The sequence below is a fragment of the Fundulus heteroclitus genome, chromosome 13, assembly GCF_011125445.2.
Source record: "Fundulus heteroclitus isolate FHET01 chromosome 13, MU-UCD_Fhet_4.1, whole genome shotgun sequence".
Taxonomy (NCBI): Eukaryota; Metazoa; Chordata; class Actinopteri; order Cyprinodontiformes; family Fundulidae; genus Fundulus; species Fundulus heteroclitus.
The window spans coordinates 21,030,806-21,089,672 of NC_046373.1; the positions used below are offsets into that span (position 1 = coordinate 21,030,806).

General features: G+C 39.1%; 4 protein-coding genes and 2 non-coding genes across 7 annotated transcripts; 5 read left to right on the forward strand and 1 right to left on the reverse strand.

The window, feature by feature from the left end:
- Window positions 1–547: 547 nt before the first annotated feature.
- cratb (carnitine O-acetyltransferase b) lies at window positions 548–22,499 on the forward strand. The gene is made up of 15 exons (XM_012870423.3): window positions 548–976; window positions 5,830–6,054; window positions 7,353–7,471; window positions 7,877–7,930; window positions 10,801–10,966; window positions 12,462–12,636; window positions 14,076–14,166; window positions 14,418–14,505; window positions 14,599–14,699; window positions 16,730–16,849; window positions 17,906–18,028; window positions 18,895–19,030; window positions 19,111–19,173; window positions 19,276–19,413; window positions 21,118–22,499. Exons 1-15 carry the CDS (start codon window positions 926–928, stop codon window positions 21,319–21,321), a joined length of 1,854 nt encoding a protein of 617 aa, XP_012725877.2. The 5' UTR covers window positions 548–925; the 3' UTR covers window positions 21,322–22,499.
- Window positions 22,500–24,223: 1,724 nt separating this feature from the next.
- On the forward strand, window positions 24,224–33,864 carry ppt2b (palmitoyl-protein thioesterase 2b). The gene is made up of 8 exons (XM_012870424.3): window positions 24,224–24,913; window positions 26,185–26,338; window positions 27,464–27,559; window positions 27,648–27,755; window positions 27,881–27,964; window positions 29,979–30,063; window positions 30,312–30,366; window positions 32,378–33,864. The coding sequence occupies exons 1-8, from the start codon at window positions 24,734–24,736 to the stop codon at window positions 32,519–32,521; spliced, it is 906 nt and encodes a 301-aa protein (XP_012725878.2). The 5' UTR covers window positions 24,224–24,733; the 3' UTR covers window positions 32,522–33,864.
- Window positions 33,865–38,332: 4,468 nt separating this feature from the next.
- rps5 (ribosomal protein S5) lies at window positions 38,333–42,715 on the forward strand. Its single transcript, XM_012870421.3, has 6 exons — window positions 38,333–38,461; window positions 39,588–39,691; window positions 39,936–40,145; window positions 41,986–42,114; window positions 42,398–42,496; window positions 42,602–42,715. Coding segments are annotated over exons 1-6 (612 nt in total). The 5' UTR covers window positions 38,333–38,460; the 3' UTR covers window positions 42,671–42,715.
- Window positions 39,733–39,866, forward strand: LOC118565564. Its single transcript, XR_004932451.1, has one exon. It is a non-coding gene; the product is annotated as a small nucleolar RNA SNORA3/SNORA45 family (small nucleolar RNA).
- LOC118565563 lies at window positions 42,185–42,315 on the forward strand. Its single transcript, XR_004932450.1, has one exon. It is a non-coding gene; the product is annotated as a small nucleolar RNA SNORA3/SNORA45 family (small nucleolar RNA).
- Window positions 42,716–43,375: 660 nt separating the features above from the next.
- ddah2 (dimethylarginine dimethylaminohydrolase 2) lies at window positions 43,376–53,488 on the reverse strand. Of its 2 annotated transcripts, none has more exons than XM_021320417.2 (6): window positions 53,346–53,488; window positions 52,220–52,684; window positions 49,886–50,074; window positions 46,581–46,700; window positions 46,137–46,280; window positions 43,376–43,972 (listed from the first exon to the last, which is right to left on the reverse strand). In XM_021320417.2, the coding sequence occupies exons 2-6, from the start codon at window positions 52,517–52,519 to the stop codon at window positions 43,853–43,855; spliced, it is 873 nt and encodes a 290-aa protein (XP_021176092.2). In that variant the 5' UTR covers window positions 52,520–52,684; window positions 53,346–53,488; the 3' UTR covers window positions 43,376–43,852. The 2 variants fall into 2 exon arrangements, with proteins under 2 accessions (XP_021176092.2, XP_012725873.2); XM_012870419.3 differs by having other exon boundaries at window positions 52,220–52,541; window positions 53,346–53,486.
- Between the last annotated feature and the right edge of the window lie 5,379 nt (window positions 53,489–58,867).

The following is a 58,867-nucleotide window of genomic DNA, read 5'->3' on the forward strand; positions in this document are numbered from 1 at the left end:
TCATTAAATGTAGAAATCATCAATTAAAATGTGAAACTAATGATCAAATATTATATCATAATCTGAAGCCCATTAAAGTCTATAGGCGAGATTGATTGAGATTAATGCTATTTTGTCCCCAAAGGGAAATTTGCATTCCAACATTTGCAAAAAATATACAGTACAGTGTAGGTTAATTTTTTTAAGGAAACAATGGTAGATTTGTAGTTCCAATACGTTTCCAGACATTGTTATTGACGTCTGCTGAGGGAGTTAACAAATCATGTGCGAGAGGTTGGTTGACAAACCATAGTGAAGGTGGAAATTATGTCATGACTAGACCCAAGGAAATATAAAATGACAGAAGAAAAGTTTAAATAACTACAATTTTATCTAAATGATCACATACATACATATTTATCTCACAAAAGATAGTAAGATGCCTTTGTTTCGGGTCCACCACCTGCTGTTTACTGCTTAAAGTCGGGGGCGTAACAGCGGCACCCTCTGTCCAGACACGGTACTGCACCCTGAGTTCGCGGGTCTGTCACGTAGCTGTTTACGGAAACCTTTTTACGTCAGCACGTGTGCGGCAGTAGCGGCGGCAGGCTGCAAGCAGTAGTCATCTTCGGGCGTCTGTCCAGTACGTGAGGATCTGCATGCTCGCTGCGTGCAGGAACAACCACCGGAGCGAGGAGGAGGAGGTGCGGGGGTACGCGTTGTTTTCCGCCCCGAAAAGACACCGTCTCCCGGAGAGCTGAGCGTCGAGCGATGAGGGCGGCCGTGTGGCTCCATGGCGGAGAAGTAGGAGGAGGTCAGGGTTTCATTTTGGAGATCTGACGCTGCGCGGTCTGAGCTATAAACGTCTCGCGGACATAAAGGAGAAGGTGCCCCTTTTTGTGCCCACGCACGCTCCACAGAAGTGGGGTGCTGACCCAAAGGAAGTATGATTTTCAAGAACATTTACCCGAGAACTTGCAGAGCGTGGCTGTCTCTGGTAAGCCTTTTGTTTGGTCGACTTGTTTTCACGCTTTTTTTTTTTTTTTCTTTTTTGGTTGCTGACTGTTAGCAGAGTCATTCTTTAACACAGCATACAACGTGACATCATGAGACTCACACAGGTTGTGGCTTTCGTGGTGGACCCCCTTTGTTTGAAGGACACACCCTTTATTGAACAAGAGTGTCTTAAATTAGACAGGTCACGTGATCAGACACACAATAATCCAATAATCCAATAATGATAAAAACAACAACAAATGAGAGCATAAAAACATTCATGTCAACACCCCCACTTGCTCACATTTGGGTAACTTTCTTTGACTCTTAATATTTCTACCAAAATACATTCATGTTACACCAAACATAAATATTTCATACTTCCTCAACTTAATCTTTGTTGCTGGTTTAGTTAGTACATCTGCAATCATTTCATTAGTTGGACAGTACTCTAGAATGACTTTTCCTTCATTTACAACTGATCTGACAAAATGATATTTAATATCAATATGTTTACATCTTTGTCTATACACAGGATTTTTGGCTAAGGATATGGTACCCTGATTATCCTCATAAATCTTAGCTAAATAATCCTTACCGTCCATGTTGAACAACAGTTGTTTCAAGTATAAGCATTCCTGTACAGTAACAGCTAATGCCATGTACTCTGCTTCACATGTAGATAGAGATACTGTAGGCTGTCTTTTGGTCTTCCACGAGACCAACGGACCATCTCTGTTTAGACTCATACAGTAACCTGTTGTACTTCTTCGATCTGTTACATCGCCTGCCCAATCGGCATCACTGTATGCATATATAAGGTTATCACAGGCACCTTTTCTAAAACATAGTACTTTATCTTGTGTGCCTCTTAGATACCTAAAAACATGCTTTACAGTTTTCCACTGTTCTGTGGTTGGGTTTGCAAAGTACTGTGACAGCTTGCTTACAACATAGCTTAAATCTGGTCTTGTACATGTTGACAAATAGATTAAGCTTCCTACTGCCTCCCTGTATTTTCTGACATCATTCATTACTTCAGCATTATCAGCATAGTTAAGTTTCTGCTCACAAGGGGTAATTCGTGGCTTACAGTTCAGCATGTCAAACTTTTCCAATATTTTCTTCACATATTTTGACTGTGACATTTTAATACTTTCAGCATCTCTTTCAAAGTCAATGCCAAGAAAATGTGTCAAATTCCCTAAGTCCTTCATCCTAAATTTGGAATCAAGTTTTTCTTTTATATCTCTAAGGATATTCATATCACTGGCAGCAATAATCAAATCATCGACCCATATAATGATAAATACAGTTTCATTATCAGTAATCATTGTGTAAACACAATGATCAGCAGGGTTTTGAACAAACTTGATTTCACATAAATAGTCATGCAACATTCTGTTCCAGTTCCTGCCTGACTGTTTAAGTCCATAAAGAGATTTTTGCAGTTTATACACCAGTCTCTTATTTTCTTGAGATTCCTTCTTATAGCCCTCTGGTTGTTCAATATAAAGTTCACATTCAATTGGGGCATGTAAATATGCTGTCTTTACATCCATCTGGTGAACAAACATGTTCTCCTGTGCCACCTTTTGCATCAACACTCTGATGCTTGTCATGCTAGCAGTTGGTGAAAAGGTTTCATCATAGTTCATACCTTTCTTTTGACTGAATCCTCTAGCAACATATCTAGCCTTATATCTGTCTGAACCATCACTATTCTTTTTGATTGCATATACCCATTTACCACCCACTACAGTTTTACCCTCAGGTAAATTGGTCAGGGTAAAAGTAACATTGTCCTTTAATGATTTCATTTCCTCATCCATTGCCGTAACCCATTCTTTTGCATTTACAGATGTTACAGCTTCCTTATAGGTTTGAGGTACTCCACTTATCATTCTGTAACAATAATCAATGTTAGCTATCTGTTCTTCATCATCAATGCCACATACATAGTCATCTAAATAACCTGGTTTCTTTCTTTCTCTGACAGGGTATCGCCCCTCAGGTTGTTCATGTCTTGTTGTGTCACTGGTACTCCCCATTGGTTCTTCCTCTGTGCTCATTTTATGGTCAGAAACGTTTTCTGGATCAGCCTTTGAAGTTTTGGTTGCTCTGGAATTAATTCTAATCAAATCATCATCATCCAAAGTTACATCCTTCTCTTTTTTCTCTCTGGATACAAAATCCACAAGCCTATGTTTCTGGATTTTCCTGCTGTTTGGATAGTACACCATATAGGCTGGACTATTCTTGTCATATCCTATAAAAATGCCTTTTTCACACCTTGAATCCAGCTTCCCTTTCTCTTGTTTGTAAGTGTAACAAACACATCCAAACTTGTGCATCCTAGAAATGTTAGGCTGTCTGCCTGTCAACATGAAATAAGGTGTTTGGTTTGTGCGATTATTAAAACATCTATTTCGCACTACAGCAGCTGTCTGAACTGCATACGGCCATAACATTTTTGGTATCTCACCATCAATTAACATACATCTAGCCATGTCAAACAAAGTTCTCCAATTTCGTTCTGCCGTGCCATTTTGATGTGGAGAATATGGTGCAGAGGTCTCATGTCTGATACCGTTTCTGCTCAGTAATGCCTGATACTCTTTTCCTGTGAATTCTGTACCATTGTCTGACCTCATACATTTTATCTTCCCATATGGAGCCATGTCAGCAATAAACTTTTCAGTAGCTTGTACTGTGTCACTCTTGTTTTTTAAAAAGTATACAAAGACTGCACTGGAATAATCATCTGAGAAGGATAATGCATATCTGTGACCATCTTTGGACATTGGATCTATAGGTCCTGCTAAATCTGTGTGGACCATTGCTAGCGGTTCTTTAGCTCTTGCATCTGGCTCCCTGTTCCTAGTTTGAACAAATTTTCCTTTTGTGCAAACTTCACAATATGGCTTCGGTTCACCTTTCCCTTTAATTTCCATGCCTTGAACAACATTTTCTAGCTTCAGTACGTCTCTGAAATTGCAATGTCCAAGAATCTCATGCCAACTTTGTAAGTCATAACATTTTTTACACTGATCACCACATTCATTGTCCATGGTCTGTAAGTAATACAATTTGTTACATACGTGAATGGGGATCTTGGTATTGCCTCTGAGAAGAACGTTCTTTCCTTCTTTGAAGATCACCGTTGCTCCGCTGGATGTTGCAGCTTTCACTGAGAAGATGTCTTGCGGATATGAAGGGATGTATAATGCGTTCCTCAGCACTGTTTTAAGACGTCGACCTCTACTGTCGATCAAACACACTTCCGCGTCTCCTCGTTGCTTAGCAACCCCAAGACACCTTGATCCATCTGCTAATTCCATGCAGTGCGTCTCGGCCTGGAAACTCCCATCAAGCTTCCGAAACTTCCCGATGTCGGTGATTATGTGCGATGTCGCACCAGCGTCCACCATCAGACCTGTCCTGTTGATGTCGTCCACTCGCGTGTCAGCGTCGCTCACCCGGAAAGCAAACTCTTTGTCGCCGCCCGTCTCTTCGGCTACTTTCCGTGCGTTGTCTCGTTGTTTTCTCCGTCTGCAGGTTGCGTTGCTGTGACTGTTATTCTTACAGTAACTGCACCATTGCTTTCGCTGGCAGGTTCTGCTTATGTGGCCTTTACTCCCACATTTAAAACACACAATGTCACAACTTCCTGCTCCAGGATCATTTGCACCTCTTGGTGCGCATTTCGTGCCAAAATGTGCCTTAGCTTTCATCACATTGTCCTCAGATACTGTGGCACGCATATTTTCAATGTCTTCAAAACTTCTGAGTTTTGTCTTAAACTCTGCAAAAGTCAAGTTCTCACCATCTTCGCTTTGAGTGATATAAATAGCAAATGGCTTAAATGTACCTGGAAGTCCTTTCAAGACCATGGCGATCAGAAGTCCATCGCTCAGCTCCTCACCTGCACTCCTTAACGCGGTGATTGCGGTCTCAGCTCTGATGATGAACTCCGTCACTGTCTCGCAGGATGATTTCTGCAATGAAGTCAGCTCGGTATACAGGTTAATCACTCTGGGCTTTCCTTTTCCGGCGTAATGTGCCCGCAAGATTCTAAGCGCTGCACGTCCGTCATCTGCTGCATCATGCATGACGAGTGATAGACTTTTGTCATCCAAAAACTGAATGAGCTCTGCATACGCCTCAGCGTTTTTCTCTTCATCGTCCTCATCGGGGGTGGGTTCCTTCAAAATTGTCTCTTTCAGCCCTTGCAATCGAAGATGTCCTAAAAACTTTATCTCCCATAGTTCGTAATTTTTCTCGTCTCCATCAAAGAGAAGCCTTGACCAGCGGCTGTGCGGCAAGTCTTTTTCTCTTCTGTTCATTTTCCTTGTTTACTTACACAGCGGGTGTTCACTGTCTGTCGGGACATTTACCCGTTTCTTCATTGATCCTGGGCCCATAACCTGTTAGCAGAGTCATTCTTTAACACAGCATACAACGTGACATCATGAGACTCACACAGGTTGTGGCTTTCGTGGTGGACCCCCTTTGTTTGAAGGACACACCCTTTATTGAACAAGAGTGTCTTAAATTAGACAGGTCACGTGATCAGACACACAATAATCCAATAATCCAATAATGATAAAAACAACAACAAATGAGAGCATAAAAACATTCATGTCAACAGTGTAGCCTCAGTGACAAACGGGCACGCGGTGCATATTTCTAGAAGCGACACAGTTGTTGACAGAAGAAGAAGAAGTAACCGATCCTGCGCCTACTATAATGTTTTCTGCCGCGACCCTCACCGCGGACGCGCCTCGTCTGTGGAAGTCAAATCAGGCGCACAGTAAACAAACACGCTTCCCGTCTCTCTCTCTCTTTCTGTAGGTTTCCCCGAGGCAGGAGCCGTGTTTCTACTCCACCGTGCCCCCCCAGCCGGTGCCCCCCCTGGCCCAGACCCTGCAGGGCTATCTGAGGGCCCTGGAGCCCCTGCTGCCCCCGGAGGAGCTCAACCACACCCGCAGGATGGTGCAGGAGTTCGGGAGGCCCGGAGGGCTGGGACCGCAGCTGCAGGAGGGGCTGGAGAGGAGAGCCAGGCACACCAAGAACTGGGTGTGTGTGTGTGAAAGAGACACATGTTGAAGCTGGATATGGGTGGATGCATGAAAAGATAGGGTCCAAACTGCCTGGGAAGCGTAAAACGCGTCTTTTAAGTTGTTTAAACGAGTTAGGGAGACAGAAACCAGCTAAACTAAAGCTGCAATAACTGAAAAGTTATCACAATAAAAAAATAAAAAAAAGGGTAAATGCATTCATCTGGGGATAGTTATGGACCAGCGTATCTGACATATAACATTTTGGAAATATCTCCTAGAATCTATATTGTAAATTATGTGTGATTTTAATCCCCGGTATTACCTTAAGACATTTTTTTTAAAAGACACGGCTTGTCCATTGTTGGCCAATTCAAGCTCGGGTCGTTTATAAAATAAGTGCGAAACGTGTCTCTAATTAAGCTCACATTTGCTTTTCTCTACAGTTGTCACACAGATTTTTGGGTCAGCGCCAAGTAAGGAAATGCAATTTAAGTAGGAAATAAAAATGACAAATATTAATCACTCAAATGATATAAAATCTAATAACACGCATCCTTAATCAAGAAAGGAAATTAAGAATCATTGTAAGCATTAAGTGTTTATATAAATTGTTTACTTACATTTATTTTGTACTTTTTTTTAACTATGAAACAAGAAAAAAATGATCAAAATGTAGGATCATGACCAAGTGGACAGATGGATATTAAAATTAGTAAATAAATATAACTGATTTTATATATATATATATATATATATATATATATATATATATATATATATATATATATATATATATATATATATATATATATATATATATATATATATACAATTATAATTATAATTATTTAGAATGTGGGAGGAAGCCGGAGTAACCGGAGAGAACCCATGCATGCACAGGGAGAACATCATTTATTTATTTATTTTGTTTAAAATTGTTGTTTATATGTAAATAGCTAAATTTATGTCATGATTGTGCTGCATGAAATTGTAGATTTATTATATCAGTGCTTTCTGGGTAATATATTTTTTTCATCTAGCAAATTCTTAAGCAAAACTAATATAAAGGTCACTGCACATAAGTTATTTTAGGTTGGAAAAGTAACATTTTAAATCAAATAAATACCAAACTAAAAAAGAAAAACATGATTCTTGTATATATTTATCTTTTTTTCCCCCTGAATTGGCACTTATTAAAACAAAGGTGAACCTACAGGACTAATGAGACATGCCTGTAGATACTATGTAAGACAGCATTTCTCCTCTGATCCCTGGCTTTGACCGTGACCTCTGACCTCTGCGTCGTCCTTTCAGATCACAGACTGGTGGGTGCAGTGGGCGTACCTGGAGAGCCGGCAGCCTCTGGCGGTGCACTCCAACCCAGCCATCTCTCTGCCCCGCAGGGACTATAACGACTGGAGGAGCCAGCTGCTGTGAGTTATGGTGCTGAGCAAAGGGTCATGGCAGCTTGGGTGCTGTTTGACGCATAATCACCAGTTACAAACATGTCTGAAAAGGTTGTTTACGTGTGGCGTGAAGACTTCCTTATCTGTGTAGAACTGAGCAGTGATAGTTGACCCACTTCTGTTTTCTTCTGGCGAGGGGGCAGATAATAGAGGCGTCACTTATCGGGAGGGGATGCGTTCTGACTGATAAGTCCAAGATGAGACGAACGTGGACATAATAAAGAATACTGAAAAGAGAATTCATCTCTAAACCATCTATTTAGCTCAGAGAGTCCTTTTATTTTTACATACTGTGTGTTCTCAGCGATACAGTTGTGTATTAGAAGCTCTAAATATTGACAGGGTGGTAAAAACATGTTTGTTTCTTCACAGGTTTGCATCCAAATTGATAGCAGCTGTTCTGGACTTCAGAGCCAAAATGCAAAAGTGAGTTTTTTTTATTTTTTTTATTTTCTAATAACTCTTTAGGAACACTGCCCTACTCACAACACTTGTAATATGACACGATACACGTAAACAAACGGAGGGAAAGTCACTCCCCTTCATCTGTTCACGTGCTGTAGGTATGATTTTTGCTCTCTTGGTGCCGCTTGTCTTATGTTTCGGCCAGCTGGCGTCGCCGTGTGTTTGGCCGCCGTAGGAAGTTAATCTGTGGCTAAATTTACTTGAACCGACTGTAAGAGTATCTGCAGCTCAGTGCAGGGACCTGATGTACCCCCTGGGCTGCACAGCGGGGCAGTTGGAAGTATTGTTGCCTTGCAGCAAGAAGGTCCTAGGTTCAAAATCTCGGCCTGGGGTCTTTCTGCGTGGAGTTTGCATGTTCTCCCTGTGCATGCATGGGTTCTCTCCGGGTACTCCAGCTTCCTCCCACATTCAAAAACATGACTGCTGGTTTAATTGCCCTTAGGTATGAGTGTGTTTGTGCATGGTTGGTTGTTCTGTCTGTCTCTATGCTGCCCTGTAACTTTGTAAACTATGAGCCAAAGGTGATTTTAATCAAGAGTTCTGCTATTGTTATTATTATTAGTTATTTGAAAGCATCGGATTTGTCCTGTTTTGCAAGAAAAGGTCAGTCTTCTGTATAACATAAAATACTTTTAACGTTTTACTGTAAGGATTAGAACAGCTGTAAGTTGTACCAGAAACCGCTTCTTAGACAACCTGCGAAAACTGTCATATTTAGGTGATTAGTTTGTCTGCTTGTCCAACATAGGCAGAGAAATTCCTCAAAAATGCAGTTTGTCTGGGTTCAGACTGAGTTGTGTTGGACAAGCTTAGCAACTTGAAAACACAGTTTTAGCAACTTGACACAGCTGGTGAATTATTCTTTTTTTTAGTCCTGAAAATGGATTAATGTTTTCGTGCCTTAGCAGGTTTTTCTGGCAGAGTCCACCAGCTTGTTATTGAAAATTCTTCCACTGTTAAATAACTAATAATATCTTGATTTGTAAGAAAAACAAGCCCAGAGCGTTATAGATCCTCCATTATAGTTAAAAGTTGGCATCAGGTTTTCCATATATGCGTCCTCTGTTTCACAGGAGACCCCCCTGGAGTGTTTTATTTCTGAAAAGCTCCTTCTTCCTCTCCTCTGACAAAACTGCACAGCTCAAGTTAAGGTTTAGTAAACTCCACATGTTGGATGTTTGTGGTGGTAGAACAGAGAAGCCCTTTTCTGGCTTCAGTCAGTTAGCATGTAGGTAGTATCGAATAGTTGGTATACAGATTTGCTGACCACAAATGTCATTCTTTCATTCATACTGCAGTTCTTTTGCTGAGCTTTGGAGACCCCCCCCAACCCCCCCCCCCCCCCCCCCCACACACACACACACACACACACATAATCCTTATGTGCATAGTAGCAAGTTAAAATGGTTATCATCCAGCCTCCCAGCCAGTGGCAAAAAGAAATGTGCCTCTGTTTCATATCATATTTAACCCAGTGGAAACCAGGAAGTCAAAAATGACTAATTAATAGTTGTTTGTCATTCTGAGTCACTTAAAAAATCAAAATATAGGTTAAAATGCATTATATAGTAATAGTGAAGGGTTCTAATAAATGTGGAACCTTGTTTTTTTGTTTTTTTGTGAAAGTCTTAAGTTTCATAATGTGAATATTAAGCCTTAGAATCATAATTCTCTCACATTTTTCATACTGGGTCCTAAATGGCATTTAGTTTGTCATACATTTTTAGGTTAATTATTGCAATGCTTTGTCTTTTGACTTTTTAGTTTGTTTATTTATTTTTCTTAGAAGTACATTGACTGTCATTATCTCCATGTGTTGTTCTTGCTAAGGTTAAATTTACCTTGCTTAAATAACAAAAAAAAAAAAGCTTTTCGATAGTTTAGTTAATGAAGCAGACCTATTTGCGTTATTTTACATACCCTGGAAAAGGAGTGGCGGTCTTTGTAGCTGAAAAGCTAATTTGCCAAACTGAGTCCAGTTTGCCTGATTTGACCAAATGATAATATTTTTTTATCATAAGAAATGCACAATATAAACTAGGGTTGCACAAAATCAGGACAACATTGAAATAGCATACTGTTGCTGAAAATTGGAACAAAGATATTGATGACGATTAACCTACATTTTCCTGATGCTTTTTGTAACTTCAGTTTTTTATTTATCACAATGTTCTTACCCATCTTTATGAGCTTCAGCGTGTAAGCCACTAAAATATACAGTGGACATTTAGGGCAATGAAAGTCCATCTAACAGGTGGGATATATTATCAGCACGCAGAATTAGCATGTATGTAGTGTGAATTATAATATACTATGAAACATTGTATGCTCACTGTTAATTGCTGCAGCAATATTGCAAATATTGATATTGTAACAACAATTCCAATTTAACATATTCTACAGCACTAATTTGGTAAAAAAATAGTGGGCCCAATATTCATCCCTGCAGGACGCCTTTGCCAAGCTTTTAAAGAGAAACTGAAACAGGAAGGAATAATATAACAATTTAAACCTACATGATGTTTCACATTTAGGGTCTGCATTTTATTCTCTGTTATCACATTGATGTATAAAAGTTACAATATGGCTGCTGCTATTTTGGTTGGCCTTTACATGCCGGGGATTGACGGTCTGAGTCTTAGCCAGTCTGGCATTGGTTAAGTGAAATCTACAACATTTTTATTGAGATAGATGGAGGATAAATCTCCAAAGAAGCACAGTAGGTTGTTACACGTTGTTCTTTCTCCCAGAGTGTTTTTTTTTTTTCTCAATGAAGCCTTTAGCAAAACAATGGAAACTATAACAGGTGCTTGTGCTCCCCTTTCTCTCAGTGGGCAGCTGCCAGTCGAGTACATGCGAGGGAAGCCTCTGTGTATGGAGCTATACCCGCTCCTCTTCTCCTCCTGCAGGATTCCCGGACCAAAACACGACTATGTCGCTCACTGCGGCAACTCCAGGCGCTCACCAACACACATCACAGTGGTCAGGAACTACCAGGTGGGAGGTGTCTCTATCTTTAACTCGGCATCAATTTTCAACCATAACACTGAGGTCATGCTTTGCTTTTATTGCTGCTTCTTTGGTTTCTTAATACCTCACTTCTGAAAAGGAGGTGTTGGTGTTTTTTGGCAGAAATGTGTGTTGTGGTTTTAAGCAGATAAATGAAAAGGAACAATTCTGATGACCCAAAGATCCTTGACCCAGAGAGGAAGGAATGTGGTACTTCCGTTTCAGGAGTTCAAATGTCTCACCACCAGTTTAACGACCTCTGTGACTACAGAGGGTTTATGTACTAAAGACACTGTGGGATGCTTTTGATGTTTAAAATAAGACTAGGTCAGGTTGAAGTCCCAAAATCTAATGTTAAATGTTGTTATCCAGAATGTGCAGAGATGTGTGTCCAGCCAGAACATGTATTCCTTTGGCTGGCCTTTGCACAGACTGCTTTACTGTGCAATACATTTCTGCCAGTCTGGCTTTAGTTGAATTAAATCTGTCAAACCCACCACAAATGTCAGAAGTTTGAGGCAACTTTTGGATGTAATTGCCTCATAAATATTAGTTCCAGTCAAAAGTATCTTTCTACTAATTATCAGCATGAATTTCATGTTAATTTGGGACTGGTAGTGATTTTATTTGAACCATGATGTTTCCAAAAAAAATCCAACTGATTTTCAAAAACAAGAATGTGGAGCATAAAATTAAATGTATTGTGGATTTTTGGTACAGTTTCAGCTTTTAAGCATGTCTTAAAATTTTTGAATGGGATTACGGTCAGCGCTTTTCCTGAAGTCTAGTGTCAGCCTGCTTTTTCTGTTGCAGAACCAGTTCCGATGTGTTTGGGATCATTGTAATTGTTCAACTCACATTTTTTTGTCCAAGGTTCAACAATTGGATCCAAACTGTCACCCTGGGGTGGAATTAAATTAAATTAAATTAGTTATGCTGTTTGGGAACATTTTAGGAACCATCAAGGCTCAAGTCTTTAAAAGCGTAGAACAGTGAGCCAACTGTAATGCATGGTGCTAGCAGCAGCAGTCTGTGGGACCTTATCTCTGACAGTGTTGTTGTTGCATTCTACAAGATGGCTAAAATTAATAAGGGACAGGAATTACTCAAAATTCTTCCACTTCAGCTCAAAACAACCCAAAATGGTTGAAACTTAGACCTACCTGGGTGTTTCAACCGGACAATAGTCTGGAACACCTATTTCTGCCCCAAAGAAGAATCAAGATTAATAGCAGCAAGAAGTCTGTGGATAGGGTACAACTTGATATGTCACATTTACCCAAATAAAGTGGTGAGGTGTATAGATATTTATAGCCTGTATGAAGAATTTCCGCCATGTGTTAATGAGGGCTGGTCCACATTGAATTCAAATAACTGGCGTTATATGTTGTGTAATCACTCCAACTCACTAAATTAATAATTGGCTCTGATTGGAATTAAATCCTCTTATCTTCTCCTGTCACTATTCATCTCCTGCTCCTAGTTCTTCCAGCTGGAGGTTTACAACAGCGACGGCTCACGGATGACTGAAAGTCAGATTCACAGTCAGCTGCACAGAATCAGGTCTCAGTCCTGGAAGACCGACAAGGAGCCTATGGGCATCCTGACTAGCGAGCACCGCCACACGTGGGGGGAGGCGTACAACCGTCTGCTGAGAGGTTTGGCCGTATATAATCTCTTGCACTTTTGTCAAATAGTTGGTAAATAGTTCTCAATCAATTGTTTGCCGTTATTTGCAAGAGGTAATCAAGGCTTTGCTTATAAAGGTAGAACACAGTAGATGAGTCAAAATAGACCAAAATGAACAATTCTGAAATTAGCATCTTTTTTGCATCCTTTGATTTTGCAAATTAAGGGATATTTGAATACTTTTAACAAAGCTGGATTTCTTTTGTTTAGCTCTAACTAAAACATTTTTGTAAAGTTTGGTGGGTCAAACATTGACTAGATTTCTCTTCACCTATTGCAATTCTTTAAAATAGTTTAAACGAAACAACACTTTCTGTTCATTTGGTATGAACCATACCTATGAAGGTGTTTAACTTTTAACTTTAAACCTTATTTTACTTTTTCTTTACTTTTGTATCATTTATTTTTCCTATTTACCTTTAGAACTTCTTCATTAAGCTTAAACCCAGTAAAATACTTGCTAATTTAGTGAAAAATTCTTGTGCGTCTTCATGCTAACATGAAGGCTAACATTAGGAAGCTAAGGCTAACATTAGGAAGCTAAGGCTATTTTTAGCTGTTGCACTAGTTTCCAGGGGATTCCTTTTTGAATGTCAAGAGTTCTTGGTTTCCTGAGAAGCATACACTTTCAAACTGTGTACAGAGGTAACACTCTTTAACCTGAAAGTGCTTTCTTTTTATGCTAAATAAGCTAGCTAGAGAACCCACGCATGCACAGGGAGAATGCAAACTCCATGCGGAACTAATTTATCTCTATATTATTGTTGATTTATTTAAGACATGCGAATTGGACAAATATCCTACTTTAAATGTATAGACTTATTGATCATCTAGTCTGAAATCTTTATTTATTTGCATGCAATGATTATTATTGCCATGGTTGAGATTAAGGTTAGTATGCTAATATTAGTCCCTACAGCTAATTATTGGGATTTTTCAGACTCATTATAAAATGTCAAAGTATAATTATTCCATTTGTGAACTTTTAGGGGAGCTGAGTAACAAGTGAACACCTAAAGCACAGTTTTGCCTCTGTGGATGTGAGTTTATCTTCGTAGTGGGTGAAGTTTAACAACAGGGCCGCTAATTTTTAATTATGAAGTAGCTTCCAATCACTTCCTCTTCGAATTGAAAGAGATTTTATATTCTAGGTTAAAACACAAACTTCTGAGCTATGTAAACCTTTAAACTATGGCAGCTAAACAATATATTTTTTTTATCTACAGCTTATTCTCATTGAGGGTACTGCTTTTAAATGTTGTAACTAGTTATACCCTAATACAATTATTTTTATGCATTTTAGACATGCATTTAGAATAAAAGTAAAAGATGTAAATCTTTTTTTCATTTTGACTTGAATCTTTCTTAAAAAAAGTTCTCTTCTCTTTTTTTGTTATTATTTTTTTAGACAAACTCAACCAAGAGTCGGTGCGGATGATAGAGACGGGACTTTTCTCCCTGTGCTTGGATTCTCCTGTCATGAGGATATCTGATGAGAAGTATGTGCACAAACACACATTCTCGGGTGTTTCTGTGTTTGCTGAATCTGTTGCGTAATCCTCTCTCTGCAGATATGATTGTGTCGTGTGTTGACGTTTGCTTCAGTGAGCAATTGTCTTTTCCTGTATTTGAACTGAAACTACAGATTGTGAAACGCTGACGTTGCAGCGTCACATATCTTGAAGAATCATGTTAAGAACTTGTTTGTCAATTTGTTTTGTCTTATGTTTTTCATGGTTTTATCCTGCAGGTACGCCAGCCGTAAAGCGGCTCAGATTCTGCATGGAGGCGGAACGTACTCCAACAGCGGGAACCGTTGGTTTGACAAAACACTGCAGGTGGGTGTGATCACATACAACATGACGACTTTGGATATGCTAAATGAGCGTGGGCAGTAGGCTGACTCTGACCCGTTGTTTTTTTTTTAACAGTTTGTGGTAGGCGAGGACGGCTCATGGGGCCTCCTGTACGAACAGGCCACAGCCGAGGGCCCGCCCATAACAAACCTGCTGCACCATATACTGGAGTACTGGTGAGATTAAACTGTCAACATTAACTGTCAGCATTCTTAAGAAGCACTTTTAGCTTTTTTTTCCCCTAATATGGACGAAATATTTAAAATGCTTCCGAAAAGTAGTGTGAAACTCAAGCCCTTGTGGACCGCTGTCCTGAAACTTTTAGATGTGTCCCTTACCCTACGCATCTGAATCAAAAGGCTAAACTACCTCACTAGCCTGCAGTCAAGCTTTGCAGAGTTTTGCCAATGAGCTCATATTGAAGTCAGGTGTGTTGAAGCAGAGACTCGGCTAAAAGTCCCAAGACCACTGCTTTAGAGCCTCCAATGAAACCTTTTGAGGTTTTAGTCAACATTTCCCAGGCTGACTTTGGCATAGTTTTGCTGGGTCGCCCCCTTCTGGAAAGATTAGCAACTCTGTTACCTGTTTTCAATGTGTGAATAATCCTTATGATTATAAAATGATTTGAAATTGACCCTTTAATTAAATTCTATTTTATGTATATAGCACCAATACACAACACATGTCATCTCAAGGCACTTTACAAAGTCATATTCAATTAAATCATACAGATTGGTCAAAACGTTTCCTCTATAAGGAAAGCCAGCAGATTGCATCAAGTCTTGACAAGCAGCATTCACTCCTCCTGAAAGAGTGTAGAGCCACAATGGACAGCCGTCTGCATTGTCCATGAATTTGCAGCAATCCCTCATACTGAGCAAGCATGACGCGACAGTCGAGAGGAAAACTCCCCTTTTAACGGGAGGGAAAACCTCCAGCAGAACCAGGCTCAGTGTGAACGGTCATCTGCCTCGACCGACTGGGGCACATGCTTGTGCGTCCAATTCCACACAATTGGACGCGCAAATTGGGATGTATGAAGGTAATGCATGTGGTAACCAAACTATACATGGTTTCATACATCTGAATTTTTTGTGCACCGCTAGTTTTGGGATTTCTCTCTACTGCCAACCTTTAGCATCTGTACACTCTTTTGTACACAATATCTTAATGTCTTGATAATGTTAGTATTGAAAGATGGTGTACTTTTTACCATGAGTGCAAAATAGATAACGGACGCCGTCTGAAACACAGGACGTGTTTAAACCACTGTAGGCTTTTCCTGGAAGTTTGTATCTCTGTCACACCACATTGATCCGTCTCATAGGATGTTTAAAGAAGAGACTCTGGGATGTTTGTTCTAAGTGCTAGTAGTTTCAGTTTGGAAATCAATGCTAATAAGCAAACACAGAGCCAGATAAACAAGATCCTTCAGCCCCAGATCTGAGTGCAGATCCACAGCTATGATCTGGAGTAAACCGTTTTAATCAGGAATGAATGTTAATGTTTTTCTGTAGACATTTACCGCTGATTATTGTGGTGATTCCTGTTGTTTTCTTAACTGGACCCCCTCCTAAAAACCTTCTAAGAACCAATGTGTTTCCTATTGGTTTGATTCATGGATGTTTTGAAGCAGCTCTGCAGAAATGTTTCAAGTTTAAAATCCTTGCATTCTTTAACACTGAGCTGAAATGCAGCCTCACTGGTCATTTTCTCTTTGTTCCCTGTATTTGCTTTAAAATCCTTTTTGTTTATTTTGGAAAACTATGAAATTTACTTTGGATAAGTCATCAATCTGTATATCCATCCAATTAGTTCTCTCTATATTAATCTATCCATACGTCTGTCTGTTCATCCATTCATCTCTCCAGCTTTGATTCATCAGTTCTTTCTTTCTTACTTCTCTTTCAAAGCACTGGTGGCTCTGGAGAGTTTAGCATCTGATTGGCAGATTGAGTAGGAACCCTGTAAATTGGTTGTCTGAACTATTAAGCATATTTATTTTGCAGCATAGGGTAGATTAGATCACATAAACATTTTATAGTCTGTAGTGGGAGCTAAAGCTGCAACCTGATGTCCACACGCTTATACAGGTTTAGCGTTGTTTACTCCCAGTGAATAAATCAGATGGCTGTGATTAACATTAGAAGATAAAATGTTTTTGTTTTTTCTCTGCTCATGGATATTTTTGTGTTCTTGTTCTTAGTGAGAAACCCGACCCGAAGAGAGCTCCGCTCGTTCCTCTCCCGATGCCCAAGAAGCTCTATTTCCACATAGACCGAGACATCAAGAGGGACATAGAGCAGGCCAAGCAGAACTTGGACATGTGAGCTTTCCGTCAACTCGCTCTGTGCACGTTTTGTCTCGACGAAGGCGAGGTCGAGCTTCAGCTCTGGCCTCCCGCATGGATGTTTGCTCTCCCTCTAAGATTTAGCAAAACTGGAGACTATAACCACATGGGTTAAAGCAAATTTATCCTCTCTCTTTGTTTATGGAAGCCATTTTTTTTTTCTCTTTCCAGTCAATGTTTTCCTGACCACAGACTAAATACAAAGCCTACATACTTTTGCTGCATAGTTTCAGAGTGTTCATAAATCTTTCATCTGCTCACATGGCAGGGAGGGCTAAAGCTTTTTATTTCTGACTGTATAATAATAGACGTTAAATGATGTTTCCTCTGTCACAGAGGGAGGCTATTTAATGGAACATTTCATAAACAGTGCAAAAGTATTATTTATAAAAGCATAAACTATATTTGAAAAGTTGAATTACTTTGAAATACATATTACCATTAGCGATTTGTTGGGTTAAAATTACATTATTTGCGACAACCGAGGAATCAGTTTTCTTGGGGGACACTCAGCAGCCAGAAAAGTAGTCTTACATCTCTAATTTGACTGAGGTGAAAGTAGAGCTGTACAATTTTACCAAAAATCATTTTTTACCAAAAAAATCAAGATTGGTAAAAAATTTATACAAAACGAACACGAAAATAGAAAAAAATAAATATTGGTTGCACAAAATGCTGGACTGAAACTAGAAAGCAAGTGAAGAAAATATAAAACATAATAAAAAACGGATTAAAAAAAGAGAAACATGTTTTCCCGTTGAACGCAAATCGGATTTTTCTTTTCTTTTTTTTTCTCTTCACCCTTTTCAATATAGTTCGATGTAAAATCTGTTGCAACCTTGATAATAATAATCCTACTCTGGCACAAACCTCTTTGATCGCGATAATTTTCTTCTCGTCTCATATAAACAGATGAAATGAGATCTGATCAGATTATTATTTGAAGCTTATAAAAGTAGCCCGAATAATGAATGAATGAATAAAGAATTATGGTTAAATTAATACCTTGTTTATGACTCGTGTGTCTTTCAGACTAATCAATGACCTCGACGTGCACGTGTTCAACTTCAAAAGGTTTGGCAAAGAGCTTCCCAAGGAGCATAGCATGAGTCCAAACTCCTTCATCCAGGTTGCTCTGCAGCTCTCCTACTACAGGTCAGTACCAGGACGGCCTCAAGAATAAAAAAAGAATAAAAAACAAAAAAAATAACGATCTACTACACTACCACAGATAAATGTTTATCCCTGTTCATAGTCTTTAAGTGGCCCAATTGACTTTTATTTTTTTTTTCTTTTGCTTACCATTTTATGCCCATTAATAATTTTTCACACATGCATTTGAACCTTTATTTCCAGCTGAATGAACACAACCACTGACATATAGAAAAGCAGGCTGTTTATGTTTGTTTGTGTGTTTCAAGCACATGCATAACGCTGGCTGCTACTTCATTGTTCTGCCAAAATGCTTCCTTTTTACATCATAAAAACTAGCTTTGTATGGAAAAAGCTAATTAAAACTTGGTTTAAAAAGTTACATTTAAAATGACGCACGTTAGAATTCAACACCTTTTTAGAGTTTAGGTCCCAAAAACACTATTTCAGTCTTTTATTATCTCGTTTCACACCCCAAACACTTTATCTGGAGGTCATCTACTTCCTGTACTTTCTCAGCCGTACACAGGTCAAGCATTATTATATCCTCTTTAGTTTGTAGCAGCATCAAAAATAAGACCGAGCAGATACTCAGTGTTCTGCAGCTGCTGCGGATGAACTATATAACCACTTGAGGGCGCTCTGCTCTTTGCTCTATTTATCCAAAACAGGTTTTATTCTGTTTTTGTCACTCCTCTGAGCTCATGTGTCGACCTCAGAGCAGCTCTGAGCTGCAGAGCCGATGCATAAATCTTACTTTCTGGATGAATATGTATTTAATTGTTGATGACAATTGCATTTACCACACAGAAGCAGCACAAAACGACAATGAGTCTAAAATCTCTGGGCTTTTTAATGTTTTCCTGCAGAGTTCACAACGAGGTGTGTCCTGCCTGCGACATCGCCTCACAGAGGATGTTTCGAGGTGGAAGGACCGAGTACATCCGCTCGCCGACCAATCAGGCGCTCAAGTTCATCCTGGCCTTCGATGATCAGTCTGTATCGGTGAGAAACTGTTTCTTTTGGCTCGTCTGCGTCTTTCTGGTGTTGTTCTGCAGCTTTGAATCATCTTGTTTCTTCCTCAGAGAGAAGCAAAGCTGCAGCTCCTCAGAGAAGCAGTGGATGCTTATTCTGAGCTGACTGCGCAGGTAAATACCTTTTTTTAAACAAGCTGCTTTCTTCAGCTCTTTTGACCTGAACACTTGGAAGAGGATGATTTTTTTTCTTTTTTTCTGCCTCATGCTGCTTAGGCTCTGAGAGGACATGGTATTGATCGCCACCTGCTGGGGCTCAAGCTGCAGGCCATCGAGGAAGGACTCAGCATTCCCAAAATCTTCATGGACACAGCTTACGGCGTGGCGACGCACTGGAAGCTGCGGACAGGACAGGTCTGTTCAGTCCCAGTAGGAGGGTTAGAGGAAAATGACAACTTGTTGATTTTAAAATGTCGTCCTTAAACTTGTCTCATTTCACTCAGCCTACATTTACTTTTTGCTCTATCACTTTTGGAAACTCCAGCTTCCAGGTTGTATTGTTTAAATGAAGGTCAGATATTCATATATCTTTCAGTAAAACTCACTCATGCATCATGTGACTTCCACTTTTTGTTGTATTTTAAGAACCGTTGAGTCACATTTATTGTGGAAACACTTTTACAATGCTTTTTAATTCTGATGAGACAAAAAATATTTAACCTTCTGAACAAGGAACTACACATTCATCTCAATGCATTAATAAAACTTCCAAACATTCATTTTACTTTGAATCTATACAAGTTTACATAAAAAGAAACAGAGTACACAGAGGAATTATATTTCAAGTGGGTTTTTTTTTTGTAAATTTTGATGATTCTGGCTTACCTGTAATGTGAACCCAATATTCATATTACAAGAACCAAAAACGTTTTTTTTTTTTTTTCTGTACATAACATTGGCCTACTGAAAATTATGTCTTCATACTTTACAGTATATGCATTCAGCACTTTGGTGGTGCTCCTTTTTCGTGAATTACTGCATTAATGCAGCGTAGCAAGGAGGGAATCAGTCTGTGTTTCTGCTGATGTGTAGCGGAAGCTCAGGTTGTTTTGATGGAGGCCTTCAGCTCCTCTGAATTGTTGGGTCTGGAGTCTCTCATCTTCCTCTTAACAACACCCCTTAGATTATCTATGCGGTTTATGACTGTAGAGTTTCCTATGAAGGTACCACTGCACAATAAGACTCTCCTTTAATAAATATTTTATAGAAATGTTGTTTAATTTGTAAACACTTTATAACTCATTAATCAGTGTTTATTATGCATTAATTAAGGGCAAGCAAGAGACAAAACTGACCAGTTTGTGCTTACAAGGTAGTGACTTAGTTTGAAATGCTTAAGATAAGCAACTTTAGGTGAAATGTCTTATTGAACAGATTAGGCTCACTATTTGGCAAGAAACCAGTCAGTTTTGTCTCTTGATCGCCTTTAATCAATGCATAATAAACACTTATGAATGATTTATAAAGTGTTTACAGATTAATTAGTAACATATCCATATACTATTAGCCATCTGTAAGGGGAGCCTTTTTGTCAATTGGTACCCACACAGGACCTCTATCAACATGGTTGACTGCTCAACTCTTAAGTTTGCAGTTATCTCAAGTCGTGCTGTTTGTGCACCTTTTTCTACCACCGTTTTTCCTTCCACTCAACTTTCTATGAATATGCTTGTATTTAGCACTGTGAACTATTAAGCCATAATATGGCCATAATATCTCCTATATAGGATTCTAAATTAGCAAAAATGATTGCTGTAGGTATATCACTCTGAAATAAAAATATACATGATGTGATTTGTCTGTATTTTGCTTGGTTACATCAGTTGATTTTATTCAATACCTTCATTTTTTTTAGTTTACCTCAATATTTGACAAAGAAATACAGTTTTTACGTCCTTTTTTGAATTGAGAGGATGTTTTAAATGTATTTCCAAAGCTTGAAGCTTAGCATGCAGCTAGTGTAAAACATCTTTTAAACTAATCTCTAAGCGAAGTGAGATAGACGTTAACGTCAATGATTAAGCTTAACCCTCATCTTCTCCTGTTTTGTGTCTGCAGGTGCCTGCGAACACAGACAGCGTGATGTGTTTCGGGCCCCTCGTTCCGGACGGTTACGCCGTGTGTTACAACCCCCAGGCGGACCACGTCCACTTCTCCGTCACCGCCTTCAACTGCTGCGAGGAGACCAACGCAGAGACAATGGCTCGCACCGTGAAGGAAACCTTGTGCGATCTGCAGGAGCTGCTGCAGCCTACTGTGTAGAGCTGCTGCGCCAAACATAACGAACCCTCCTTCAATAAGGAAAACAATGCTTTCTTAATGTTTTCTATGAGGCTTGTGCTCATTTATGCTTCCATTTACACTTTTATCAGAGCCTGAAGGCTGAACTCTGTGGCTCTGCAGTGCTTTTGATACTATTTTTTACTGTAAATCTTTCTTTCAGTATAAAAATCGGTGTAATTAAAATCGGGCTTCAGTTGTGAAAGCAAAAATAGCTACCTGACACTCCAGCAATAACCAAAGCATTAAATCACTGCACTCCTCTTTTTATGAGTCAGGAGCCGACCAGCAGCCTTCCTGGTACTTTCTGACACACAGTTTGCTCTGTCAGCAAAGTTAATTGGACGATTTGCTTTTTTGTAGGGTAATGAGTGTTTAAAATGGACCAAAGGAGGTTAATATAAAAGTGAACAGTGATAGAAGTGAAGGTGATTCTTTGCGTCGGGGTTCAAAATGTACGAAGCCCGTTCTGCGAAGCAGGATGTCCGTCTTATCAGGGAAACCCAAGGTTCTGTTCAGGATTTTTTTTTTTTAACCACCTGGGTAAAACCTGATCAATAGACGTGAAAGCTCTGACTTGGAACCAGTTAGTCACAGTTCCTGTTTTACACGTGTTTCAAGAATGGCTCTGCCTGTAGGTAGGGGCGAGTTTAGGTGAGCAGCCATTTTCATGTAGCCGTTTTCTGATTTTTTTCTAAAGATTTTTGCCTTGCTTCAAAACCCATTTTCTCTTGCCTTTCCCATCTTAAAGAGTCGGTAAATAGATGGGCTTCTGTGTCGCTGCGTCTTATTGACACACCACGGAAACCCAAAGTCAAGTATGACTGATTAAAGGTTCCTAGAAGAGCTGATCAGCTAAAAACGTAAACGAGTAGATGCAGAAATTCTTCTCGTGTGTCTTATAGGAATTGTTGCCGTTTAAACCCGGGATTTGATTCACTAAGATAACTAGCGTCACAAGGTCTTTAAGCGTGATCTCCATTGTTTGGATTAGTCAAACGTAACCTGCGTTTGTTGAACCTGCTTTGTAGGTACCGGTCCCTTTATCTTTCTGGTGTATTTTGAATGTTGAGGTTTGCCCACTCGGATGGCTCTGTAAGTGTTTTGTTTAAACCTGCAGGACTCCTTAATAAAAAAACATAAAGGGTGTGATCATTTGACCTCCGTGTCATTGTTGTGTGAGACAGATCAAATCATTTGGGCGCCAGTGTGGAAAATAATTAAAACCCTCACTATAACGGCGCGTGTGTTTGTCTAACATTTTGACATACAGGTATTTAATATCCATTTTAGAGATGAAGACAAAAAATTCTCTATAAACAGGAATAACTTCATTATTTCTATTGAGAAATAGATTAGAAAAACTACATATATTTTCACTTTAAATGGCTAAAAGATTAAATTTAGACTTGGCATTACTCAGCATTTTGAAGATTTAAGCCTTAGACTTTTAGTCTGGTCTGCTCCTGACTGTTGAAGTGAGAATAGAATGAACACCATGTTAAGATTTGCCCTCAGAAGATTGTAGCAATTTATAAGTCTGGAATAGGATTATTTCAGTTCAGTTCCATTTTATTTGTATAGCACCCATTCACAACACATGCCATTTCACAATACAAAGTCAATTATATCAAATCGTTTATATTGGTTAAAATGTTTTCTGTATAAGGAAAACCAGCTAGTTGCATTGAGCCATTTACTTGGAGCATTAACTCCTGGATGAGCTGGAGAGCACAGTCCCTTTCATTGTGTTAACTGTGCAGCAATCCCTCATTCCAAGCATGTAAGGAGCGACAGTGGAGAGGAAAACTCCAGCAGAACCAGGGGCAGTGTGAATGGCCATCTGCCATGACCTCCTGGGAGTTAAAAAAAAACAAAAAAACAACAACCCTATTCTGATGTACAGGCTGGTGCCAATGCCTAACCGGCCTAACAAGTTCGCTCTGAAAGCAGATTTCAGTTGAGCATCTAATTATTGAAGTACCTACAGGTAATTAGGCCTGTAGAGCTAATCATTTAGTCTGTTATGTTGGCTTCTCTTTAATCCATTGGAATGCAAGTTTCCTGTTTTCTTCCACGTCTTTCTGATTTAGTTGGCCATTTTCAAGCACTTCACACAATCTCTCCACGTGCTTTCACTTCTTCGATGAACTTTTGATCAAAGTCTGCCGTTACTTTGAACAAATAAATACCTGTTTTAAACAGTTTCAGAGAGGAACACATTAACCCATGTTTACGGCCATTTTTTTTTAACAGACTGAATGAGCTGACTGAGAAATGGGGAGATTCAACTGTGGCTCAGAGATATCCTCAAGTTGCCTAAAAGTAACTGAATGAGCGTGGCTTGGGTATTAGCCCCATTTTAATGGTCAGTATGACAAGAAAAGTGTTTTTTTTTTGTTTTTTTGTTTTTTTTATTTCTGTACATTTATTAACTGAGCATGTTTTTTTTTAATCATTTATTTAAAAAAAATGCTGATTTATGACAGTCTGTTGGTTTTCAATTACTCTGCTACTCCCTACTAGTAAATTATTTGCCATGTAGATTTTTTATTTACCTGAAACGGGGTGGGATGTCATTGTTGATGTCAGAGGGCTGCTTATTTTTAAGAACAGTGGCAGTATGTGACATATTCCTGCTCATGTTGATAGGTACAATCAGATGAAATGAATAGTCTCACACTATGGGGAGCTCTTGACAAATCTGTCAACTTCTGACACACTGGTAAAAGTTTCTAGCTCTAAAATGAGAAATGCGAACCCTTTAATTTTTTTAGTTTCAGTAAAAAAAAAATTAAAAAAAAAAGGCCCACTGCCGTACTCTATAGGGTCTTATTATATGATAAATTGCCCTTCCATATTGTGCCTTTTTTCTTCTTGTTTTTTTACGTCTGTTATTTTCTCTGAAATTAATTATACAGATTAAAAGACACTGATTTAAATGAACATATTAAGTTTTAGATTAAATGCAAAGTGCTGAATCGGACGGATGTCTTTGCCACACTTTGTTTACATCGAAACTCTACCTGGCGCGCAGTAGAAAAAGGAGGAGTCGTCGCTCTGCTTCACGCTGATTGGACGCGCCGACACAGGAAGTGACGTCAGCAGCAGCCGTTTCACCTTTAATTTAAAACCGGAACAAACAGGGGAGATGGGCTATTGAGTGTTTTAGCGGCTGTTGTTATGTGACTGTGAGGACTGAGTGTTTAAACAGGATTTATGAGGGAACTGTAACTGGGTTCATCTGGACCGCAGCTGGACGACAAGACGAACTTCAAGATGATACCTGAACATTAGCTAAACGTCATTATTAAATATTTTACTCTGACCCAACGCCTCCTTTTTTATGTACAGGGATTTATCATAGAGGTGCTTTTAATACGTCTGAGCTGCAATGGAGGCGCTAAAGTTTGCTAGAACCAGGAGGAGAGTCAGCGGGGCTGCCGGGCTGCTGTGGCCGCTGCTCGGTGCGTGTCTCTGGGCTGCGGTGGTCGGCTACAAGCCGGTGATCATCGTGCACGGCTTGTTCGACAGTTCCGAGGATTTTAAGAACTTACAGCGGTTCATCAACGAGGTGAGGGGCCGAAGGGGATGTTGGAGAGGATGGTTTGTTTCCAGCAAGTTATTTGGATTATATTCTACTAGCCTTGATGGTTAAATTCACCAAATGTGACAAAAAAAGCGTTATAAGTTTAGACTATATCGTTTTAAAAAGAAAGGTGATATATAATCTGAAGTGTTTAAAAGTGTAGCAAAAGTTAGAAATCTTGTATTATCTGTTCAGTATCACAACATCAATACTGCTGTTTGCATTTAGAAGCAGATTAGAAAGTGACCCAACTAGAATTTAAGAATAGTACACCATTGGTAGATGGATTAATTTCTTTATGTCTTTATTTTTTTGTCTTAACTTTTTCTTTTTTTAAAAGCTATTTCAGATGGGTGGATGAATAGGTGTATAGATTACTTTGATTTATTCCCAAAGGGAAATTAGGTCGCCAAAGCAGTCCAGTATATTTGATTACATTAAAACTACAATACAATAAAAGTTAGAACACAAAATGGTACAAGACACTTTTTTAAAGATGCAATGCATATATATATATATATATATATATATATATATATATATATATATATATATATATATATATATATATATATATATATATATATATATACACTTTAATTTGTCCAGTGTGTTGTAGAGGGGAGAGATGGATTGTCCATGGTCTTCCTCTGTTCTCCATTTGTTCCTTTTCTTTTAACCATCTTAGGGTAATGGGAAATTATTCCTGCAGTAGCACAACAAAAAGCATCTTTGCAAAGCCTAAAACATTAATGAATAATAATAATAAAGTATAAACATGTAATTTAAAGAAATGCAATTAAAAATAATGAGATGTAAAAAAAAAAGAATGCAGTTGAAATAAGTAAATGTTAAAATATATAATAATGAATAAACAAAATGAATGCAAATACAAATGCAAATCCTGTGCGGGATGGAATGCATTTGGTAGGTAAATAGAGATTGTAGTGAGATGGGCTTGTCCTGCTGGTCCTCAGAAGTTCTCCAAACATCTGAGCAAATCAAATTCTTTCAGCTGTGCTGGAAAACCCTGAAAAGCTTCCTTTTCATGAAAACAAAAAGGAAACTAACTTGTAGTTCCTCTTTTTGTGCGCTCAGTACCTTCACACTGAAACCAGAAAATCCGTATTTATAGACTAGAAAGCAAGCTACATTTGAACCTTTTCTGCTTCACTTAGTCTTCCACAGTATTTCCTTCAGTGTCTTCAAACCCAAAATGATGCTCCGTTAAGGTGTCGTCCTTTTGTGTCCCGCAGTCTCATCCTGGGACCAATGTGACGGTCATCGACCTGTTCGACAGAGGAGCCAGCCTGGAGCCCATGTGGAAGCAGGTGGAGGGATTCAAGGCAGCTATTTACCCAATCATGCAAAACGCTGCAGACGGCGTTCATTTTATCTGCTACTCTCAAGGTGAGTGATAGCATTCCCGAAATGCAGATAAACGCATAAGAAATAAGTGTTTCTAAGTATATATGCGGTATAAGACCTGAGCAGCAGAATTGATCTTACATAAACAGTTGACTGTAGATCGCGACCCATTGCTCACATATGTGAGACTCAGCGCTTCTGGTTTTACTTTATTGCTGGTTGCATATTTTATGATGTTTTGAATTTCAGCTTCAGCCCATTAGCTGTAAACTCCCACTATCAGTTTTCAGCAGCAGAAATGTAAGGGCAGATTAGACCTTTAGACTTTTTGCTACTGTTCTTATCAGGCAGGTTTCTCAGAAATGCGTGTATAGGAACAAGCATGAAGAGAAAAAAAAATCTTTCCTTAAAATTGTTTGTCCAAATAATTTGGACCCATAAATGTCATGTTTTTTTTTTAAAATTAGATGTTCAATTTCTCTCATTTGTATGTGTATTTTAAAAAGTAACATTTCAGCTATAGTTTCTATAATTCAGTAGCTTACTTTTGAAAAGTGAAACTTGTAATTTATAAAGATTCAAAACTCAAATTTTCTTTTATTTATTTGGTTTTGTCCAACAATTATCAGTCTCTATAATATGAGTTGGACCATTTAAATTGTATTACCAAAATAAATGAACTCTTCAATAATATTCAAATTTATTGAGTTTGCAAATTTATTGAACTCAAACAGCCGATTTAAAGAATCCACTGTTGAGTTTTACTCTTAGTTATTTTATTGCCCACAATTATAACTAATGATTAGAATAGGGGAAAAAATGAAAATGTTTTACCTTTTTTTTTTTTTTTTTTTTGTTATTGCATTGCTTTTTCCTCACAGACCTTAATAATAATAATAATAATAATAATAATAATAATACATTTTATTTATAATGCACTTTACATTTCATAAAATGCTCAGAGTGCTACAGAGCAGAGGGCTAAAAATAACCCCAGGGATAATACAAAAATTAAAAACAGCATTTTATAATCACCATCAAGGGAATAACACAAATAGAATCATAATAAAGTTTTTTAAAGGCTTCTTTCCATCGGCTCCCTCTGATCGCTGTCACTTCTGAATAAAAAAAAAAGGGCAAATAATTTTTCCTTTCTGGTTTCTGCAGGTGGACTCGTCTGTAGAGGGATCGTCTCCACTCTGCCTGACCATAACGTCCACTCGTTCATCTCTCTGTCTGCGCCTCAGGCTGGGCAGTACGGAGGTGGGTATTTACTTTAATATCAGGCTAATTATGGTTTGTCTCTGTTTATTATAGCCTTGGATCTTCTCTGCTTCCTATCTCCTCCCAGACACAGACTACTTGAAGTACCTCTTCCCTCAGTTTGTGAAGTCGAACCTTTACCACCTCTGTTACACTGTTATTGGTCAGAGGATCTCCATCTGCAACTACTGGAACGGTGAGGTTTCAGACGTCACCTCCTGCCGGGGCAGTTTGTGAAGTTCTGATCACTCCTGAGCTTTTAAGGCTTGAAGAGTTAGAACATGACGTGGGTTTACCGTGATTCTCTTCTTCTGTCTCCAGACCCCCACCACAGAGACCTGTATGTGAACACCAGCGACTACTTGGCTTTAATTAATAGCGAGAGACCGAACCCAAATTCAACAGGTCAGACAAGACTGGACTAGAAATGTGCAGTGTCATGTTGATGCATTAATTCACATTTAGCTTTTCCCCATTTGGTGACTTAAATACTGTCATATTCAATGTGTTTTGCTTTGTTTTAATTAACTAACATTTTAGCTTCATGCCTTGTTATCACCTTATACAGCGATTACAGCTACAAGTCTCTTGTGACAGTGCCAGCTTCCCTGTCCCGCTCCCCACAAGGCATGATGCTGGCACCATCAGGTTTATTACCTGTCCATTTTAGAATAGATTTTAATAAACCTTTGAATGGTCTCTTTTATCACCATTACAATGAATACCACAAAATATCAGGATATAATTTTAAGTCTTTATCGGCCACCCATATCGACTCATTCTTCCAACTGAGGTATAGATCTCTGCAGCTCCCCCAGAGTCACCATGGGCCTCTTGGCTACCAAAATCTGCCATCGGATCAATGCTCTCACTCCCTGGCCTGTTGGTTAATGATGGTTTATGTCTTGGTAGCTTTGTGGATGCACCATGTTCTGTCCATGTTCAGGTCACAGATTGATCAGAGCTCTGTGAGATGCTCAAAGCTTGGGGTACTTTTTTTTTTACAACCTATGCTTTAAACTTCTCCATATATTTCTCCCTGACCTGTCTGCTGTGTGCCTTGGTCTTCATGATTCTGTTTGTTCACTAATGTTCTCTAACAAACATCTGAGGCCTTCATATAGCAGCTGGATTTAATCTGATTCGATTACACACAGATGGACTCTACTGATAAAGTGGCTTTTATGTTGTGGTATCAGAATTAAGAGGGCTGAATACCAATTCATGCCAAACCTTTCAGGTTTCATTGCATTTAGTGGCGTCCCGCTACGATACTGGTATCATTATCGGTTCCGATACCAGCTTCAAGTACTCATACTTGTACTTGTAAAAGCAACCCGATACTCTGAACTAATACCAATTTTCTACACTGCAACTCAAAGGCTAGATATCAGTCTATACCAGGTAGTGATGGTATACACTAAGAGGTTGTTAGCTGACCCCTCAAAAGAAAAAGAAGGGGAGAAGATAACTGAAGCTCTAACCGAATTTATCGCCCTGGATGGTCAGTCGTCTTCAGTGGTCAATGATATTGTTAAGTTATTTGTGATCTATAAGTACCAATTTATAGATCACAAATTTATTTAGTAATATGTGAACATTGAGTCATTATGATTATGTTGGATGTGAGGTGTTGTTTTGTGTAATGTTGTTAGGATTGTGTAAAATGTTAATGGTTGTCTTTTATAATGTATTTTATATATGATTGTGCAATGTGAGCTACGTTTTAGGAAAATGTATTTTATAAAGGCCTGACTGGGGACTGGTGTTGCAAATTAGCCTATAGGCTAGAAACCTTTAATGCAACACATCTACACATTTTGTTATGGCTCTGCCTATTACAATTATGAATGTAATAATGTGCGCTGCATTGTCCCTGACAAATAAACAAATAAAAAAAATAAAATTTTAAAAAAAAAGTACTCAGTATCGGTACCTGGAATCGGCAAGTATCTAAACTGAAGTACTTGTACTCGGTCTGGAAAGAACTGGTATTGGGACACCACTAATTGTATTATTTGTACCTTTTTTTTCTTATACTTCACAGGTAGGTGCTACTTTGTGTTGGACTAGCACATAAAATCCCAAAAAAACACATTGAAGTCTGCAGTTGTAATGTGACATTTAAAAAAAAAAAGGTTTAAGGGCTGTGAATACTTCTGCAAGGCATGGCAGGTGTTTTATGTTTGTGATATTATCAAAAAAAAATCTCTTAAATATAAATTCTGAGAATAAGTTAGTAATTCATTTGGTATAGATGTTTTTTCCATCATGCAACTCTTGAAGTTTGGAGTAAAAGTATTTTTCCTCTATAAAAAAAAAGTGACAATTTAGACAAACCGTTGGCATTGAACTGGACACAATTCAGACTCGGCCGTCACCTAATTGTTAGTTTAATGAGTCTGTATTGTCCCCTCAGAATGGAAGGAGAACTTCCTGAAGATCCAGAAGCTGGTGCTGATCGGAGGACCGGACGACGGCGTCATCACCCCCTGGCAGTCGAGGTGAGTTCACATCAAGACCACAGCCGGGTGTGTTGAGTTAAAGATTGTACATTTCTTCTTTTCTGTTGATTTAAAGCCACACACATCAGCTGTCAGCTGAAGGTTTTATATTTTAATGTGGCTTCTTTTCCCAGGGTCATAATAATCATTTATGCTCAGTTCACACGTTTAAACAATGTTTTCTTTTTATGATGGGTATTTCCTTTGGCTGGATGAGATCCGCTGACTCTCATGTGATGTTTTTTCAGTCAGTTTGGATTTTATGACGACAACGAGACCGTCATTGAGATGCAGCACCAGGATGTGAGTAGAAAGCTGACACAGAAACACCATCTGCAACACGTTTTCCGCTTGTCTTCAGTCATTTCTAGACCTTGCTAGATGTGGTTGTGCTCATGAGATTGTGGAGGGACTTCTGAGATGAAGCCCACCAAGCGTGACTCATTGCAACACCTTAACTTTCGATCGTGAATAAGACGGTAATGATTAATTTAGGTAGGAAAAAAATCATCAGTGGTTCTGCTTTTGTTTTGCAGCCCTGGATATGCAATAAAAAATGTTTGTGTTGGCAGACTTTAAAACCCAAACCCATTTTTGTCAAAAAGACACATTTAAAAGAAATTGCACTCTTTTCCTGATCTCGGGTTTCACTTTTAAGCCTATCAGAGAATGACAACTTGACTAGAGCCTAACATTAGTTAAACCATAAAGCAGATTCTAAGCTGTCGTTAATCATTGAACAGTAAATGCTTAAAAGGAAAAAGCTGCCTGTGGAAAATTAAGAGCACCCCTGCTACTTCAATACTGTTTAAAAGGTAACTCACTCCCAAGTCGGCTTTTTTTTTTGCTAATAAACTGTTAACATGGTTGTATTGCTTTGGCTAAAGAGTCCTTACCAATTAGCCTGTTTTTGACGCAGCCAGCCCGTTTTTTTGTTTGTTTAGAAAATACAGCAAAGGTAGTGCAGTTAAAAATGTCTGTGGGGACCTTCCAAATTCTGCTAAATGTGACAACAGCACCCTCTGCTGTTTGGTGTGAATCTGCAGTCAGTAGTAGGAGGTAAAAAGAAAAGGTTAAAAAATAAAACAACTTGATTTCTATTCTGAAGCTGAAGACGTTTCGCTTCCCATCCAAGAAGCTTTCTCAAGTGAAAATATCTGGAGTAGTGTGGAGTTCCAAGCTTTATAGATCGGCAGGTTTTTATTTTTTATGTTTTAGATTGATCATGACCTGGACGACTGAGTATCTTCACCAACATAGTTCTAGGAGTTAGACGAGATATTCTGTAATACTCACAACAACAGCTCCATTGCACCAAGGGAACATAGTGTATGGACGAATAATATTAGTAAACTCCTGAAAGTGTATAAAACCTAATGTTACTGTAATATTAATAGCTTAATATTATTTTCACCATATTTTTAGCTTGTCTGTTTAAGGTCCGCGTATTTCATTGATGATGAGGTTCATGCCTCGCTAAAAGTAGCACATTTCCAGAGAGAGAATGCGCAGTTTTTAGTTTCCTCTTTTGTTTTGTTTATCAGGCTAAAAACCTTTTGTAATGTTGTTAATATTAAATAGTTTGTAAAATGTGGCAATGTTGAACATTTCTAGCTGTTAGAACCCGTTGTTATAAAATTTATTTAAATGTAAAAGGAATTCTGGGTCATCTAGAGAGCGATGGCTTCCATGCTTTGAAAGAGAAAGCTATAAAAGTTCTGTTTTTGACCCATTTTGTTGGGATGTGGGGCCTTAAATATAACTACTGGCCTATAGGAACATTTCTCCCCAAATTCAAGTCCATCATTCTACCAAGAGAAAGATTATAGTCAATCAAATGACCTTTCATCACTTGATAGAATGTTGTGCTGACTTTTATTTCAGATCTCAGACGGCTTAAGGGCATTTTTGCCTGGAAAGTGATGTACGCAAATTTCAGCTTTATAAATGACACCCCAGTTAATTTTTATTACGTGACATGTGAAACCTTTGAATTGAGAGAGGGTGTACTTTCTCTTCACCGTGACTTTAAAATCAGATAATCTGCCAAATGTTATGTTGTACATAATGTAAGCAGAAGGCAATTCAGCTCAGAAAAATGCTCCCTTTTTTATTTCACTCTAAATTTAGCAAAATGAACGTGTGTAATTGAAGGCACCTACACCAAGTAATCGCAAAGGAGATTTTTCTTCTATCTTATATCGTCCCGTGCTCACAAATGGCAGAAAGTGTACGAACTCTGAAGAGTTTCTGACTGTGATCAACCCCCTGCAGTAGAAGCTCACCACTCATGCTTTGTGTTTTCCTCCTCCAGCTGTATCTGAGGGATGTTTTTGGCCTGAAGACGCTGGCGGCCCGCGGAGATCTGATCCTCTGCTCTGTTCCGGGCGTCGAGCACGTCAGGTGGCATTCGAATGAGACGGTGTTTCACACGTGCATAGAGAAGTGGCTGGTGTAGCGAGACACGCACACACCCGCGCCGACAGATGTTCTGCAGTCTATTAAGCTTGTAGCCTGATAAACGACGAGAATCTCCACAATCCCAGTTGGTTCCGATTTAAGGATGCTATCTGATTGCTTAGAATCAGACGTCTAACAGTGATCGGTTTTCTCTTACTTTATAGGTTTTTTCCATTTGCAGATAAAAATATCTTTATTTATGCTTGTACTTTCAAGTTGTAAAGAGTTCTACATGTATTTAAGAGGGGAACCTTTTGAAGTCTGCACAGTCAGTAAGAAGCTACAGCCAACCCTTTACCTCCCTCTCACACAACGTGCAACAACAATGCCAATACCTTATTTGAAATTACTAAGATGATGAATTTCTTTCTGACATTTTAGAGATTTCGCCGACCTGCCAAAGTTCTTAGAACACAGAAATGGGTTTAAATTTAGTCTCCGGAGCAGGAGTGTTCAGAAAAATCTGGTGCGACCAGAATTTAATGAGTTCATCACTTTTCACCGAGTTAAGAAGTATCTTTTAGTGTCAGTGAGGTGTTGAACCTGAAGTCAGAGATGCAAGAAGGTATTTTAAAGGAAACTTCTTCCTACAACGTGTCGAGGCGTGTCTTCAGTTCACTTGGGCTGCGAGAGAGAGCAAGACTTTCAGCAGATAACAGGAAGGCTGAATGGAGTAAAGCAAAGTTGCTCCATTCCATCTTTTTTAGTTTTCAACCACTTTCTGTTATGAAAACTGTTTCTCAGAGTTCAGATAGCAATCTGCATTCTTTACTGTCAGCGCTAGTTTAGCATCGCTAGCCAAATAATTGCTAACGTGTTTAGATTGTAATGACCACTCGCGCTACAAAGATACAAAAAAACAAACATTTGAATGCTGTTAGAGCTCACTGTACTATAGTCATAAAGACAAATTTGAATCAGGTGTAAATCTGTACTGCTGGGTCAAAGATTTACATAAAAAAATTAGCAATTAGCTACAAAATTGTAATTGTTGTATCTCTGCTTAAAATATTTTATTACCGTATTTTTGGACTATAAGGTGCACTTCAAAATCCTTAAATTTTCTCAAAAATTGATGGTGCACCTTATATATGGTTACCGTACTTGTGCTTACTGACCGTTTTTATGTGGTACCATGCGCTCAAAAATGTGTCAAAAAGTGTAAGTATGACTTTGGTTAGCAACGAAGCCGCGCCGCTCAATATTCGGAGCATTACGGTACACTGTATCACTATTTGATTGGCCCCATAACAGAACCCCTAAGAAGTCTACAAGACTGCCTGACTGCAATGTCTAAACTAGAAGTGCATTCATGTAAGGCAGTCCTCGCCTGGAGTACACGCTAGCAACAATAAACTCAGTAAGTTAATTCAATATAAAAGTTCTGTTTATCTTGGCCTTATGTTAGAAACAGGGCAGTGTAGTCCAACTACTCTGTCCTCCCGACAGAGACGGATAGCTCTCCCTCAGGAGAGAGCTGTGTACGTGAAGGGGCGGAGTGATATTGGGAAGAGTATTCGATGCGCCTTATGGTCCGAAAAATATGGTAACTTTATGACGGCCAGATTCATGCAGGCCAATCTTTCTCCAGACTTGACTCTTAAACTCTAATCTCTAGACCTCCAGTGGCTTCATGAAAGGTCATAATTATCATAATAGTCTCATAATATTACATTTCTCATTTAAGTGCTAAACTGTATTGCTACATTTGAACAAAACCCATAGGTCTTTGTGCTAAAGGACATTCGTCTTTAGCACAAAGACATTATGAGCATTATGAAATTGCTCTTTCTGTTGTCATGAAATAGTCACCCCCTCTAAATCTAAAAGATTTATCATAAAATTCAGAACCAAACTGGAAACTATAGGAAGGAAGTTTATGCAATGAGCAAAAACAAACCTAAATTTGATCTTAAAGGGGTGTTTTGGCTAAACCCTGTTAAAAAAACATTTTGGTTCAACTACTGGTAAAAATTTCAAATTTAATTTAATTTTTCTCTCTGCATAAACAAAGGCTAACATTACGGGAAATTATAATCCAGCTGTTATTAAGCACAAATAACTCAGCCAGTGGGCTTCTCCACACTGTGATTTTTGTGTGGAATTACAGATAAAGACACTCAGCAGATGCTGGTTGAATGTTTGTAGCTCAGACAAAAATCTGAACAGTGGGATGAGGCGACAACTTCACACCATTACCAAGAAGAGCATAACTTTAAATTATGGCTATGTATTTAAATTATTCTTATATTCATTCATATATCCTGCTTCGTCTGCCTTTTAAAAGATTAACTTAACCCTGAGTTTTCATGACCCATACAGCTGATATTTGCACCTTATTAGTTTGTATAAAATGCTATTTATGTTGATGCAGACAGTAATATGTGTATTTTAGCGCATCTGTCAGACATATCTCAACAAGTCCATGCAAACCCGATCGTGCCTGAGCGACCTGCCGCCGACCTGTACAGATGATTACTGCCCTGCTCATCTTGTGATGCAGACCTTTATACCGTGTTTAAGAAATTTCAGACCTTAATTTTCCTTTCAATTGTCCGTGTGCATGGATAATGTGGTCATCAGTATCAGGGTTTTTTTCTCAGCTTCATGCAGTACTCTAGAGATGTTCTCCTTCCGCTTTGGTAGATTAAGCCTTAAATGTTTTTTCCTACACGCCTCAGTGTTTCATGTCCAAAGTGCTCTGACATACTGCCTTCAGTGACGGTGCTAAAAAAAAATCAACATTATATAGTAGGTATAACTGGAAATGGGTGCAAAGCAACCAGTCAGGCAGTGGAGCATTACTGCTCCACCAAAAGCTTACAGTTCTGGTCGGACAACTCTAAAAGTATCCTAATGGGCATGTGTCATATTAATCCCTTAATTGTTTTCTCTGAACCAGTATTTTTCCAAGGTGCAATGGAAACAGCATAAGCTCAGGTAAATGTAACAAAAACAAGAGAAAACCACAACAAGCTTTTAAAATGATTTCCTGTTGGGACTTTGTTGTCCACTCTTCCAGGCAGAATTAGTAGACTTCAGTTAAACTTATTGCCTACCAGACGTGCCGCTGGCTCTTAAACGTAGATTTAAGTTCAGCGTCTCCATGTTGATCTGCTTTATCCAGTCCAAACCCGGTTCTGATGTGTGTATGGGATCATTTCCAGTTGTAATGGTCAGTTGGTTTTCTAGTTTCAACCATTCAGCTGTACACTTGAGGTGATTGGGATTTGGAAAATAGTTCTCTTGTAGCAAACAAGCCCGCATTATGACATTGACACCATTATAATTTACAATTGGTGCAATCTTCTTTGGTTTGAAACCCTCATTTTCTCCCCTTTGAGCATTCTTCTTGTGGTTATGGCCAACTAGCCATATCTTTGTCTTCCTTGCCCATACGGGGGTAATTATCCAGAGATAATTTGGCTTATCCGTGGGCAGCTGAACCTTACATTAAAGCTTAATCTCGCTTCCTTTTGGATGTTGAAACTTCCAGCTTCTTCCAGCAAATGTTAGGCTTAAGTCATGGGGTTCCAGGGATGTTCCTGAACGTTATAATCAAATTTCTTTTATCTGAGGGGCAGTTTTGGTCAGATGGTAGATTCTTAGAGATACTACGGTGTTCAAACACCACAATGATTGCAAACACACGTGAGAACAAGATGTGAAAGCGATAAAGCGCTTTGGTTCTGGAAGGATCCTGAATGTCCTTTCTTTAAAAATTTTGTAGGTAATTTCTCAAAGAACCAACCAATTTCAATGAACTCTAAGAAAAGAGGTCAAAACCTGAGGTTCAACTTGCAAAATTAATGGAGGTGTATGTATATATTTGAGCCTCTTTTCTTAACTTTGACCCCTTGTAAATTGCACAAATATCCACCATAAATCCCAACTTCTTTTTTTGTAGCAACTGTTGAAACTGTATCATCAGTCCACCTAGAAAGAAGTGGTTCAAGTAAACAATTAAATCCCAGAATTATGGCATCAGTGTCCATGACGAGTGTGAAAACGTCTGAGCAGAACTGTAAATGTGACGTTTTTACCCTCCATCACATTTAGATGGCTCAGGCATTTCAGTAACTTTAATGTTTAACAAAAAAGGGATTTTTTTTTTCCCCTTATCTGGTTACATTTGTTTTGTCTGCTGAGTGTGCAGAATGTTTTATTCATGTGTATTTATCAAAGGAAGAGATGAAGAAAGCAGTTTGTATTGTGACGAGTGAGAAAGGGAATTATCAAAGCGTGGATTGCACAAGGAGCGAGAAGGGAACTCACAAACATAGATTAGTTTTAAGTGTGTTCTAGCTGCTGAATTGTTAGTGTTTGACATTTTTTTTATGTCGTTTCTTACATAAAATTCACAACTAATGAGTATAAAGGGATTCCCTGCTCTGTTCAGTTGTACTGCTTTTACAACCAGTTAATGTAAACGAGGAACCTTTTTAAAACTAGAATGACTATTTTGGAAGTTTCTACAGTGTTTGTCCTGCAATTTAAAAAAAAAAAACCTGACAGCTGTCATTTTCTCAATAAATGCCTCTTTGAACAAAAAAATTGGTTTGTTTTGTCTTTATCCAGCCAGTTTTCACAACACCTCTGGTCTCAAAACCAGTTGTAGACGTAATTAGATCAAATAATAAAACACACTGAGACAGAAAGAAGCAGAATGGTGAGATACATGAAAGTTGGTCCCAAAACGGTTCTCAAGCAGAAAAAGGAGAAATGCTCCCTCAAGTGGAGGAGTCCTGCATCTGAAGGAGTCCTCACAGGTGGTTGAGGTATATGAAAAGGATGCCTCTTGATGTTCTTTAGCTCACAGATACCCAGAACTCGCAATGGATCTACTGTGTTTTTTTCTTTCTACACTATAAGATCTGGGCTTGTTGTCTTCTGGACATCCATCTTTGAATAATAAGAAGAAATGTGCTGCATATGAGGGAAAATCAATAATTTTGACTTTCAAAATAAACAAAGCTCTTCAAAATAATTCTTATCTGCCCACGTTAATTAAGCGATAAGAATAGGGATTTGTGTCTTCAAAATTAAACCCCTTAAAAATATTTAAAAAAATTATTTTATAGGTTAGATTTAAACAAAGTTAGGTACTAATGGCCGGGGCCTGGTTCTCTCTGGCTTCCCACTGTCCAAAAACATGAATGTTAGCTCAACTGGACTCTCTAAATAGCCTTTTGTATAAGTTGTTTGTCCTTTGTTGCGCTGAGATGGACTGGTGATCTGAATGTACCCCTCCTCTCAACCATTGACTGCTGGAAAGTGGAGACAAGCACGTATAGGAGAGGCTGGACAGAGGCTGGATCGATGGAAGCTGGCCTGACTTGTGCACTTATTCTGCTGGAATATAAAGATAAAGTCATTTCAAAATAAAGGTCTTGCTTTTTTTTTTAGTGAAGGTACTACTAAGGTGGGTAACAAAATTTTAACAGACTTTAAATCCCAAAGCTGATGTAAATCGGTAATGCCAGGCACCTGTGAATATTCTTCAGGATTTTTGTCTACTTTAAATATTTTATAGACTATAAATGAAGCTAGACATAAAGTATTGCAAAACACTAGATTTTTTTTTTTTTTATTGAGAATTGTGATAATGGCAATAACATATTTGGACAAAACATTTTATTTTCACATTATGAAATTAGCTAAACGCTACAATAAATTGATGAAAATTTTGTTGATCAAATTAAAAAAAACAAGCCTCGCTATTCTTAAGTTCCCGGAACGTTTAGTGACATTGCTTGCTTGGCATGTGGTAGATAGATGGTTATTTTCTCAGATCAAAAGATCATTACGCGCAAATAGATATTTAACGCACACCATTTCCCAACATGCTTTGCGGCCCGATCACCGGATATCCGTCCGCGGCGCCACGGAAAGGCCCTTTTCCGTCTCAGAGAAGTGTGGTACAGAACGGCAGAAACAAGTGAGTTAACAATTCACGTTATTTTCGCGTTATGTACCGAAAGAACATAGCAGCACCAGCATCTGGTTGTGTTTTTGAGCAGAATCTCTCGATAAATGAGCTCAGAACACGTGAATTTTGCCGGACGGCTGTTTTATTTATGTAGAAAGATGCCGCGTTAGCATGTGGCCAGCATGTTAGCACATGTGTCTGCGGCACGTTGAGCCGCGGAGCCTGAGGATGTTACATTTAATTCATAATTCTATCAAATCTGTTTTACGTACTTTTCTAAACGCTATTTCTATCGGGTTAGAAATCCCTAACACCGGTTTACGTCCACAAACCGCAGCGCTTTTTACGTTATTTAAGCTGTTATTTGTCAAAGTTAAACGGGCATCTGCTGCGGCCTTCTTCTAAAGTCTAAGACTTTTTGGGACTTTACACTGAAAATGGAGTCCGATCTGTTGAATTTGGAGAAGATGGACGGATTACGATGTTAGCCTACCGTTTATATTGCGTTTAGCTTGAAAAGTGTGCAGTTAATAACGGAGACAAAATCTCATTAATGCTTTCCATGTCCTCTTCTGGCGTCATTTCGGAATTTAAGTTTATTGTATCCCCTTCCTAACTCTTAATTACATTGATATGTTTTTGGCTCCCTACGAAGAATCAAGTAAATTGTTTTTAAAGGCAAATTCAGTCCTCTCTGGTAAATTTCACATTATTAAATCAATCTCCTAAGCAAATGTAGGTTGATGATTGATCAACATCTATGTAATGCCTTTTTGTTACAAAAAGTAAGGTATTCAGTCCCTTTACTAATATCTTAGTGTAACATTTTACTTTTAACATGTTTTATGCAGTCTGGAATCTATTTTCAGGTTAGGAAAATAAATGGATCTTGAGAAATAACTTAATATTCCTAGACTTTACTCTATACTGTTGTCGAATGTATGCAATCTTCTCTCCACCCCTCTGTGTATCTTTATATATATCCATTTATTCTTTCACCCATTTGACAAGATAATCAATCTGTCCCTCCATTCTTCTTTCAGTTGAATTTTGTCGTTTATCAATTTGGGACCATTTTAGATGGACATATCATTGGAGTTTTGTGGCTTTAAAGCAAATCTTTCTGCCTCCTCAGTGACCGAGTGGGAGACTGCCCCCGCTGTGGCCGAGACCCCAGAGATCAAGCTCTTTGGCAAGTGGAGCACCGATGACGTCCAGATTAATGACATCTCCCTGCAGGTAAGCATCAAAAAGCTGCCGTTAAGCCACTGTCACTGGAAAGCGAGGCTAGAGTCACGTCTGGGTACTCACCCGTTGTCCTGGCGTGCTAGAGCACTCGTAGAGGAAACGATCTTTGCTTATTCATTGGCTGTAGTCTCACGTGGCCCAGCCAATCACCAGCTCAGATACATCGGCTACCTGAACGATGCTGTGCAGACTTCCGTACGAGCGGCAGCATTTAAAACCGTCTCCATTTCTGCAGGATTACATTGCTGTGAAAGAGAAGTATGCCAAGTACCTGCCACACTCTGGAGGACGATACGCCGCCAAGCGTTTCAGGAAGGCCCAGTGTCCCATCGTGGAGCGTCTGACCAACTCCATGATGATGCACGGACGCAACAACGGCAAGAAGCTGATGACTGTGCGCATCGTCAAGCATGCCTTTGAGATCATCCACCTGCTGACTGGAGAGGTATTATCTCTTATAAAGGCCCGATTAAATCAGACATAAAAGTGCAGCTCCCTCTAACATGGATCAGCTGAAGTTCATGTAATTTAGTAGGTGGTTGTTCTTTTAATAGGATTGTTTCGTCACATGGACGGATTTTTAGTCTTTCGAGTTTTTATATCAAGCTTTACAAATCACTCGCAGCGATCCTCCAGTCTGGAAAAGCATTGCATTTGATTTAAATATTTTGTGTCCTAATAACTAAAGGGGAGGAATCAACAACAGGCATAAAATTATTTCCTGAACCTGTTCTGTCAGGTTTGATATTAATTTAGATAAAATGCATCCATCCAACAATCTTTACTCTCTGTCCATCGCCTGTCCTTTGTTATTGTCCAAGGCTTTCCCTGGTTTCATGTTCAAAGCCCAAATAGAAAAAGTATCTGAAACTCATGAATTTGTCTACTGGCTAAAGAGTCAAAATGTTTCAGGTTTGAGAAGCATCAAAGTTTGTTTTTGTAAAGTTTTGCGTTTAGGGGGAAAAGCCATGTATGGTAAGATTTGGATTTTTTTTTATATGTTTGCGTATTAATATAGTTTCCTTATTTAAATCCTGACCTTTGAGGTATCCAAAATTTACAGTAAAGTGTTTTTTTTTTTTTTTTAGTCACTGAGTAATGGTTCAATGTTTCCATCAATGGAAATTTCAAGCTGCAAATTAAGCACTCGGATGCATTTAATATAAAACGCATCCAGCTACCCCTTTTTTCAATTCATGTCCCCACACATAAGTCCTCATGTCAACCTCTCATTCTTAATCTGTTTTCCTGAAATTATGAGTGACATTAAATATGGAACCTGTAAAAAATTGTTATAATTGTTATTCAATGCATTTTATCATTTGATATCAAATTCATGCTCACAATGGGTTACAATAGTCATTTTCTATATTTATCTAGACTTGGAAAATATTGGCATCAAACTCTGTATTCTTCCAGACTGAAATCCCCAGAGTTCTTGGTTTTTTTTATTTATTTATTTTTTTATCCAGATGTGAAATGAAACTTATGAATTTTAGGTACTTTTATATGTCGGACTTTATAAATTTGTAGTATCCACACACTGCATTGTATAGCGTTTAATTTTTCCAGGTGTTCTTTATATAAGGTATGAAATTCAGAAAATGATGTTCCGCTGTTATCACAAACTGCTGTTTTATCTCTCCATTGACTTTTAGTCTCATCTGTCTGGGTAAAGTTGATTCAGGCCTGCATCTTCAGTTTAATTGATCAGACATGAACTCTGAGCTCGTTATACCATCAACCTGTTGGATAAAACTGGAAAAAAAGTTTTTAATGCTATTAGTAGTTTCCACATTTAAAGTCTGACACCTATAGAAAGCCTGGGTGTGTATTTATTTAGTGAGGTTTTGTACATATGCAAGTAAAGATTGGCAGAAAAGTGAAACAGGAATCTGGAATATTTGATTCCAGACAAGTTGAGAACGTAGAAATGTTGTAATCCTGATTTAAAAAAAAGAGCCTAGCAGTGACTTCAACCCTGTCAGTGGAGGTGTTGGTACGACGTTAAAACATACGGTGCAGAGAAGAGCAAAGGTGATGCAGCCGAAGTTTAGTCTGTTCCTGGAAGAAATGATGAAAACAAGCACTTTTTTTTAAGAGAAACAAAGGTTGCATTAAAATTTAAAAGCTTTTATTTTCCCATCATATAAAATGTCTTTCGTACAGAACAAATAACCGTCTTGTGTGAACCTAGCTGCAGAATAGATGACGAGGGTTTGGTTGATGTGGACCCTTTGCTTTCCTTTAGGTTACATTTTAAGATCTTCCGTATTTGTTCCCAGAATCCTCTGCAGGTGCTGGTCAACGCCATCATCAACAGTGGACCTCGTGAGGACTCCACCCGTATCGGACGTGCCGGTACCGTCAGGAGGCAGGCTGTGGACGTGTCGCCACTCCGCAGAGTCAACCAGGTACGTCCGGATTCTCCCCAACAAGTTTTCTGTTGTGTGGAACGTTGTTCTGCATAGTTAGAGGTTTGTAAGCGAGGCTAGAGTCACGCCCCGATATCATCCGTTGTCCTGGTGTGCTAGAGTGCTCGCAGAGAAAATTTCTTTGTTTATTCATTGGCTGCCGTCTTTGTGGTCCAGCCAATCACCAACTCAGATACATGACACTATTGGATGTGTTGGCTTGACCAAAATCAACCCGTGACCCGCTCAGCTCTCTTAAGTTTACGTCTCTGTTGTCCTGCAGGCCATCTGGCTGTTGTGCACAGGAGCAAGAGAAGCTGCGTTCAGGAACATCAAGACCATCGCAGAGTGTCTGGCTGACGAGCTGATCAACGCAGCCAAGGTAACCCGGTTCTGTTCGGCTGGTTTCTGGACCTGAGCTGGAGGTTTGTCTCTTTCTGGCTCGGATCTGATGAACTAAATATTTTTTTTTTTGTTTCTCCTCCAGGGTTCTTCTAACTCTTACGCCATCAAGAAGAAGGACGAGTTGGAGAGAGTCGCCAAGTCCAACCGTTAAACATGTTCGCTTTCTGACAAAACAAATAAATTTGGAGAAATTTCAGATGAGCGTTTGTTTTCTTTTTTATGTACCAACAAAATTATCGCAGAACCCAGGGGAGCTTTGAGACCGGAAACAACATCTGCTGAGCTTCCTATGGGAGTCTGTGGTAAACCTTGTCGAGCTAAACCGACAGAAGGCACTACGCTCCGTTCCTCCAGAGTACATCGCAAAAAAAGGCATTTTCTAAATGATACGGTGACATTTGATCTGAAGCAAACATTGGAAATAAACTGGTGCAAAAAGCCACAAGGTTTTTAAACACTGCGTTGTTTTTGGGGTCCAACGACGGCCACAGAGCAATTTATTTCCTAGAGACGCACCAATCGAGTACTTTTCCCTTCGTTGGCTCAGATTAGTGATTTGTTGGTCCATGATTTTCCTTTTCGTTACATGCATCAACCAATAGCATGCACTTTAGTGTTAAATGAGGACGACCCATTTCATTCTTTATCCTGTGTTACATTTATAGTCCTTTTTAAAATGCCTCAATCTGCAGGTCAGAACTGAATAAACTAAATCAGATGAGAAAAAGCCCGATTGGTGCATCTCTGGTTTCCCGTGCAACAGTTTCTGATGCTTGCATGTACTTTTAAAATAAACACGGCTTGAAATGAGGCAAATTTACAATGAAAACAGAATTGTACAAGTTGTAAACAGGAAGACAGTGGTTTAAAAAGTCACATTTTATTTCCACATCTACAAATTTATATTCTAGGAAGCTTAAACATCTTTATGTAGCAGCTGGTTCCAAACTAAAAGACTAAAATGTGTAACACAGGTTATAAGGTTTTACTTTAGGTAAACGCCTTCTCAGCTTGTCTTTTCTTCAAAAAGCTTTTTCAGTGAATATTTGACTTTAGCTGTTTGTATTTCCTTGGTGTGATTAAAAATGGCACCCTCCCAAATATATATGTAAAAAAAAAAAAATCATTGTACCATCTGGGTTTCTTCGTAAAACTGCAACCCTGCAGCAATGTAACAATTTTTGCTATAAAATAAACTGGGATGGGATGGGAGGGAAAAACTCACTAGAGGATCTCATAACTGCAGCAGTGTCCTCAAACGGCAGGGTACGGTTTCACTTAGGCTGGTAAGGCGCCAGGATAAAAGCAAAGTGTTTATATTATAGGAGCGTCTTCAGAAATATGTGTGCTTCCTGTTGATGAGGAGGCAGAGCGAGGACAGAGACGCTCCCAGCTTGGATGCTTCGCTGCAGGCCGTCGGCAGGAGGGTGTAGTCTGGCAGCTTCTGGAAGGCCTGCGGAGAACCGACAGGAAACTATTCACTCATCCAGTTATAGAGTCATAACTGGCTAAAGGCAAATAGGACGGGGGGGGGGGGGGCACCAACCTCTGGACAACAGAGCGGATGAAATGAGTCACCAACATGAGTTTTTAGCTCAAAATAAATGTTTTTGGCCAGAAAAAGTCAAAAGATTCGCCACACGGGGAGACATTTCAAACATCTGTTAAACTACACAGCAAACGGGGAATTCAAAGACAGATTATCTTGAACTGAGTGTATTTGTTCTTGATTTGAGGAGAGAAATAAGATGATCTGTTAATGGAATAAGTATGTTTCCTCTAAAATATAATTGGATGTACTTCACTTTAAATAAGATAAATGAGTTGTTCCTATTTTAAGTGCAAAAATCTTATCTTTTTTATCTACTCTGAGAACAAATACACTAATTTCTAGAAAAGTTTACTTGCTCTGTTCCCTTCTTGCAGTGTATACAATATTAGCTGTAAATTAATTATTAAAATGACCAATAAAAAGATCTTTAAAACAGAAATGCTGTTATGGCCTTCAAGGTAACGTAGATAACGGCTGACTATAGCTGTCCAGCAGAGTCCCTGATGCCCACCACAACGATGCAAAAGGAACTAAAAGTAAGTAAAACCTTGAAATCAGTATTTTTCCATGGTCTGAGCAGGTAAATTAAGAACAACTCATTTCCATCATCTTCATCATCTTATTTCAAGTGCAGGATATCTAATTCTTATTTTAGAAGTAAACATACTGATTCCATTGGCCAATAGTCTTATTTAGCTGCTCAAATCATAGAAAAACACACTAATTTCAAGAAAATTTGACATAATTTTAGTTCCCTTTTTGTAGTGAAGTGGGGTATGCAGCCAAAACTCATTGCTAAAGATGAAACTGTTCAGAGTGCTGTATCCAAGATGGAAAATTGAGTGAAAGGAAAAACTAGTAGGCAACAGATTTAATTTTACACGTGCATCTAATTGATTCAGAATCCCATCAAAAAGTTGATTGATTTCAGTTTACCTGAATGAGGGAAATTCAGCGATTCATTACATACAGGGTTAAATTTCAAGTGTTTAGTTCTGCCAATGTTGTCTTATAAGCTCATAAAATCAGGTTTAACTTCTTAGAAAATTCTTATTTTACATAAGAGCCGTAAAATCTATTTTAATATAGATTTGTTGGCCTACTGAGAACTGTATAGCGTACACACTCTATACTTTGTTGGACCGTAGATTCTGGGACCTTTATTTCTAAATGAAACGCGGGCTTTACTTTATCTAAAAGTCTGATCCAGGGCTTTTCTCCGTAGTCCAGCTGAGACTCCAGCGTTCATCTCTGGTTCAGGAGGGGCTTAGGATGAGGAATGCAGAGGTTGTAGCTCATGTCTTGGATACATCTGTGGCGACTCCAGCTGCCGTCCACGCCTCATTAAGCTCCACAAAACTTTCCATTGAGCTCAATAATTGTCTATGGGACAATTTATAGAGACCGCTCTATAACATGTTTATTAAAATAACGTTTTATACAACGTTCTAACTTTCGTAGATACAGATTTAGCTGTAAACCACAATGGACATAATTAGCAGATATAAACACCCTTTAGTGTATATTATTGATTAAATTACTCTTTTTGTAATGAATCTATGAGAGTTTAACCATATTAAGTTTAATTATTAAAATAATTTAGCTGATATACTGACTTGTTGTATTCCCCTGTACATAGTTGTTCCCTCAAAAAGATTTGTACTTTACCTTCTAGATTTAAGTCTTTTTTTTCTGTAAAGTGTGACTGTTTGACTGCGTGGGTGTTTTTGAAGCTTGAACTGTAACAAAAAGCCAAATAAACACATTTGATTAAGTTTAATAGGTCTAATACTAGTCACATATCCTTGAAGTTGACATATTGGAGAGCCTGATGGGAAGTGTGCAAAGATCCTTCAAAGTTTGCTGGAAACACATTGAGTCAATATTTTTTAGAAAAACTATTTTATAAAAAAATAAATAAATCAAAACTTCAGTGCAGAAAATTTACATTCATAGCAGAAGAAAATCTGTTTTACACGGAACCACTTTAAGAAGCTCATATGTTCCTGGAGATCCTGACTGGGTGTGATTTGCAGTAAAGCAGAAGCAGCTGTGCTGAACTCACAGAGACGCTGTCGGGACATTCCTCCGCAGGCCTGTGCAGCAGGAAGTCCCGTTTGGACGGGCCTTTAACGTAGATGCAGTTGGCCGCAGATTCCTCGGGGACGGTGAGCACTTCGTAGTGGTGGTCAGTCAGCTGCTCCATCATCTGAAACCAACACAGCTAGAGTGACACACGGGACCGAAGCTCCACACCCAGCTAAATGTCAGAAAGATGTGTGCAGACCAGGAGACCAAAGGAGAGGAGAGCTGAACCGCAACACGTTGCAGGTTAAATATGTTTTGGTCGGATTTCAAAATTTCTGACTCGAACCAGGGCGTCTTTTTAGCTCAAATGTGATATTTTGATTCAGCTCCACAGAGGAAAAAGTAAAATATGACCCACAGCGCCATGGAGGGGACACCAAGCTGGAATAAAGAGGCAGGAGGAAGCGGTACACACTCTCACCCTGAGGGTCTTCTTGGCTCCGTCACTGTTGCTGATGACGATGGTGTTCGGTCCGCCCATGGAGCAGAAGTTCTTCAGTCGGGCCCCGCCGCACACCGGGACGGTGGACACAGCAAAGTCCTGAACAGACGGGGGTTCAGTGAGTACGAGGGGGGGGGGCTTTGATCAGCATGGATACCACAGCTACGACGGTTTTAACAGTTCAGGCTAAACGTTTTAACACATTTTACAGGTTCAGGGTTTACAATCTTTTCTGTATGTTTCTGTTGTATGGTCAATATAAACCAGTTCAAAAGTTTTAAAGGTTTTTGTCAACGCATCAAATTTTGAGTGTTTCCATCTTTCTCTTTCAACACTGCCACAGTTCATCCTGACAGACCGACACCAGCGTCTGGATCTAATCTGGACTGATGGTTACGTTTCCACAATTCAACGGTGCTAAGAGTCCGGCTGCTCACTGAAGACTGAACACAGCTTTTAAGTTCTGAGCGGGTTTTCTGAGCCTGGACCCAAAATGTTCTTAATGCTGGGCCACTAGGAGACAAGGCTCCTTCATAGTCTGGAAACGTATAAAGTCTGATTTGGGGATTTATCCTCTGTCTTTCTTCTTTGCGTCATTCCTTCTTTCAAAGAAAGAATGGAGGATACGAGGAAGAACTGGAGGAGCAAACAAGGAATGAAGGTAGGACATGAGGCAGAATTTAGGAAACCAACAGGGAAGGAAGGTAGGACACAAGAAAGAATTGAGTTAGCAAACAAGGAAGGAAGGTAGGACACAAGGCAGAATTTAGGAAACAAACGAAGAAGGCAGGACACTAAGAAGAATTGAGGAAGCAAACAGGAAAGTAAGGTGGGACACTAAGAAGAATTGAGGAAGTAAACAAGGAAGGAAGGTAGGACATGACAAAGAATTGAGGAAGCAAACGAGGAAAGAAGGAAGGACGTGACAAAGAATTGAGGAAGCAAACGAGGAAAGAAGGAAGGACACGAGGCAGAATTTAGGAAACAAACAAAGAAGGCATGTAGGATATGAGAAAGAATTGAGGGAGCAAACAGGAAAGGAAAGTAGGACACAAGAAAGAATTGAGTAAGCAAACAAAGAAGGAACATAGGACATGAGAAAGAATTGAAGCAAACAAGGAAGGAAGGACACTAAGAAGAATTGAGGAAGCAAACAAGGAAGGAAGATAGGACACAAGGAAGAGTTTAGGAAACAAACAAGGAAGGAAGGTAGGACATGAGGAAGAATTGAGGAAGGAACGAAAGAAGCAAATGAGCAAGAAATAAAGAAAATTTATTCCATGGTCTATTTCCTTCTTCTCCAGTAACTCCCCAGACGCTGAATCACTGAAAACAAATGTTAGACTTTTCCAGAGTTTTCCAGAGTCTCTAGGAACCCTGGAGCCAAACAAGAAAATGCAGATGAACTCATGGACTTTCACGTGTGCTGAATGGGTCTGAAGTAACAGAAGTTTAAAAACTGGGTCAAAGTGGAAGCAGAAAACATACGAGCATGACACAAACACTTCCTGTTTAACCCCCCCCCCATACCCACAACCCTGAGAGCACAAACACCACCACCATCCACCCAAACAGCATCCATAAAAACATGCGCGCGTCTGAGAGAGAGTGAGATGCACTCAGCAGAAGCAGGGGGAAAAGGAAATCAATCCTAATGGGTGGATCTCATCAGTCCAGAGGGAGTGCAGCATGCAGTCCTTCATTATCCGAGGAATGAGGCGACCTCATTCATCACCGCTCACCGACAAGAATTCCCAAAATGCAATAAAGCAAATGACCACCTGCTCACTTTGGCAGCGACTCTCTGTTTACAGCTAGACTCCTGGCAGCGACCCGGGCCTTTACTACACCGGACAAATATGGTAATTTAACACTTTTCATTCCCTGCAACTCCAGAAACTGCAATAAACAGCGTAAAGTATGCAGCGTTCTGAGCTTTCTTGGCTTCAGGGAGATGTGTCCACAAACAACACTTCACTACAGATTTATATCCCCAAGAAAGGACAGTAAAATACTGAAAGGGTAAAAATCTTATTTTTTTTTTTTTGAACAGGACACCAGATTATTCAGAGGGCTAAAATATAAGAAAGTTGGACATGTGGAGGAAAACAGAAGAGGTGTCTGGTCTTTAAATGATCTAGAGCAGTGGCCTGCAACCTTTACAGTCTAAAGAGCTATTTTGCCTACAGTCTACTTGAATTAAACTTGTTTAAAGCCGCAAATGTTGCCTGGCCTTTTGAAAAAAGACAACTTATAATTTTTGATAAAGATCTACTGTAGGAAATATGTTGTCATTGTTAAAGAAACGCCCTTTATGTCTATTTTGAGATTTAAAAAAAAGAGGATGGATGGGATGTGGATATTTGTGGATAATGATGTATAAAAACACAATAGTTTCCAACATAATGAAAAAATATTGATTTAAAATTAAATATTACTGGCACTTTTGGCATCATTCTGTTGTGAAAATTAAAAGAAACTATTCCAAGAAAAAAACTGCTAAAACCTGCATTTATTATTATTATTACATTTAAATAGCATAATAAAAATATAATTTGTAGCCAAAATTGTTAAGAGCCACTGTGGAAGGTCCAAAGAGCCACTTGCGGCTCCAGAGCCACAGGTTGCAGACCCCTGATCTAGAGCGAATGAGTAGTGGCTGGACGTCAAGCCCTTAAACAACAGGAAAAATCCAGAAAAGGCCAAACATATGAGAGACGATCAGCATCCACTGGTTTCTAAAGTGGTCAGGCTTTAAATATGGAACCTCGAAAAACCTAAAATAAACACTAATTCTGTTTACATGTGGGGCTGCACAGTGGAACAGTGGGTAGCAGTGTTGGTACTCCAGCGTCCTCCCACAGTCCGAAAACATGACTGTTAGGTTAATTGGCCTCTAAATTCTCGCCCATTGACAGTTGGAGATAGGCACCAGTACCCCACAAGGGACAGGCGTGTTAGAAAATGGATGGGTGGGTGTTTACTTGTCAACATGCAAATGACAATAATTAACTTGACCCTTGAAATTTTGACTGTTCCAGATTTCTATCAATCAATCAATCAATCAATCAATCAATCAATCAATCAATCAATCAATCAATCAATCCAGATTTCTACAGACCGTGTAGGAACCCCTGACTGCATCGTTCTTCAGCTGATCGTCTACTTAGTGCCAAGTTTTAACCAACAGCTCAATTGTTGGTTATGGATTCCCATTTTCTGGATTATTCCTCTATGGCGTACAGCTGTCTGCTTTGACCAGATCTCCTCTCCTCGCTCCTTACCCTGAACGTGTCTGCCAGCACCTCAGCTCCTCTGCGGTTAGTGTGGGAGGAAATGCCGACGAAGAACTCCCGCCCAGTGAAGAGGACGTCGCTGCCCTCCAGCGTGGCCCCTCCGGAGTCCCCTTGGTCGTCCCCCATCTCAACTATGGTCAGGTTGAGCTCCGACATCACCCTCCTCACTGCATCCACCTGAGGAGGAGAAGCACAGGCGCAGAAAACCCACTGCTGTTAGACATTTTCAGCTGTCACGAGGGAAGGGGTTTTAGAAGTGCTGCAGTTCTCATGACTAACACTAGATGGCCCTAAATACTACATACTGCTCCTTTAAAGGCCAAGTAGGCACTTGTTTGCTGCACTTTTAAAATTCCAGTACCTTCTCCTTTGAGACCCCTAATTCTTTTACACATGCTGACTGAATTTCAACTGAACATTACAAAAGTGTTTGTAAAAGTTTGTGTTGTATGAAGATATTGCCGGTGTTTTGTACTCCTTTCTAAACAGAGTTCTAAATACTTTAAGCCAGATTTTAAGAATACGAACATTTACGGACAATCTACGGCAAACCTTTCTACAGTGGTCAGGTTTCAAAGATTGAAGTTGGCTGGACCAAGACTGATGGACAGATGAAAAGAAAGGTAAATGGGTGTAATATGGAGATGGTTGGACAAACGGTTGGATGGACGGATGGATATAACTTTTAGTAAACATAAAAGTTTACTAAAACTGTAGAAATACAGTTTTTTTTTCTATTCTCTACTTCAAGTTTCCATACTTATCTGGACCTTGAAAATGATCAAATGTTCAAATGTGATCATTTATCAAGAGTCAAGAATCCATATTGTCAATATGTGTTAATATCGTGAAATTTTTTTCATGAGGCAGACACAACAAGACATAATCTTTCCATTTTTAAACAAACAAACTGTTGATTGCACTGGCCAAAAGCACTCCCTGAGGGGTTTAAGTGTGCATATAGTCCTTAGCAGCTAATGCACTCGTTTTAAGTCAGGTAGTCAGGCAGCAGTCTGCAATACTGTGCAACCAGAAAGTCCCAGAGAGACTGAAGTATGTGAATACGCATTTGCAACTGAGAGGCAGCATAAATTATTTCCATCAGACCAGAAACCCATGTAACCAGCAGCGTGTTTGTAACATGTAACAGATGATGAACTGGGTCAATGGGTTGTTGATTCTCAGCAGATAGCCCTCACAGCTTTGGGAAAGAAGCTGTTTTTAAGTCTGTTAGTTTTTTTTTATTTAATGTTCCTGAATCGTTTCCCTGATAGAAGTGGGCCAGACATTGCGTTCTCCCGGCTGGGTGGGATGTGTGCCAATACGTCTGGCCATTCCCTGGACTCGTGCAGCCTAGACCGTGTCTAGATCCTGTATGAGGCATCCCACAATCCCCTGTGCTGTCCTCACCACCCACTCCAAATCCTTTCACCACCTGCATTGCACAGCTCACATACCACGCTGTCACACTCAGACCCAAAATGCTTTCTACTGTAGCTCTGTAAAAGTTTATTAACAGCTTAGTGGAAAGTCCAGTCCGTTTCTATTTCTTGAGAATGAAGAGCCGTTTGTTGGGCCTTCTTCACCAGGTGAGAGGAAGATTTGTAATATTTTCCCAGAATGCATAAGAGCCCTGTTCCTACATTTTAACTAAATCTGTGGTAAAGCAGATTTTTACTTATAGGTGACATGGCATCACTGTACAAACTATTACATGTAGTTGATATTGCTGGATATGTAAATTCAACAAAGAATTTCATTTTATATAAATTACATCAGCTTGTTGTTTTGTCAGGCCAGACTATTTGCTTGATGGCATGCTCTGACTGGAGAATATGAATTATGTAGACAACCTACGTAAAAGGATAACCCATTTTTTGATGTGACCGCTTTCGAGCAAAGAGACAAAGCTGACCGCCCCTGAGCAGGTCCTTTGGTATCCACTTTTGACATTCCCATAGCCTCGTCAGTGCACAACAGATCATGTTATACCCCCAAAACCTCAGAAAAATGAAATTTGTTGTCATGGCCCCTTTAAAGTTATCACACATGTAGAGCCTGTCATGCTGGAAAATACTTTCTGACTGAATCCTCGAGGTTCTTACTGCAGCTGCTGCTTATTAAATAGTTTACTTAATACCAATGATCCTGCTTTGACTGTTACATTAACTTATACATGAAAGAAAACGCGGTGAATTTTCTGCCCTCCCATGCAAAGACAAATACCGAGAGGATGTTCTACGGCTTCGTTTTCCCGACACAATCAGGATAAACAGAAGATTAAGATCAACCGTAGAAGGATTTTCTTGTCTGCCGTGTTACCTCACTTCGTCTCTGCTGTTTGAACGGCCTGGTGATGAGGGCTGTGTCGCCCTGGATCACCACCACGTCCTCTATCCTCCAGCTCTCAGGCAGCTCGGGGTCCGGGGGGATTTCGATGAGCTGCAGGCCCACCTTCTGCCTCAGCGCTCCGGTCAGGCAGCCAAACTGACGCTGGGCTTTGGCCTGGTCCACCGTGGCCTGCCCGTTCTCACGGCCGTCTCCAGCTGTTTTCCCAAAGGTCTCTGGGATGCCCCTAACCACGGCGTGGGTGAAACGGCCGTAAGGGCACATATTCGCCATGACTTGAGGGAGTAATTGTGCTCTGCAGGGAAAAAAAAAAATGTATGTGAGTTTTCTTTGTCCAGACACAAGGAAGAGGCAGCGGGAACGGTTTTAGGCGCAGGTCGTCATCCTCGTTTGTTTCGTCGTTAATTATACGATCTTTCCCTCTGAATCGAAGCAGACCTAAGAGAGGAAGAGGAGCACAATAAAGCCGAGCTCTGGATACAAAAATACGTTTGTAGCTAAAGATTTGGACAAGAAAAAAAAAAGCATACAAGCTGCCATTGTTTAGTGTTGCATTGTAAGAGGAATATCTGATAAGGCTGGAATATGCTGCAGCTTTTCTCAGATGTGGGACAATTGGTCTTTTATCATCCTTCCTGTAAGTCTGAGCAGCCACCCCCCCACAGAGAGAGCCTGCAGAGAGGGGGCTGGTCCCTCTCCATGCAGGATGTTGCCTTTAAAACTAAAGCAACAAGTACTGAAATCTAATATCCACGAGTATTTTTAGGACAGAGTAAAACCTGAAACATCTCTGGGATACTTCTAAATAAAGTTAGTATTGCTTAAATGAACATTGTTGACTTAAAAATCTGGGTCAGAGTTGGATTAAAATATGACTTCATGGTTAGCGGTGCTCATTGTTTATCCTTTTAATGCCCTTTTTGTTTGGGTTTATCCGGCTGCAGAGGCTCAGCCCAAAACCTGCACCGCCCCAACAGTTCAGCAGCTCTTTCCAAACACTTCTGATGATGTTCCACATCTTTCCAAAAACAAGAGGTGGAAACCACCCTCCCCAACTGGATGAGAAGACAAAGAAAACTGGAAATCCACGCCTGCTTACCTGTTGTACGTCTGTTTTTTATGCGTCCAGCGGCGTTTTTCTCCCCACCAGTTTAATTTAATTTCCACGCCAGCTCCGCTCCCGTTACTCTGGGATCCCTTTTTCTCAGCCGAACAGCCGTGGAGTCAAGTTGGCCACTGTGGATGTGCGCATTTCCGGTTGGATTTTTCAAAATAAGACAATTGTTTAGCCCAAAACGTGAATATCAATTTTATGCTCCTTGATTTGTCGGTTTTACTCCACTTGATTGTTCAAGTGTTTCCTGACAGATTAGACACACGGTTTGGTGGGTCTGGTTACCACACAATGTCGGGGCAAATTTTTCTCTAAAAACGTGGGAGAATGTTATATTATTGTCCTACAATGGGAAAATTTGGTGTTCACAGTGGCAAAAACTCATCGTTATACTCTAGATTAGTAATATGAAAAACACGCTAATTTAAAGTTAAGGTCTAAAGTAAAATTGACTGAACTTGTATAAAATATTGCACAATTATTGATAACACAGCATATTTAGATACGATGCAATATTCAAGTTACATAGAGGAATGGAGCGACCTGTGACAAGTGAATTTCTCCACCATGAGATCAATCAAGCCTATATGATCTTATCTGTGTCTTTATTAAAGTTATAATGATAAGAAGAAGGAAGTTTAGCCCGATTTACACATTATCAGGCCAGTTAGGCCTAAAGTTATCAGTTCCTTTAAATTTTATTTTAAAAAAATCTTAATTTATCCATGCTGAAACCGTCAAATCAAACTTAACTGTACTATCATTCTTGAGTAAATAATACATACATTTTAGATCTATGGCTCGTATTACAATTCAATGATTTATGGGAGGCCCCTGATGGTTTGGGGCCCCAAGCAGGGGCTTAGCACGCCGCCAGTTCTGTAGGCAAAAGTTAGCTGACCTTTGTGCTTTTATTCTTTTGAATCCCGGTTTCAAGACTTCCGGTTTCTTCATCTATTCAAAACTGGCTTGATGAAGCTGCTCTCCCGGCGCCCCCCATCCCCCACCGTCCTGCCCAGACTCCATCAGCGTTGATTCGAGGTGTTGCAGACCCCGATCTAAGTACTTCCTAATTAGTCATGATCACTACAACACTTAGTTTAAAAATCAATATTTAGCCACTATGGATAATTACCAATTAATTTGTCTAAACAACATAGGCGGATGTTTTCCAACTTCAAAGTAGGTAAAATTACATTTTAATCAACAAATAAATAAATAAAATGACTGATGTTAGATGTTTTACCTCTGGAGTAGTTATCTGTGTCACAGTCCTTATTTAAAAAAAATACTATCTAAGAAAAACGCGAAAATAAAATAATAAAAGTGTGAGTCAAAAATGACCATATATTTTGCAAATGACATCAGGGACCAGATATAATAGTCTAAGACAAGACATTAGGGATGACCTATGCTAAGGTACAAACAGGCAAAGGAAAAAGAACCAAATGTGATTAAAAAAACTCCCATAGCCATATAACAATAATGAACAATTACCAGAAAGAAACAAGGTAAATTATCCAGCTTTACTTAACTGCAAAACAAAGAAACATGAAATTGCAACATTGGAAAATTCAAATCAAATTGACGAGGAATGAAAAAAGACACAAAACAGCATAAATCATGCTGCATAACAATCATATGAAAAATGATTAAAGCAAATATAAAACAAAGTACATGTAAATCCGTTCTTCTTTTATTTGTGTTTAGGCTCTTATTTGCAAAAAGTATGGTGACTTTTCAACAGACTTGCTACCAAATTTTTCAAATGTTATCAAGTAAAGATAAGCTCAACGTTTCGGATTCCAGTTTGTAAATCCCTGCTGTGGCCAAACTGTCTTCACGCGACTGAATTGAAGACAGATTTGTGTTTATCAAGGATTAAGGACGCTTCTTAATGTCCGCCCTCTGTAATCCTGAATACTGTCTCCATGAAGGCATTAGCTGTCTAGGTTATTATTCTTCATACAAATGTAGTTTTTCAGTGAATCAGATCATTTCGCTGTGCATACTGGCATGTATGCGGACTTCCCGAGCCATATTAGTGTTTGTGTCGTGACGTGGCAAAAAATAATCTGCATTTTCCTGAAATGTGGGTCAAATGGTGATGTGATGTGGAGATGACGAGGTCGCCTCATCTGAAACCAGATAAACAATTAACTTTGTGGACAGTTTTTGCTCAAGTTTGATAAAAAAAATATCGTTTTTCCAGGGAATTTTGTTGATTTAAGCAGGGAAGGGTTCATTGAGTATAATTATCGGCTGCACAATATTCCCTTCTAGTGACTAGGCTGAGTTACTGCAACATGAGGCTGGAGTCTGGGGCTGTGATGATGACGAGCAGACAGAAAATATGAGGTGGATTTAACAGCACAGGGATGCGTGGAAGGCTGGAGGATGGGAGCCAGAGGCCACAGACAGGATTAAAGGACACCATCTGTCTAATGTGATCTGCCAGAAAGCACACAAAACAAACCCAGCAACACAGAATTTGTGCAATAATTTGAAAATAAACTATTCACCGCCATTTAAATAATCCAGGGTGTAGTGGTAGTGCAGTGGCAGAGCATGCGACCCATGTTGGGAGGCCTCAGTCCTCAACACAGCGGTCCCAGGTTCAAGTCATTGCTGCATGTTCCTCCCGTCTCTTAACCCCATTTCCTGTCAGCCTAATGCTAATGTCAAATGAAGGCCACTAGTGCTACAAAAATAAATCAAAATGTTAGTTTTTACTTAAAAACAACAGGACTAAAATTAGGTTTATAATTGTCTATCCTTAAGCAAATGACTTCTTGTATTTTTCGTTTACTAATCTTGAAAAATACTTGTGATGAGAAAAAGATGGAGTGCTTGTTTAGCTTGGTTAGCGTGACAAGATTCTTGAAGACAAAGTCAGAGCTGCCAAAAAGTGTGTACCAATTAGTGTCAGCGGAGTGGATTTACAACAAACTCCTTAATGAAGAATGAGGCAGCTTTTGAATTCACCTAAACGTTAAGAAAGTGGAAATATAAAATAATGTAAGGTTAACTTCAAATTTATTTGAGATATCATACAGAAGAAAATATTCATAAATTGTTTAACTGTGTCTACAGTACCTTCATTCGTACCCATTGAACTTTTTCACATTTGTTATGATACAACATCGGATCTATACCTAGTTTGTCGGGCCAACACTAAGGAGCGTGTAGTTGGGAAATGGAAGGACATTGTCTATGGTTTTGATATAAAAAAAAAATGAAATCTGCGTCCCTGCGCCAGTATTTTTGGAATCAAATCCTGCTGTAATTACAGCTGCTAGACCTGGAGACTACTTGTTTTTCTCAAGTTCAGTCAGATTGGATCAAGAGAGTCTGTAAAAATATATTTTTTTAAGTCTTGTCACAGATTCTTGACCTGAATTAGTTCTGGACTTTGACTGGGCCATTCTAACGCACAGGAGAGGAAGGTTTGAGCATGGTGGTGAGGTCAGCACAGGGGATTATGGGATCTAGATACGTTTTTTGCTGCACAAGTTCGGAAAAAGGCCAGAAGTATTGCCACAGATCAAGAATCAAGAATATTTTATTTATCACTGCGGCAAAATTTCTCTTTGGCTAATTCACATTACACATAATGAAGGCAAAACAAACAAACAAAGATGCAATGAACAACAATTTCACTGTTGATTTTGACATTAAAATTAATAAAATTAACCAGTTGACACTGGCTATAGAGTAAATTTTACACAAATTTGGGGTGGGACCAAATGTTATCTCAAGTAGAGTTAGATTTAACTCTGTAGTTGTTAAAGTGACACTGTTTTTTACTGTGTACATTTTTTTCACCCACCTGGGGAATGCACCGTTTGTCCCATTTCCATCAGGGATACGATTCAGGAACATTACATCAAAAGCTAAGAGACTTAAAAACAGCTTCTTTCCCAAAGCTGTGAGGGCTATCGCCCCCTGCTGAGAACCAATGAACCACCAACTCAGTTCACAGTCTGTTACATGTTTACAAACATGCTGCTAGTTCCACAGGTTCTTGAGCCGATAAATAATTATTTACACAGTTTCTGACATGCTAATGTCTATTTGTACACTTTTAGCTTCTCGGGGAGTGTTTGTTTGGACAACCATGCAAATTGTGCTTTTTTATGCCAACATTTCAGCTAACTTGAACATAAATTTTTTTTGCTAGTGACTTTTTAGCTTCTTTTAGCTTCTCAAGGAGTGTTTCGTCTGATGCATTCACGCAATTGCGCAGCAATTTACATTGTTCTGTAAATTCACTGCTATGTCTATTTATGTAACTACTAGGTAAAGGCGATTGTTTGGATTTTATTTAGGGATAAAAAGGCCTGCCATAGTTTAACAATTCCTATTCATTTAAAAAGTGGCCTACAAATTTCCTGTTACTTCGTTGTTATACACTATGTGTTGGTCTATCTCACAAAACCCAAATAAGATACATTGAAGTTTGTTGTTTTACTGGGATAAAAGGTGACAATCAAGCTTGAGCAGTTTTTTAAGAGATTTATTGGTGCTGGGTTGGCTGGTGGGTGACGAGTTTAATTGGAAGTGGTGCCACAATCAAATTCTTCTTAGGGCCTCAAAAGATTTTGGACTGGCTCTCTCTAAAAAAAAAAAAAACATATTTTACTCTGAATAAATAGAGACAAACTTTAAGAGGAGACTTTCAACTTTTTTAAGGGGATGTTTGGCATTCTGTGTAATGAATCGACTGGAAAAGAGCTTATTGAGGCCGAGCTTCTGTTCGACTCGCTCCGTCACAAGACTCCTGTCAGCAGACCATCCTGCCTGCTGGCCTCACGTCTCCCATTATGGCCTGAGGGATGATTTGGTTAAACCGGCTCACTGACCCTCTGTCTCTTCACAACATGCTGACTTTCCCTCATTATCTGCTGACTCTCTCTGTTCCCTGATGAATTTACTGCTGTCCAACTTCTCTGACTTCCTTCTTTGCATTGTAAGTGCAATGCTGCTTTTTTTTTGGCTTGTTTTTAGGTCCATCTTGACTAAAACTAATGAACTGAAACTGTAATATGTGCAACATTATCAGTACACATTCTTCCATCAACTTTTTAAATCCTTTCCACAGATGTAAAGAAAAAAAAGGTATCATCAACTCTATTTAAGGGTTAAATGCACATGTAGTATAAATGTCATCTTTATTTCAGTTTTTAAAGTTTCAAGGCTCACTGTCATTTTGTTTTGGCATCTTTTTTTGTTTTCTTTACTTATTTTTTTGTTGCTCTGAAGCACTTTTTTCGTTTTAATTTAAAAATATTGAGAAAAACGTATTTCTCACAAACGGTTTCCCGGCTCTTTCCTGAACCCATTTAAGTGTAAAAGTAAGTGAAATGTTTAACAAATGTTAAACAAATACATAGAAGTAATTACTGATCTGATGTACATCTATTGTAGCTTGTTAAAGTGCATTTATCCTTTAAACGTTTTCTCACTTTGTTAAGTTTCAACCACAAACTTCACTGTATTTTAATTGG

Coding starts and splice junctions, on each gene's coding strand:
- rps5 (XM_012870421.3), top strand. Junction 39,692..39,935: donor TTAATGACATCTCCCTGCAG/GTAAGCATCAAA, acceptor CCATTTCTGCAG/GATTACATTGCTGTGAAAGA. Junction 42,115..42,397: donor CACTCCGCAGAGTCAACCAG/GTACGTCCGGAT, acceptor GTTGTCCTGCAG/GCCATCTGGCTGTTGTGCAC.
- cratb (XM_012870423.3), top strand. CDS start 926: ATGATTTTCAAGAACATTTACCCGAGAACTTGCAGAGCGTGGCTGTCT. Junction 14,506..14,598: donor GGTTTGACAAAACACTGCAG/GTGGGTGTGATC, acceptor TTTTTTTAACAG/TTTGTGGTAGGCGAGGACGG. Junction 19,031..19,110: donor TCGATGATCAGTCTGTATCG/GTGAGAAACTGT, acceptor TTTCTTCCTCAG/AGAGAAGCAAAGCTGCAGCT.
- ddah2 (XM_021320417.2), bottom strand. CDS start 52,519: ATGGCGAATATGTGCCCTTACGGCCGTTTCACCCACGCCGTGGTTAGG. Junction 46,281..46,580: donor GAGCCAAGAAGACCCTCAGG/GTGAGAGTGTGT, acceptor TGTTGGTTTCAG/ATGATGGAGCAGCTGACTGA. Junction 43,973..46,136: donor AATGTCCCGACAGCGTCTCT/GTGAGTTCAGCA, acceptor GGTTCTCCGCAG/GCCTTCCAGAAGCTGCCAGA.
- ppt2b (XM_012870424.3), top strand. CDS start 24,734: ATGGAGGCGCTAAAGTTTGCTAGAACCAGGAGGAGAGTCAGCGGGGCT. Junction 26,339..27,463: donor TTTTATCTGCTACTCTCAAG/GTGAGTGATAGC, acceptor TGGTTTCTGCAG/GTGGACTCGTCTGTAGAGGG. Junction 27,965..29,978: donor ACCGAACCCAAATTCAACAG/GTCAGACAAGAC, acceptor TTGTCCCCTCAG/AATGGAAGGAGAACTTCCTG.